At 41.9% G+C, this 72,089-nt stretch overlaps 1 protein-coding gene across 1 annotated transcript; it reads right to left on the minus strand.

Annotated features, from left to right (window-relative positions):
* Positions 1-6,070: 6,070 nt before the first annotated feature.
* LOC121289627 (deleted in malignant brain tumors 1 protein-like) lies at positions 6,071-41,877 on the minus strand. Its single transcript, XM_041209258.1, has 11 exons — positions 41,751-41,877; positions 26,246-26,278; positions 25,324-25,638; positions 18,083-18,406; positions 16,688-17,005; positions 16,553-16,609; positions 16,148-16,465; positions 15,964-16,005; positions 15,659-15,775; positions 14,373-14,480; positions 6,071-7,287 (listed from the first exon to the last, which is right to left on the minus strand). Exons 1-11 carry the CDS (start codon positions 41,875-41,877, stop codon positions 7,124-7,126), a joined length of 1,923 nt encoding a protein of 640 aa, XP_041065192.1. The 3' UTR covers positions 6,071-7,123.
* Positions 41,878-72,089: the final 30,212 nt, after the last annotated feature.

The raw sequence follows: 72,089 nt of genomic DNA on the forward strand, positions 1-72,089 counted from the left end.
CTAATAATATGAAGGAAGGTTTGGAGAGCAATATGAGAAATATTAAGAAGCAAAAATAAATACAACTCAATGAGGTTTTATCAATCATAAAAATCAATAGGATAATCACTGAAAAAGTCGGAACTTATGAAATGCCAGAAAAGAAAGTAATATTAATGTTGTGTACTGGCAAAAGAGATGATCAAAGCTCGCGAAAGGGAAGAGCAATGCAATGATTTCAATTAAGGTCGGGGAGCGTTACACAACATATTTTGTCCCCCTTTTGGGATGCTTGAGCCATGTGTTTAAGCGTGCAACCTCTTTAACAGATCAACATGGTTACACAAACACGACAACGTGAAGGGACTGACGTGTACTCACTCAACGTGGAACCTATCGGTTTGCACTGGGGTCGTGCAGATTATGATGTTCATCTTTGAGAAATATCTGTAAAGAAAATACGCTGGGAGAAGGTGTGTTTTGGCAACAGCAGCTTTGGAAGTCCATAAATCATCACACCCTGAATGTATGTATCCGAGGCTTTGAAGATACGCCAGGGAGGACATAAATTTGCGCCTGACGAAAGTTTCCAAGCCTCTATTGCTATTACATCCGTACCAGAGTACTGGGTCACTTGTATTTTTTTTTCAAAAGTCAGGACGAATCGACCGATTAACTACAAGCCAATCAGCAAAAATTCGCTCTGGAAAAATTGTTAGAAAAACACCCGAGAGAGAATTCTAATCATCAAATGTTTGATGCGCTTGTTTTTTTTTATACATACATGGTTGGAGCTTGGAAATCACCGTCGAAAGAGTGGCAGATTCGGAAACAGTTATTACATTTTCATAGCAACTATTTGGATCAGCATTTGAATTGTTGTAACCTCGTGGACTATCAACAAGACAGAAAAGTGGATTCGGCTGATGTTCCTGCTTTAGGCGATATTTTCAGCCGGTAGATCTTAACATGATGGTCCTGTCACAGAACTAGCAACTCAGAAGCTCAGGGAGTCAGTTGAATTTCATTTCAAATAATAAATCTCGAATATAAAGCTCGTTTTGTCACGGTGATCAGGATCACAATGTCGTAAAGACGTTTATGTTCAAGAACGACCTTCAGATAAATAAATCGGCCTTTTTGACATGTTCTGGCACACATGTGACTCCAGACCAACAGCAATGTGATTGACGTTTCAGTGTCCGCGCAAATGGTCAGTTCAAGGACAATCTTGGATGTGCACATAGTGAAGACTTTGACCACGACACCCATGATCGAATAAAGCAGAAAACAAATAAGGGTCACCTGTGAATTTCCACTATTCTCTCCATCTCCTCAAAAATGACTCCACAGGAGGGCTCTATAGATTTTCACTGTGAGAGAGCTGGGTCACCATCAGTGGAGATACAGTCAGCGATACGGAAACAGGAGCAACGCTCTGTTATTTTTCTTTCATTTATGGTGCGAGGTCGACTTGCTTAAGTGCGTTGATGCGTTATTTGTTTTGTAAGAACTTGCACCCGTGGAGAAATTTAAAGGGACGGTCCTGTATGCACTGTAAAAAAAAACCGTTTAAAGAAAACATTGGCCAGAATGCATGTATCCTGCGACAGTCAGTCATTCATGCCATATTTGAGCCAGCATGAAGAATAGCGTAATGATCTCTTGGTGAAAATAATTACTTGTTCCCCACATCATTTACAAAAGTTTCGTGCATTTCGTTAATGTCTGCCTTACAGGAACTTTGGCTGACATTGTGCACCCATTATTTCTCATCAATAGCTACAAGATTTCAAGGCGGAGAGTAGTTGAATTTAATGTGGGCCATGATTGCTGAATGGCCGATTTCCTCCCGAAATAACATTATTGAACTAGATGGGCTCGTAGGACAACAATGATGAATTTCATGGTCACTATTACTGAGACGAGCTTTATATTCCAAATGTGTTAACTGAATTCAAATTGCACCAGCTGCTGCGGTGGAATTTTAACAGATGGTCCCAATGCATCAGCCTGAGCTTCCGCATTTCAAGTTGAGTGAGTCCTAGAGATAAGGGAAGCCTTGAGAGCTGGGCTTCGGAATGCATGCATGGTCAACAACAGGGTGGCTTCCTTGCTGAGAGGCAAAGTCAAATGCTGGAGCGACAGTTGTGGGAGACTATAGTAATGAGATGTCATGGGATTATTTCTGCCCATATGAAAGCGTATTTGGGAAATGGGTTGTTGTCTAATCTGAAAGAAAGCCTCTCTGACATTGCAGCGTTCCTTCCGTTCTGCTTTGGATTGTCAACACATTTTTATTTTTGTGCTCGAGTCCTGGAGTGAAACTGAAACCCGAAAATTTATGGCTCGGAAACATGTGTACTGACAACTGGGCCAGCTATCAGCATCTTTCCTATGGCACCCTCTGCCTCCCTCCCCTCTCTGCAGATGTTCAGACCTACTCTCACCCACAACCCACTTCCACCCTCAACACCCCACATGGCATCTCCCTCTTTAGCTGTCATTGCTCTGCTCACAGTACAATTCTCACTGTGCACATTTGGGAAAAATTGTGTACACACCAGACCGCAATTGATCGAGATTTCGATTGTGTCTGTGTTTGGGAATTTGGGTCAGCTGGCAATTTATGGTAAGTTTTACTTTATTTAAGTTTAGATTAGTAGTTTCCTTGGATGAAACACCAAATCCACCTCGTCAAGTCCCCTGTAGGGTCATATCAGTTTCAATGAAGTCGCCTCTTACTCTTCTAAGCTCCAGCGGATACAAGACTAGACGGATCAGCCTTTCCTCATAAGACAACCCCCTCATCCCTGGTATTAATCTGATAAAACCTCTCTGAACTGCTTCCAACGCATGTTCATCCTTCCTTAAATAAAGTGAACAATACTGCTCGTAGCACTCCAAATGTGGTCTGAATCGTGCCCTGTACAGCTGAAAATCAACCTTCCTACGTTTGTTTTTAGATCTTCTCACAATAAATAATAACATACTATTCATTTTCCTTGTTAATTTGTGTACCTGAACACTAGGCCTTTCTGATCCATGCACTAACAGCCCCAGATCCTTCTGCATCTTGGAGCTCTGCCATGCCTCAAAATTTAGATGATATTCATATATTTTATTCTTCCTGCCAAAGTGGACAATTTCATACTTCCCATCATTATGCACCGCGTATCAGATTGTTGCCCACACAATTAACCTTTCTAAATATTTTTGTAGACTCCTTATGTCCTCTTTACAAATGGTTTTCCAACCTATCTTTGTGTCATCAGCAACTTTTGGCAACCATGCAATCCATCCCTTCATGCAAGTCATTTATATAAATTATAAACAGGTGAGCTCCCAGCACTGATCCCTGTGGTACACCACTCGTTACGTCTTCCCAATCTGAGGAAAGCACATTTATGCCTACCCACTGATTCCTGTTAACCAACCAATCTTCTGTCTATTCCAATACGTTACCCACTACAGCATGAGGACTTTTACTTTCCACAAAAACATTTGATGAACATTTTATCAAATACCATCTACTGTGAATCTCAGTGCTGTACATCCACCAGCTCCCCTCCATCCATTACACATGCTACTGCCACAAGTAAATCCAATAAATTAGTTGAACATAATTTCCCTTTTACGAATTCATGTTGACTCTGCCTGGTTACTCTGAACTTATCGAAGTGCCCTGCTATAGCTTCTTTACTGATAGCTTCTAGCAATTTCCCAATGACAAGATTTCCGCTTTCTGTCTCGCTTCCATTTTGAATAATGCAGTTGCATTTGCGAACTTCAAATCGAATGGAACTGTTGCCCAACATAGGGAGGTTTAGGAAATGAGAGCAACTGTATCAATTTATCTCACCAGCCACATTTTCCTTATTGAATCTAGGATGATGTCCACCAGGACCAGGGCACATGTGATCCTGCAACTCCAACAATTTACTCAGTTCAACTTTTCCGGTGATTGTAATTTTCCAGATTTGTCCCTCCCTTACATTTCCTGATTTATGGTTGCTCCTGGCATGTTAATTAAATATTCTCTCCTGACGAAAGACTGAAAACATCTGTCCAACTAATCAGAAAATCTGATATCTATTGCAAGAGTAATAGAAAATAAAAGTACGGAAGGTTTACTACAGCAATAGAGGGCTTTGGTTTGAACATGTCCTGAGTATTTTCTGCAGTGTACTCCTCGTTGTTTGAAATTTAACATGTAATATCTTTAGAAGCAGTTCAGCGAAGGTTCGCTGGAGTCATTTCTGAGATGAAAGCGCAATCATATGAAGAATGATTGAACAGGATAGGTCTTTAAACATTAGGCGCTGAATTTTCGATTCGTCGGGCGGGCGGAGCTGACCCAATCGAGGGCAGGCGCGGGCCGCACCCCTTTTTGCGCGGCGGGTCAACTAAGGGCCGTCCAGCGTGACTTCTGCAGTGAAACGCTATGCGCTCTGTGTGCGGGTGGGGGGAATCCCTAAAGTCACGAAAAAGAGCACTCATCTCCCTGAGGCTAACTGCAGCCTCAGGGAGATCGCCTCGATTTTTAAAAACATTAAACGTTGAGAAAAAAAATCCCTTACATGTCCCCTCATATTACATGAGTTACGACATGTTCGTAATTTCCATAACAACTTTATTGCAATTTCTGAAACCATGCATGAAACCTCATTACACCACTGGAAGAGATTTCATGTTTATTCCAGTTTCCGCCAGGGCTCCTGGCCGATCCGCCAACCTTAAGGTTGGACGGGCAGGTCCTTTAATTGCTAAATTGGCAACTTGAGGCCATTGATAGGTCAGCAGGCCCGCAGCATATTTTGCTGCGCCCGTGACTCCCAGAAAATGTAAATGGGGCGGGGTGACGTCGGGGGTTCCGCCCGACGTCGCATCGCGTCATTTTACGCGTCGACGAGCGGGCCCCGCTCAGAGGGACCAGATCAATTGTGTGCAAAATTTCTCGTGCGGTCAATTGCTGTCTGTAGCCTGTCTGCTCGCGCTGTAGGTGGCGTTTGTGGCTAAACCAATTTCGTTTGGTACTTATCAGGGATAGGATGGCTGAAATAGCCAGAGCACCACACCGCATGGAATTTCCGAGTCATGGAACACCAATTACAAGACTTCCCTGTGACACCTAAGTCACTGCACTGAATTGTATGAGCCAATGTGCCGTTCCCATATGCCCGTGTTTGTTTCTGAATTTACGTTGGAAATCCTGTCAACATTGTAGAGCGGAATATTTTCCTGAGACCAGCAAATTTCTCAGCATCCTTGATCGACTTTAGAGTCGGTACCACCCCGTAGCAGCAGGAAACACCTGCCTCCCCATAACCGGTGTTGTGTAATAGGATCATTACATTTTGCGAGGTTCGGTTCTGATTGATTTTTTCGGGTTCTCTCTGAATTTGTGGAGCCCCTTTTAAAAAATCTAGTGCTCCTTTAACTTAGAAAAATAAAAAAAATAACATTTTAAAAAAATGCTTTGTATGTGCTGTCGCCCTAACATTTGTAGCGCAGGTAACCCTCTGCTGTTGAATACTGGTATTTCAGTGGTTCAATTGAGACAATCAGAAGCAGGACGCTGCACCGTACAGTCGTTCTCCTGATTCAGTAACCATTGCTGGCCGACGGTCGAAAACAGAAATAAAGTACTTTTAAAATTAAAGGCCAAAACTGATCAGGTTCTTCTAGCCACCGGCCACTGCCCCAAATCCCCAGGGTAGTTAAATCTCAGCAAAACAACATTGCGGTTTACTTTGGAATACTATATAATTAATAGCTAGATGCAATGAAAAGATTGACATCGACAAAGACAGACATTCCAAATGAAATACATAAACAATGCTACTTATTGAAACACACCTACATTTCATATCACATTATGAGTGTGTAGAAGTCTCTGGACATTGAGTCTATTGTGATGGAGGGAACAGTTACAATAAAAAGCAATAGGACAAGCAGACCAATTATTTGACCCCCAAAAAGTTCGAACATTTTTTAATGGGGTCTGAAAAATTATGTCATTGCGACATGAAGTCATAATACTTTTATTGATAAACTCGTGGTCTTTTTGTGTATTACAAAGTTCGTTCATCCACTACAGGCAGCGTACGGCAACTTTAATATCGGCATAAAATGAACTGAACTAAACACTGTTTTCAAACGTTAATGAAGTAGACGCAGTTACTAACAAATTATGAATGTATAAAAACTAAATCTTACATTTAAGCGCATGCTAAAATGATTTATTATTTCTTTGAATTGAAACTTGTATTGAGGCAAGCACATTCAGCCTTTTCACACAGTTGGAAATTGAAATGGACATTTCCAAAAAGGTTTTCTCCAAATCTGTGACACTCCTCGTGAAATCATATACTGGAGTATACGCTGATTTTTACCTGAATAGAAAAACAAAACAAAAAAACTCTTTCATTGAGGTTAGAGTTAGCCGTTCCTCAGTTAGTAATATTCACATTCTGTGCCTCAAGGTTCAATTCATTAACCAAGGAATGGGTGAAAATATCGAGAATGATAGTCCAGTGAAGTAGTGAGGAAGTGCTACATTGCTGAATGCGCGGTCATTCAGAGGAAACGATGAATCGAGGGCCCATCCGCCTGTTCAGCTGGATGTATAAGATTCCATGGAAATCTCTCGGAGGAGAGTAAAGGAGTTCTTCGGGACTTATCCCCGGTTCTCTTCCCAATATCATGGGTCGGTCAACAACCTCACAAATAGATTAGCTGGTAATTATCACGTTGCTCTTTAAGGAATTTTGCTGTGCGCATATTGGCTTCCCCATGTCTTAAATTACGACAGTGACTACTTTGCAAAACCTAGATCACTAGCTGTAAATGCTTCCAGAACTCAGTTGGTCAGAGAAAAAAAACATAGAAATAAGAGGTTTTATTTTCTCTCCTCATGTTAAAACAATTCTTGCGGTCACACAGACAAATCAAATTGAACTTTTTTCTCGTTAATATTTATGTTTCCATCTCAAATACGCATTTATTTCATAAGTAAGTTAACGACTATTTTGACTGAAAACTTTCTGTATTACTAACTGCTGAATTCACTTCACAAACAGAAAAAAACACCAACTTTCACTACTGCACCACACACATTGGAGAAGATAATGAAACATTGCTCTTAGCAGTTTGATGTTGGTGTTCTAAAAATTGGAGGCACACAGTCACCCTCCAACAGCAGCTGATCCTCCGGTGCTGTGAGCTGCTCACGGAGAACATCCTCGCAGTTTCCAATAATGGGAGGAAGGGGTAAATCTGAATCAGCGTGTGTGAGAGAGCTCTGTTCTGCTGAGGAAAACAGATAATGGATTAATGCCTGGAAAAAATAAATATCAACTGGTGTTTATATAGACACCTTAACGTTAAAACGAACACATTCAAGCTTCACCGGGAGGGCAAAATCTGACAAGGAGTCACGTAATGTGATACCAGGGCAGCTGACTAAAAGCTTGTTGAAATCAACAAGTTTTAAACAAGGAAGACATGTAGAGACACAGATACGTTTAGGGAAATAATTCACGAGTTAGTACCCTGGTAGATAACGTCACAATCACGAATGATGAAGTGATTAAAATCACGGATGTTCAATCGCCCATGATGAGATGAACACTGCATGGCTGGAGAATATTGCATCGATAGAGAGGAGGGAGAGAATTAATTGAAAACAGGACTGAGGGTTTTGAAATCTGGCCTTTCCTTAACTGGGAGCAAAAGCAGTTTTAAGAAAAAAAGGATGATGAATGAGCAGGCCTTGGTGACAGTAAGGACATTGGCAGCAGAGCTTTGGGCGACCTCAAGTTCTTGGCGAATAGAATGTGTTTGGCCAGCCAGCAGTATGTTGGAATAATCAAAATTGCGAGCTTCAAAGGCATGGGAGAGGGTTTCAGTAGCAAATGAACCGAGGTAAGGTTGGAGTAGGGCAATGTTACAAAGGAGCGAAAAGCTAGTCATAGAGAGGGTTAGGTAATGTGGGCCAGACGCTTATTTAAAAGACTGCAAGAAATTGGTGTCAGCCTGCGAATTTTGTCGGGGGGAAGGATTGAATGTCTAACCATAAAATTAAGGTCCTGCTGTGCAACGAATGCATTTTCAGTATTTCTGATACTTAATTGTGGAATTATCTGCCCATCCAGCATTAGCTGTCAAACGAGCAGTAGCATATTATAATGATAGAGGAAGATTCGGGAGAAGTGTTTATGATGTAGATTTGGGCGTTGCCATGTACAAACTGTTGTTCTTTTCGGATAATGCAGCTGGAGGTTATCATGCCGAAGGGAAACTGGGAGAGATGGTAGCACAAAATTGGTGCTGATGAGTTGGAAGCGGATCATGTGTCCAATCACGTCAAAGGTTATAGATATAGAAACTCTAACGGAAAAGCATCGTTTATCTTTGTCACAACCAGGTAGTCACTTGCGATTTTGATAAGGAATATTTCGGTAATGTTGGAGCAATGACAGCCCGATTGCATGGATTGACATATGGAGTTCCAGGAAAGACATGACATGGGTTTGTGAGGCGACAAGGCATTTAATGACTTGGGAGAGGAAGCAAAATATTGACTACGGTGTAGAGGTTTGCTGTTTTTTTGGAGAACGGAACTCATATTGGGATATTAAAGGAGGGACACAGGCTGAATAGTGAGAAAACAGTTTACAAAATTAACTACGATTGGCAACAGGAAGCGAAGTTGGGTGGTCACTGTTTTCATGGGAAGAGGGTCAAGGGAGTACACAGTGCCTCTCATGGACAAGATTGGCCCAAAGTGCATGAGGAGAAATGGGATAGAAACTAGAGAATGATGTATGGGATAGAAACTAGAGAATGATGCAACTTGGGCGATAGAGATGATGAGAACTTTGAATTTTGACCCAAAGGATTATGGTATTGAGGAATATGCTGAACAGGTGCTCAGATGGTGCCGAATTCATTGACAAGGACGGCCACGAGTTCTTGAAATTGATGCACAACTCAGAGAAATACTTCATTCTTGAGGAATTGGAGAGAATGCCTTTATGCTAATCCTCCACCTTAAAGTACAACTATGGAGATCGAGGAAGGTTTTCAATTACATGTCGTGACAAATCGCCCTTTGACCTGTTCAATGACTTCACAGCAAACAACGCAAACGAAAATGCCGAATGAACGGTTCTGCATGGTGCAATCGTTATGATTTTGTTCGAATGCAAAGTACCTCACATCTGTTTGTTATTTCATTTATAAAACAATTGCTGAAAATTATGAATCATTGCCTGCGTCATTTAACGCAAGTATGCATTGTATCTTCTGTTGCTGGTTGTGGATAGCAGAGAGCAACATGTCCAGAAGCGAGATGGTGGCGACTGAAAATGTACCCACCCTGAATACTGGACGAATTCCCTTCAAGATATTTGTCCCAGGATGCGTGTTACGAAAACTATGACTGTGCAACATCCGATCCGATTGACGAAGTCAATGCAAGCAGAAACTGTCAATCACATAACACGGATCGATATTGGAGAGACAGTTTTGCAATATCAGAGCGGATAAAACAATACCTTCATGATTGCTACCGCAAAGCACTCGAGTTTGGTGTCCGACATTATTATGGGGAACAATCAGTGCCCGGATTATGGTGGTGGAATTGGAAGGATCTCCTCAACCTTATCAGTGCTAACAGGGAAGAGCAATTAATTTGAATCCTGCCCATGACGGACAGAAAAATACACAGCACAGCTCATTGCTGCAGGTAATATCTGAAATACTAGAGTAGTGAATAATGTATGACACATTCGGTTACTATAGAATCAGGAATCGGGGTTTTCTGATCAAGAATTTCTCCGCCTGCTCTTCTATTCTCCCGTCTCACTTCCAAAAACTTAAAATCCACCAACAACCACTGTAGAAAATGGAACACCTCGTAAAGTGCCAGTAAAAAGCGGGGGAGGAGAATGTGATATTTGAGATTTCTGTTTTATTTCATCGATAAATTTATTTTACCCTTTACACCTTTCCCCATGGATAGCCGATGCAAAAGCTTTTTTTGCTGATGCAATAAGTATTTTTGAATTTATATGCTCAAGAGCATTTTGCAGCTCAAAGACACATGACAGGTTGCAGCCTGTTGGAATAATTGGATAGGAACTATCAATCTTAGGTAGTTGCTACCAGATACGAATGTGCCCTTATACAGGAATCGACTCACCAACAATAATAAAATCCTGGACAAAGAGTGTGTTGCACCCTGAGAGCAGTCACTGTTTAAATTGTTTAATTGTTTTAAGGGAATAAAACGAGACGATAGTTACAGGAATCCCAGGTTCTGGGAAAACGATGAAATGCGATAAGGAAATGGGACACCTAACGCAATGAATGTCGTTGCATTCGATGTAGAACTTGAGCCGATGTTTGTGTGAATACTAAGTTGATATAGTAGGTGAAACATAGCATCTGTCCATTCCACCCGATCAGTCCATTCCGCCATTTATCCTCCACTGGAACACTTTCCAATTTCTGCCTCACCTACCCTTCATTTGCTTACTAATCCTTGCCTGACACAAATCGATATTATTGCCCCTGCTCCCCAACTTGGCAATGTGGTACACACGAATATACGAAGAGGAACAGGAGTTGGGGCAGCCGCAGGCCAATCGGCATTTCAAGCCAGCTCCGCCTTTGAATCAAATCATGGCTGACCTGACCGTATCCTCCCGCCAACCCCGATAACATTTAACTCCCTTGCCTTAAAATTTTCAAAGATACTACTTCAAATGCTTTTAACGAAGAGCGTTCCAAATACACAGAACCCTCAGAGAGAGAAACAAAATCCTCATCCCAGTATTAAATGAGCGACCCCTTATTTTTAACCCGTTACGCCTAATTCCAGGTTCGCCCACAAGAGGAAACATCCTCTCCACCTTCACTCTGCCCAGACACTGAGTCTTACCTGAAATATTTCTAACACATTTGCATCTTTCTCAAATAAGAAGACCAATACTTTACACAATGCTCCAAATGTGATCTCACTAGTGTCCTGTATAAATTATACATAACCTCCCAACTTTTGTATTCAATTCCTGACGCCATAAAGAATAACATGCTATTAGCATTCTTTATTGCATGCTAAACCTGCATGCTAGCCTTTGGTGATTCATGCACTGAACAGATAGATCCCTCTGAATGCCACAGCTCTGCAAGCTCTCTTTCGTTTTTATTCATCCTTACAAAATGGGCAATTTCGCACTTGCACACATTATGCTACATTTGCCGGTCTCTGCTCACTCACTTAACCTTTCTATGTCACTTCGTAGCCTCCTTGCATGGCCCCCTTAGAAATACTTATTTCTCACCACATTCTGAGAAAAGCGGCTTATGCTTAATTCTGTTTTTTTTTAATTAGTAGCAACTATCCTATAATATCGACCACTGGTTTTGCTCTTCCCGACAAGTTGAAACGATCTCTCTAATTCTACTCAAGAAAAAAATTCACAACTTTTAGAACCTCAGTTATGTAACCTCATCTACCAGAGGACTAGCCCACTCAGCCTTTCTTTTTAATTATAACACGTCAATTTGTGTAACATCTGTGTATATTTTTGCATCATCTCCTTATTTATATGCACTTTGGTTATATCCTGGAGGAATTTGGTGCCCTTGAAAAAATGAGGAATTCTGATTTGATTTTGATTTCAGTAATCTTAGTCTTAAAGTATATTATGCTCTGTTCCTTGTGGAAATTCACATTCCAAACTCAACCATTGTAAATAACTACCTTTATTTCCGTTTCATGTTCTGCTTTCCAGCCAACTGTTCACAAGGTTACTTGGCTTTTGATGTTCCAAGGCCGCTGAAAGTCTCAACATAACCCCACAAACAAATATGCTAATCACCAGATATCCGGTTTTTGCAATGTTGATGTATGGACTAATATCGGCCAGCGCACCGGGGATACTTCCCGCTGCTCTTCTTCAAAATAGTGTTGTTGAATAGCTGTGCCCTTATGATAAGGCATACAGTGCTTCACTTGGATGTTTCATCCAAAAGCTAGCACCTCTGGCAAAGGAGCACACCATCAGCACTGCTTCAAAGTCCGAGAGCTGATTTTTGTGTTCAAATCCTGCAGTGGGACGTAAGCTGGAAATTTCAAACTCAAAAGTGAAGAGTATTACCAACGAGGCTGCTATATGTGCGCTCATTACATTCACTGGTCTATTATATGGCACCTTATGAAGGAACGTTTTTGAAAATAACATCATCATTACCTGTATAAAGGTTTTGATGAAGTTTAATAAGCAAAACATTTCATTTTGAAAATTATCTTGACTATTCATTCTGATATCTTTGGTTTCCAGACATTTTCATATTTTTTGCTTTAGCAGCGGTTTTATTAAGTTACCTCCCATCAAATCAAAGCTGAATATCCTATCATTTCCGGGACAAATCCCATCCCCATCTTAAAATATAATATACATTTTTGTTGACTGCCAGTAGCCTGGCACCACACGTTTGACTAATGAGCTAGTAACTATGTGTGATCGTGCCTCTGTTACCTGTTTAGATTAAAATGCTTGAATGCAATTCGTGCAGGCAGACCTTTTACCTTCTCAATTTGGTTGGTTTAATATTTCTGCTCTTTTTAAATGATACTTGATTTTTTTCTACTCTAATCTTCCAACGTCATGTCCACTATTTTTCTTCTCCATGTTAAATACTGAAGTTATGGCAATCATTTGGTTTTTTAGTGACATTGTTTACTCGGGAGCGCATTTTAAAAATGAGATTTTTTTCTCCAATTAAAGCGGAGATGAGGATGCGTTTCCTCTCTTAAGGGGTATTTCCCCTTTGGAGTTCGCTTCCCCAGAGAGCAGCTGAGGCTGCTAAATTAAATATTCTGTAAGATGACGCCAACAGGTTTTTGAACTATATAGTAGTTAAGGGAAACGTGGCTTGCAGGAAAGAGGAAATTAAGTCACAGTCAAACCAGCCATGGTATTTTTGAATGGAAGATGAGTACAGATGGCCTACTCTTTGCCTTATTCCTTATGATTTTACTCAGTTCGTCATTAACTTCCCCTGTTCTCATTCTAATTTGTCTTCTTTATGCGGCTATAGAACATTAACATTTGTGTTTTGTGCTCCTTTATTACTGAATCTAATTAGCTTCCAGATTGATTGAACATCTCTCCTCATCTCTCGATTTTCTTCCTTGCCTGGCAACACCAACCCTCACTGGCACTCTCCACTGCTTTATCATATACTAGGTGCATGCTGCATATCGGTCTGTCAGTTTTCCCTTCAGCCTTTAATCACCCCTGGCAGCCGCATCATTGTATTGCAATTGGGCTAAAAGACGAGAGTCCCAGGGTAAAGCCCTGGGGGACACAAGGTCTAATCCACCACAACTGATGGTGGAACTTAAATTCGATAGATACCTGGAATTAAATGCGATCATGGATCCATTGTCAATTTTCGTGAAAATCCATCCGGTCTGATAGCATTTTTTAGGAAATTAAATCTGCTCCTCTTGCCTAAATGTAATTCCAGCTTCACTCTTAATTTTACGAAGCAGTGGTTCAGAAGCCGGCTCACTACCAGCTTCGAAAGTGCAATAATTGCTGGTATATCTAGCGACACCCACTTCCCAGGAATTAATAATACTAATTTAAAAATGGGTATCTGTCGTATTTATTTGGCAGAATTTTTTTCTCCTGCATTCTGTCGAACATGATAAACTTTGCAATTTGTTTTCCTTCGTTATTTGTTGGAATGCATATTTTCCTACACTTAGTAAAAATAACATGTTTTTGATATACATTATTGTTTTTTCAATACTACTGTCTATTTTATTTCCCAGTGTTTTATTTTGTGTTTCTTAAATGCACCTCTTTCCCAGTCCATTGCCATGACCTCTGTTCTTCTGAGTCATTTTCTTAAAATGTGTTATATTAATATCACTATTCCCATACATTCTCTCATTATTCCATTTGGTTTCTTCTCCAAAAATGGATCCAGGATCAAACCCTCACCTCTTGCAATGCTTGCATACAGGGGTAGAACCAATGCTGTAAACATGGCAGCTATGCACTGATGTATTTGTTATTCACTAGCTCAGATATCGGTAGGTTAGAAGAAGGAAGCAGTGATTCTGCTCATTATTTGCAATTGAACGGCAAACCTATTCAAGGAACAACAAAGTCAGGTTCGGAGTCCTTCCAAATCAATCTATCATCTCATGGACAGAGATACTCTCACCATGTCAATACTCTTTCACACTGGACAGTGAAAGGGCAGTTCTTCGGGCGAATTGAATACACTGAAAATAGGAAGTGGGCACTGAAGGAAAAGTCAAATTTGCTTAAAGTCAAATTACCTGACAAATCTTAAACACATACCTGCCAAACCTCGATGAATGGATTCCTTGCATGGTGGGATGTTCTCAAGCTCTTCATAAGTCACTTGGTCGATATGATCAGCTGGATCCGCGTGGAAAGTAACATTACCTGTTGGAGGGAATCGAGGCATTTAACATTTTTTTTTGAATTCCACAGACGGCTGGCTAAAAATATCAGCGAATAACCATTAATCACAAATCTGGCGAGAGTCAAAAGGCAAACCAATTTGCCTTCATTATGGAGCAGCATTATTGTGTATGTGCATCTCTGTCTCTGTGTTTGTTTGTGAATAGCGTGTGCATGTGTGTGTGTGTATGCATGGGGGTGAGTGTATGTGTGTCTGTCTGTGTATGAATATGTGTGCATGCGTGGGTTGTGTGTGTGTATATGTAGATATGTGTGCATGTGTGTGTATGTGTGTGTATATATATATGCATGTGTATGCATGCGAGGGTAGTGCGAGTGCATATGTGGATGTGTGTGTGTTGTGTGTGTTTGTTTCTATTTCTACAAAGATACATATTCACCTCCAACAGATGAAGATCATTTTCAAGGCTGTCAGAAGAAAAGAAAGAGAAAAAAAAACTATAGGTAGCAGTTTAAGATTTTGGCAAGGTGTCAAGTTTAATGACTTCCAGGTGATCATTTGGTTATATTAGGAAAGCAGTTGAATAAGTTAATAAGATGACTGACGGCTAGGGGACAACATTAGTTTGGAAGCGTGAAGGTGGACTTCAAGGTTCCTATTTCGTGCATTAGCGTAAGAAGTCAACTATTGTGTAAATAGATCAGGAGTGTGCTAGTTATTGGGCTATAAGATAAATAGTTGTGTAATGATGCAGGATTACTGGAGAAGGCAGAATGTCACCTCCATAATACGTTGTATAGGACCTGATCAAAGTGCTAGATATCAGGCATGCCAATCCAGAAAACGAAAGTGTGAAACGATACGAAGGACATAAAGAAATAGTAACGAACAAATAAGGAACAACCAATTAAATCACACGTTCTACTTTATTCTTGCAACTAGTGAATAATTCTGGAGTTTCATCTACAGATGGATGGACTGGGGTAGTGAATGTGGACGCTTTAATTATATATTTTCAACTGCATTTTACTAATTCGCTCAGCTGGTTGTCCAGGGCAAATGAACAAGATGTGCTAATATTGATTTCTAACGAGGGCAGTAACACTCCCTGGTAAATTGCAATGAACTGTACACTCGCCTGTATATGAACCAAAAGTTTGTCATCCAACATTAGTTTTGAAGTAACTTTAGGCCTCACCTTTCCTTGATGACAGTTTGTGTATGACCGCCATTAGTGACATCAGCTCACAGATTAACAGGACCCCGAGTGTTATGCGGACGACAACAGCGATGGATGTGGTTTTAGCTTCTTGCCCTTAATGAGATTACGGAAGTATTCAACACAAACACAGACAGCTTTGTGTTTTCAAATGATTCAATCAGTCTGAAATTACCCACATTATTCAGAAATTAACAAACCCAAGTGAAACTCATTACACCAATATCTATATTAAGACCGCGAACGTGGACACGAATACGAATAATATTATTAATAATGTGTACCTGGAAGTGTGGGCGGAGAAGATCTCGGCAAAAAATCGAGCCCTGCGGAATGAATTGCACGAAACAAAAGAACATTAAATGTTGCGAGTTTACTTTGGAAACAAAACGGCTGTCCCTAATCTAACAAATCAATGAGCCATGTTCCCATTCAAAGGGCCAAGCCACATTTTGGTGCTTTCCTTACCTGAGCAAATCACACTGGCATCTTCTTTGTGATTACAGTCAATTTGAGTTGGCGGTGAGGAAGCACAGTCTGATAGAAATGATTCGCTTCCGGTGCACTTAACCTCATTCAGCCAGATGACACCTTTACCCTCGTTAAAAGCGGCTCCTGCTGGGGCTAATACAGCGGAGCCACACCCGAGCTGTCCACAGACAACATTTGCATCGGCGATATTCCAGGAATCATCACACACTGTGCCCCAGGTGTTATTGCGCAATACTTCCACTCTCCCGGAGCAGTTGTTGTTACCTCCAACCAGGCGCAACCTTTGTTCCGAATCTGTCGCAGATAATGAATTATTGCACTTGATGTCGTACAAGCCAGAATTCAAATTACATATTTAGAATATTCTATATAAAGGAGGACCTGTTTCTCGAACGAAATTCTTGGAACGGTGGGACTGCTGCACCGTCACTTCGGGTTCTGTTGAGAAGAGAAACGGGCTGAATATTTCAGACATCAATGTTTAAAATGTCACCGGTACATTGAGGCGGTTGTTACCTGAACAAACAACACCTGCATCTTCTCCGTGGTCGCAGTATTTTATACGCTCTGAGTCTGACCGACACTGTGAAAGAGTCAAGCTAGCTGAATAGCACCCTATCTTACTGAGCAGGATAGGAACGGACCCTCGCCCGAACAAACCAGCGTCATACTGAATAGATTGGAGGCTGCCGCACTGTAAGTGCTTACAGATCACTATTGCATCATTTGAACGTAATTCTTCCGAGCACACTGTTCCCCAGGCCCCTTTGTAAAAGACTTCCAATCTCCCCTGGCAACGATGTTTTCCATTCACCAACCGCAGTTCTTTGTGTTCTGTCAAGAAAATAAAAAAATCTGGATTTATAACTTGTTTTATATTCATATTGCATAGGACAACACATGTTACACCGGTTCTGCTCACTGAATGCTGTAAATGTATCTGAAGCGTAATAGAAAACACTTATATTCTACCACATAATAAAGAACAATCAACGGTCTTTTCAAAAGTGAAAGACATGTTTACCAAAACGTATTGGATACGTTGAAAAAATTAGGAAATGTTTGACAAGGGGCAATGCAGTTTATGTAATATACATTAATTTTCAGAAGGTAACTCAGAGACTGAGTTTAGAGAAGGTAGACTTAGGAAATCACTCGGAAAATTTATAGAATTGAGTGCAAAACACAAGTTCGCGTTAAAGATAGTGATGCAGAATGGGGGAATTATTCTATCAGGATTGTGTAAGGGCAAATCCTGATGAAAACTTAGATAAAGTGTTTTGACGTGGGAAACGGATGTGTAATTGAATAAAATATGGCTCGCTAGTTAATACTAATGAAGCCTGCCGGAAAATAGAATAAAACCTTAACTGGAAGAATGGGCGTACAACAAGACAAATCATTTAAGACGGATAGGTTTAGGTGGTGAATTTTGGTAGCAAAGATAAAGAGGCAACAAGTTACTTAGAAAATAAACGTAACTTGCAGAGAAGCAACGGAATCTAGGGATACTACATAACTAATCAATGCTGAAGTGGCGCAGTTCAAATCTGTCAATCATGGATCTGACATGAAGAAATCCAATTGGAAATTCCGAATAATATTTTCATTTTACTTCATTCCCAGTGTGGACAGAAGTTGGAAAGTTCTTCAGCTCGATTGTTTGAGGTAATGGCACCAATGCGTTTCATGTGAAGTTAGGAAAGTACAGAAGGGAAAATAAATGGAAGGATACGCAAGTAGGTTCAGATGAAATAAAATGGATTAATGCACTAGTAGAGTATAAACTCGACACAGACAAGCTTAATTTCAAAGTCTGGCTGCGTGCTTTGCTTTTTTATGGAATTTATCTTCCATGTTAAGCCTCGACGAATGCATTGCAGAAGATCATCACATTGAGAGGAACCTTACCTGAACACATAACCTTCACATCTTCCTTGTGGGAACAGTCATGGTTACCCCATTGTATATTCCGATCTGGCCAACATTCCCAGAGATGCGATTCTTTTCCGGAACAGTTGATCTCATCCAGCCAAACTGGGCCTGCGCCAGGTCCAGAAGAATCAGGAAGTGGCACGTCTAATGCATTCCCACAATCCAGCTGTTTGCAAACCACATTAGCATCGGTTGAATCCCAGGAATCATCACAAAGTGAGCCCCAGGTGTCATTGTGAAAAATCTCCACTCGGCCAGCACATCGGCTTCCACCATCTGACAGTCTTAACTGCAACAGTCCTGACAGAGTATAATACAACAGTATTATAGTCTCAAAAGATAGTGAGCTGATCGTTCAGACTAAACCATTGTATCCTTATTAGATATTACTAAACTTCCAAATGTGCATGACAGAAACATGACATATACAAAAGAGTATTTTTCTCTGTACTTACCTGTTTCACGGAAAATACAGCCAGAGCTATTTTAAATATTGCAACTATATCAGGCACTGACAATATATGCCATCCGGCTAGCCTTTTTTGCTTCTTTGCAATGCTTCGAATATTATTTTGCAGACAATTGGAATTGCATATATTAATCGTTCCACTCCAGCTAACATTAACAGCTTTAGACCAATGTTACATGAATGTATTTGTACCTTGTCCGTTTATGAACCCGTAATCGGTTGTTTTTTTCGATTGTTCATTCTTTTTCTATTATTTAACTTTACCAGCAGCAGCTTGTATTGCGTCATTAGCAAAATGAAGCATCCCAAGGCGTGATGCAGGAGCGATACCAATTACCGAGAAGAATGAGGGTATTTTAGATCAGATGATGAATACCTTGGCCAAAAAATTAGAGCAAGAACGTTTTGAAGGAGGAAATAAAAGTTAAGAGGCAGGGAATTCAAGGGGTAGATTCTAAAGATTTACGCTCAGAAAGGCAAAGTGATGGAATGCAATAATGGAGCAATACAAATCGGGAACGCGCAAAAGGCCAAAAGTGGGAGAGTAGAGAGATCGCTGGGAGTTTTTCGTCGGGAGGAAATTGCATTGACTGGAGCAATTGAAGCGTTAGATGGACTTGGAAAAAAAGATGCATTTTGTTTTAAGCAAGTTATTTCTCAATTCTAAAACAATGTAGGCCTGTCAGCACTGGGGAGACAGTAAGTGAGGCTTGCTGGCAGGCAGGAAATGGGCCCTAGAGTTTTGCATGATGCCAATTGTGCAGTATCAATTTATGGAAGCCAGCTTGGTGCGCATTGCAATCGTCAATCTAGAGGTAATGGCCATATGTATGTACATTTCATCAGCAGATCCGATAAGCTAAGGCCGAATTCCCTTTGTGTTATGGAGGTGGACAGAGGCAGACTTAGTGTTGGTCTGGGTATATGGTAGGCATCTGATTTTGGTGAGACATTGGGAAGTTACAGACAGTTCTGTTCAGATTCAAGCATTTGGCAACGACTGAAATAGAGCCACTCACAAGGCAAAGGACCCCATGTAGAAAAAAAAACAAATGAAATCTTTCTCTCTTTTCAGCACATAGTTAAATCTCACAGATATTGGCTTATATTCCCTGAAATATAGATGGTAATGATCATTGATAATTTCTGATTTCAGAGCATTCTCCCACGAAATTGGTAAGGCTGATTAATTACTAATTTAAATGTGCGATTGATAGATTTTGCGAAACAAGTGTATTCTGGGCTAATGGAAACAAGAATCATGGATGGAGCTGAGACAAATTACCTCACTGAATGGCTGAAAAGGAGCTAGTGGTGAACTGTTTACTCATGTTACCATTTTCAAATGCTCTTTCTAATCCTGTCGCTTCCCCTCTATTCCCATCAGCACCTTCTTCAAGCTGATTACTCTGTGCCCCCTTATTGAGGTTAATTAAATAGCGTGTCCAATAAAGCTCTTCACCATCTCCCTGTCTGCACCCATTTCTGATCTGACGTTAATCTCAGCATTGATAAATTGAAATACAGTTGCAATACTGGCAGTTAACCCTGGATAAAATTCCAACAGACGTGGATTTTCTATAAATTAATCAGTTGGGCCTAAACGACTGAATTGCAGTTTTTTAAAGACAAGGATTAAGCTCCGGACAAAATTTCGAGCTTCTGTCCCCGGCAGGCACAACAGGTGAAATCGTCTGGAATGACCCGGAGCCATCGTTCATGTCAAATTAAACCCATTACGGCGATATTTCTGTTGACCCCTTCTTTATAAAATCAAACACTTGCAGGAGGACCTCAGACGACAATGATCAAAGTAACAAGGAATGGTGATAAAACATATGTCCAGCCATAATTTCTCTCATATCGCAACGTCCTGCTTTATCCCCTAAGCGGGACAGTGAATGCAGATAACAAAACAGCCCCAGTGAACCCAATCAGCAGTTAATGACCTCGGCAATTACTGGTTAGTAACGTCAAACAGAAGCCTTGAATTATCCAGAATAGCGTCGGTGACCACAGAACAATGCTCAATATAACCCGGTATAATCAAGTTATTTTAATCCAGGACAACACTGCACTGCAGGACACTAACAGCTGCCTTTCATAACAGAGTCCCAGACGCTTCCCTTTTGCAATGACGAAAATTTTTGCTCAGGGGTTGTTTATCAGAGGCTGAGAGCCCTGCGGCGAATAAGTCACTTCTTGACTCCCCAAAGCCTGTCGTGCACAAGTCAGTCTGTGATTGGATGCTCTCCTCTTGCCTGCATGAGTGCAGCTCTAACAACACTCAAGAATCTTGACAACATCGAGTGCAAAGCAACCCGCTTGATTGGTAGTCCACTCACAAACATTCACTGCATGCAGCAACGACATACAATGGCAGTAGAATGTACCATCTACAAGATTAACTGCAGGAAGTTACCACTGCACCTTAGAGAGTACCTTCAAAACATAACTACCGCTACCATCTCAAAGTGCAAGGGCAGCAGACACATGGGAAGACCACCCCCTGGAATTTGGCCTCCAAGCTACTCACCATTCTGGCTTAGAAATATACTGCCGTTCCTTCATTGCAGCTGAGTGAAATTCTTGGAACTCCCCCCTAACAGCACTGTGGGTGCATGTACACCACATGGAATGCAACGGTTCAAGGAGGTAAAGAAGGCAGCTCACCAGTACCTTCTCAAGGATAATTAGGGATGGGCAATTTACGCTGCCCCAGCCACTGATGCCCACATCCCTGAATACGCCTTGTACGATTATAATGACGAAAGGTTATTGACACGGAACATTACTGTCATCTATCCACAGACGGCTCTCAACCAGCTGAGCGCTTTAAAACTTTTATTTCAGAACTCCAACAGCCACTGTTGCACTTCATATTCATTTATTGTGTACTCTGGTTCCAAAAAACACCTTTGAAATTAGACAATTTTGAGCTCGGGTAGAAGAAATCGAATACATTTTAAGCGGGCTCCAACACAGGAAAGAGATTTAACGGAGTGGGTGTGGTCAATCGGGAAATACAAAACGCAGAAAATGTGTTCCTGAACCGTTGATGCCAGGAATACTCTTATTCACCTTTTTACGGAAATGTTTGGGCCATCGGAAATCGATCCAAAAATATGTATGAAGCCACATTGCAGGTACAGTGAGAATTCAGGAAATTTTCGATGTTATATAGGTGAACATTAAGTAAAATCGCAGAATAAACACTCGCAGAATGTGCAAATAATTGGCAAATTAATTCTAAAATAGGTAACCATGAAATGTTATATTTTGGCAGGAAGAATATGGAAGTCAAATACTCCTGAGGAAGTAAAAGCCCGAACGAACTAAAGTAGCAATTGGAGACTTCCATTGCCGAAAAAAGAAGCTGGCAGCTTTTAACATGTACCCACTAAAATTCTAAATGTGCCCTCATAAACATTAAAAAAACTATTAACCTAGAAAGTCGTTAGAATGTGGAACTTGCTACCACAGGAGAAGTTGAGTTGAATGACATAGATGCACTGAAAAGGAGGTACAATACTCTGGGTGCACCTACACCACATGTACTACAGCAGATCAAGAAGGCCAGCACCTTCTCAGTGGCAATTAGGGATGGACAATAAATACTGCCCTGAACCAGCCATGCTCATTTCCATCAAGAGTGGAAAGAATAATCCGATCAACAAATAAAGGTAGAGAAAAAAATCTAAAGGTACACGGATGGATTTAGATAACGAAATTTCGTGAGTGGCAAAGGCTTTTTAAGAGCAGGAGTACCGAGATGGACCAGTTGGTCTGCATGTAGCTGCAATGTTGAGTGTGTGCAATTCTGTGTAATGCCCGCAACAATTCTATTGAAGTGGCTATTGCTAACAAGGACAGTACTTGCAATCATTCCTTAGCTGACTGGAGAAGATTATTACGTGCTTCCTGTTAAGCAGTAGGAGTCCGTGCCGTAAAGGTACTCCTCCAATACTGTTCAATACAGAGCCACTGGAATTTGAAACAGTGACTGCGAGACTGTGCAGAGAAGCTTGAGTTGTATTTTTCCTTTCTTTCTGTACATAATATAAAATGCAGCCATAGCAGGCCAGTGAGAGGGAGAGTGGAGCTTCGTGGTGGATTGTTAGCTGCCCGTTCTGAACCATATATTGTCCTGGGTTTGTAGGCGTTCTTGCTTATTGCTGCAGCTGCACGTACCCAGGACACTTGAGTTGACTGTATCACACTGCTGTCTAGTGCCACGAAAGCTTTGGGGATTTAGGTGATGTTCCATTCCCAAAATATATTCAACCTTTGGCATGAATACGGAGCCACCGCCTTTAGATGAATATTGCCCTTGAATCTTTCCTCAATAGTGATAACCAAGATTTTGATGGAGCGGAATTGTTTTATTGTAATGCAACCGAATGTCAAGGGGAAGTATTTAGCCTTCTCTTGTAGACAGTAGTCTCCTCGTACTTGCGTGGAGCAGTTGGAGTCATAGAGTACACCGCATAGGAATAGGCCCTGCAGCCAAGGTGTCCGTTCCGGCCATCAAGCACCTACCTATTGTTGCCCTATTTTCCAGCCCTTGGCCTGTAGCCCCGTGTTGTCTCGCGTTTCAGTTCTTAATTGTCACTGATCTTCGGGGGCCTGGATATCGTTCAGGATTAGTTCTGTGTGGCCTTGGTCTGCTTCCATACCTGATGAATTATGAATGGAGCTGTAAACTGACCAATCATTAGCGAACAGCTAGACCTGTGAACGTGTAACGTGAGGAGGGGCATTGATGTGACAGATGTATTGAGTTGAGCATTCAACACGAACTTCGAGAATGCAGCCTCGTTTTATTTTCCATTGGCGTTCGCTTTACAAGGCTTCCTTGGTGTTACATTTGCTGCCCTGTATTGCAAAACCCACCAATCTAATATTTTGCCATTTAACCTATTCTGAAGTTCACCACGTGACGGCTGTGTGCTTAGATTTCACCCTGCTTTTCATTGAGCAGTTTGACTGTAGTAAGTTTATTCATCCTAACTGTTACTTTTAATTAACTAATTTGACATTCTTTACTTATTATCAGTTCAATATTAAGCAAATTTGAAATGAATGCAAATGCTCAGGTAACGGTGGGATCTCCATTCCATTCCCAATGCTGAGAAACCTCCATCCCTAATTGCATTTCCATAATCTGTCTAAAATATCGGACCAAATTTTGCAGTCACTGATTCCTTAGAGGCCGGATGTATGACTCATTTGCGTGTTGGAACGTTGTGAACGCCCAACCTGTTTACACATGTGCTAATTCACTGGGAGGTTTGAATTTTGGCGGGTCAAATCCGCTATTCCACGAGATCACCTGCAATTGTCTCCGACTCTGAACTCATGTGCTTCCCTGGAAAGTTAACCAGGAAGTGTTAGATGGAAACATTATCAAACTCTTGGGTAACTACACAACTGTGTCAATAATCACTTACCTTGGTCACTCGACTACCCCACTGAAGGTTTGCCAACTCCCCCTTGGGCATCCCATTACCCCCGGTAACCAAACTACACCCACGACTACCGTACTCCCCCGTCTAGACCCGATACGCTCCCCTCCCCCTGACAGCCCGGCAACAAACACCCTTCCACCCTATCGACCAACTGAATCATCCCGAGCACACTACTGCCAACAGAGCTGACCACCACTTCACCCAAGTGCCACATAACCCTCCAGCCACCTGACGCGCATTAGAAAAAGAAACAATTTGCAATGTCACCAACCTACCACCTCACCCATCTACCATCTTACCGACCTGCGGCCCCAAACACCTATCATCTCACCCAACTGATACTCAACCCCCTGCCATCTCAGCCACCTACTGCCCCACTCCTACCCCTCTGAATCAACCTCACCTTCCCTAGCCATTTTCCCACTTAGTGCCCGCAACCAGCTACCATGCCACCCAAGCCAGTCATGGAATCATTAGCAGTCCCCTTGGACCTTGAACATGACCATATAGCAGCTGGGCTCATAAAGCGGGCAAGCCCTGTTATCGCTCTGGATCTACACCCCTTGGATGAGTTTGTCCGAGGGACATCACGATCGGAATTTCTGGATATGCCAGCTCGGAAGCTCCTCAAAGGAATTCTGCGTAACGTCAAATGTCGAGTAGCTTCAAGGGGCGGCAATCGGTCTATGATTTCCGCTCCTCTGAAGATCGGGATCATCTCACAGCAAATGATCACTGGAGGCACACAGCCGGGCTGTCGGCGCATGCCCAGTGCGGGATGTTATTTTATTACACCCAATGACCCTGATGTCAATGTAAAATTAATTTCATCCAAAGAAAACTCGAATTATTCCCACTTTCTGGCTACGGACAATCCCATAATGCCTTGTCCGCTCTTTCCCAGAAACCATCGGATCTTGCGGGAGATGAGAGACAGCAAAGAGGGAGATGGCGGCGTAAAGCTAATGGCTCTGGACTAGTAACCAGATTTTCAGGCTAATCCCCAGGGACAGAGGCTCAACTACCATCAAGACAGCTGGTTGAATTTGAATTAAATTAATAAAATCTGATCTTGATCGCTACTAACACTAAAGGTGACCATGAAACCAGCAGTGATGGTTCACTATGTCCTCTATGGATGGAAATCTGCCAGCCTTACCTGGTCTGGCCTACACTTGATTCAGTTAGTGCAATTGTGGGTGGGCAACAAATACTGTCCCTGACAGCGACGACCGCATCACATCTATGGATGATATTAATAATAATAATAATTAAAATACCTGAACAGTTGACGCTGGCATCATAGGAGTGTGAATAGGAATATTGGCCCCATTGACTTGAACGACACTCCCGCAGAGCGGCCTCTGTCCCAGAGCACTGAACATTCCACGTCACAATATACCCGGAGCCTTCCCCAAAATGAGCCCCACCGGGTGCAGAGAGAGCGGTCCCGCAACTCAGCTCCCGACACACAACAGCAGCATCCTGAACGTCCCAGCTATTATCATCCACAGTCCCCCACTGCCCCTTGTAGCGAATCTCCACTCTCCCACTGCACGGACGGCTCCCATTCGCCAGTCTTATCTCCACCGTTTCTGTAAAACACCAGAAGAACAGCCAGAGTTAAAGTAGATTTAATGCATAACCCAGATATTACCGATTCCCCCATTCTGCCATTAAGAGGCGAATCAGTGGGGGCTTTGGGCTCTGCTCAGAGTTCTAAAAAGACCCGGGAGCCAATGGGAAGCTCCCAGCACGAGACAGGCGTGTTCAGGGACGGAATGCCAATAAACGCAGTGTAGTCCTTTCTCCAGCGATTAGGAGAAGGGTGAGGCTGCAATGGTCAGCAGCCTATCACACACACTGGCTTGTAACGGTGATATTCCGGAGCTAGTGCAGATGAACAGATTTTAACGCTCTCATCCAAGCGTTTCCCGCCCTGTTCTTGCCGCCGTCAGTTGCTCTTCACACTCTGCTCCGCGGGGACTAGGTTCATTGTCTCGCTGTATTATGCAGCAATCGCCTGTCTACAGGAATTAAAGATGTCTTGCCACTGATTTCTGGAATGTTATATTTCCCACTGGCAAAGAAACGGAGGACACAATGACAATTGAACCGAAGGAAAGTGTGATTGTCTCTGAGATTTCGTTTTCAGCTGGATAGATTAGTACAGGAAAGTATAAGATAATAGAGGTCTATTACCTGATGGGTGAGGCTGACTGCGCCCACGTCCGCCTGAAATGAAAGGTTGATAATTAGGGTTCAGTGGGACAAGAGATGAATGAAAATGTGAACAGGGCATATAATAAAGGCGACAAAGGGGATTTTCTTTTAGTTTTGCTTCAAATCTTTGCAAACACCTGATGCTAAAAGTTTCCACCAAAATCAACACCTCCGCCGTTAGCTGAGGGTAGAATCTGGAACATTTTTGGGGACAAATAATCGCGTCGATCGCGATTTATTTTGTCCTACATTCCTAAATGTGTCCTTGCTTGCACACAAACAGGGGAGAGAGCTCATCCTGCGTGTGACACAGCCAGAGTGCGTGTTGGCAATTTAGTACACAGTGGGAATTAAATTCAAAGCATAGGGAAATAGGTGCTCTTTGCATATTTTCCTTGCTATTCAGCTTCTTAAATCTTCGGAGCGATATCTTGCACTGATGTAGCAGTAGACTACAAGGGAAAGGAATGACTCGTAAGTAATGGTAAAGGTATTTACTACTTTAAGCGCTTATCGTTTAAGGTCTTTTTGTGGTTTATAGTTTGTATATTCTACAGAAACAAGGATCAGGACAGAAGGACCGGAGAGTAATTGATTTAAAAGGTTTAATTTTAAGGGATAAGTCATGGCAGGAGCGCTCAAATCCATGGTGGGGGCTTTGTGCTCCATGTGGGAAGCCGGGGACATTTCCATTGCCAAGGACCAGCATGTGTGCAGGGAGAGTGTCCAGCTGCAGCTCCTGGAAGTGCAGGTTTCAGAGCTGGACCGGTGGCTAGGGATGCTGTTGAGCATCCGTGAGTCTGATAGCATTGTGGATAACACGTTTAGAGAGTGGACACGCTGCAGATGAAGGGATTTGAGGAAGGGAGGGAATGGATGGCCACCAGGCAGTCCAAGAGAAATAGGCAGGTAGTTCAGGAGTCCCCTGGGGACCTGCTCACAAATTGGTATTCCAATTTGAAGGCTGATGAGGGCGCTGGTTCCTTCCAGGAGTGCTGACAGAGCCAAGCTTCTGGCACCACAAACAGCCTGTCTGTACGGAGGGAAGGAATGGAGGGAGAGCAATCGTAATAGGGGATTCTGTTGTCAGGGGAACAGAGTGGCCATCAATTTGACTCCACGATGGTCTGGTGCGGGATGTCACTAAATGGCTGCGGGGCATCCTGAAGGGGGAGGGTGATAAGGCAGAGATCATGATATGTGTTGGCACTAATGACATAGGTAGAAAGAGGGATGAGGCCTTGCATCATGAATTCAGGGATTTAGGCAGTAGACTAAAAAGCAGTGCCTCTCAGGTTGTAATCTTTGGAATGCTCCCAGTGCCACGTGCTAGCGAGCACAGAAATAGGAGAATAGCACAGATGCATACATTGCTCAAGATTTGGTGCAGGAGGGAGGGTTTTAGATTCCTTGATCACTGCGACCGTTTCTGGGGAAGGTGGGAGCTGTACAAGCGAGATGGTCTACATCTGAACCAGAGTGGAACTAACATTCTTGTGCGGAGAGGGGAAGGGGGGCGTTTGCTAACGCTGTTGGGAGGAGTTTAATCTAATTTGGCAGGGGGTGAGGACACAGCATGTTAACAGAATAGGGACACATCAGAATATAGAGAAACAATGATGTCAGAGGGAGTACAGTTGCATTAAGTTTCAAGGGAGTAAGGCAAGGCTGGATGAACTTTACTTTCATGCCAAGAGCATTACAGGCAAAACGGATGAATTTAGGGTAAGAATTGACACGTGGAATTGTCATATAGTAGCCTCCACTGTTCAGTTCCTCTCCCATTTGTTTGGTCCCCACTACTACTTCTCCAGCATCATTTTCCAGCGGCCCAATGTCCACTTTTGCCTCTCCCTTTCCCTTTATATATCTAAAAAAAAACTCTTGCAATCTTCTTTTATATTACTGGCTAGTTTACCCTCATATTTAATCTACTCCCTCCTTATTTCATTTTTCGTTGTCCTCTGTTGGTCTTTGTAAGCTTCCCAATTCCCATTGCTTTTCACCGCATTGTATGCTTTCTCTTTAGGTTTTATGCTGTCCCTGACTTCCCTTATCAGCCATGGTTGCCTCGTCCTCCCTTTAGTATGCTTCTTCTTCCTAGGGATGAATTTTTGCTGTGTCTCCCAAATTACTCCCTGAAACTCCTGCCATTGCTGTTCCACTATCCTCCCTGCTAGGCTCATCTCCCAGTCAATTCTGGCCAGCTCCTCCCTCATGCCTCTGTAGTTGCCTTTATTCAACAGTAATACCGTTACATCTGATTCCAGCTTTTTCCTCTCAAATTGCAGGGTAAATTCTATCATATTATGGTCACCTTGTCCATGCCCCTCATAACCTTCTAAACCTCGATGAGCACATATCTGCTCCAACGAAAACAATCCACATCTATCCATCCTTTCTTAATAAATTAAATGTTTAATCCCAGGAAACATCGTTGTGAGTCACTGCTGCACACCTTCCAGTGCAATCACATCCTCTCTATAATGTGGCGACCAGAACTGCACACAGTACTCCAGCTGTGACCTCAGCAAAGTTCTCTACAACTACAACATGACCTTCCTACCTCTGTAATCAATGCCTCGATTAATAAGGCAAGTGTTCCACATGGCTTTTTCTGCACCTCACTAACATGCCCCTCTGCCTTCAGAGACCCATGGACACACATGCCAAATTCCCTTTGTTCCTCAGAACCTCCTAGTGTCATGCCAGTCATTGAATAATTCCTAGGCAAATTACTCCTTCCAAAGTGTATCACCTCACTTTTAAGGTGTGAATTTCATCTGCCACTTATCCGCCCATTTGACCATCTTGTCTAAATCTTTCTGTTGCATTAGACACTCAACATCGCTATGAACCACCTGGACAACATTTGTGTCATCCGCAAACTTACTAATCCTACACCCCACATAGTCATTCAAGTCATTTAGCTAAATGAAAAATAATAGGGGATGGAGCACAGATTCCTGCGGTGCACCACTGGACGCTGTCTTCCAGACTGGGTGGTGAACCCAGGTTGCCTCACATCCTTTAAAACGTACCTGGATGATCACTCAGCACATCATAACATTCAAGGCAATGGGCCTAGTGCTGGTAAATAGGGTTAGGTTGGAAGGTCAGGTATTTCTCACCTTTCGGTGCAGACTTGAATGGCCGAAGGGCCTCTTCTACACTGTGTCATTCTGTGATTCTATGAATCTGTGATTCTAAAAATAACGCCAGAACAATCTCTGCTGCAAGTTAATATTTGTAACATAGCAAAGTATATCCAGTATTCTTTTCACACACACAGTATGTGCGCCTGTTCCCAATGTTCCTGAGGATAATCTATCCCAGAGTTCATCTTGACGCAATCTACAGTTGCTCCGACATACTATCCATGGCGCGAAGAGATCCAACGCTCTACAAACACCGCCTGAACCAGCCCACCGCCCCCTACACCCCAAGCCCACCTTTCCTGCCCTGCCTCCAACACTCGCACGATGGATTGGCCGGTCACCTTTCTTATATTAGTTTAAAGGTTTCGTTGAGGCTTTGGTCTGTTCCCAAGACAGTTCAGATACATTGCATTTGGCATAACTCCTGATCACTTCCATTCCAGTTATTTTTTTATAATTTAAACAATCCAATACAGATTACTGTCCTCATTTAGATTGCCAAAATCATTTCACGATACCCAGGTTTCCAATCTTAATCTCACTAGTCTCTAGCAACACTTTGCGTATATTCGAAAGTGCATCACATATTTTACTCAGGGAAACTTCAGCGTTACCAACTCTCTACTGATAATAACCATTGTCGCGCAGATACCCCTTTTCATTCTACCCATTGACTTTATTGATAACTTTTGAGCATTTACTCAAATACTTCTCCATCACGATGTTCCTGCAGCAATCACTGAAATTTCACCATCCCATTCACTTACTTGCGTCTTCTCCTCCATTGTTAAGCTGCCAGCCTGCAACTGAACTGGATTGTGACCTCAAAGGTGTTTGAAAGTTTGGTGAGTTGAGAGAAATTTAAATATCTTCCAAAAAATCTAAAATTGTTTGTTTTTGACATTTAACTGCAAGTACAGTCTAATTGCAAGTATTGTTTACCTGTCAGTACTGTTTAAATTCTGAGCCTAATCTAGGAGCCAAAGTAGGAAGCTAGAAGCTATCCATTGGCAGTAGGTGAACTAGTTAAGTCAGTAAAATAGCTTGAACTGGTCTCGGAGCCAACAGCATTCAAGAAGCATGGCAACATCCTAGTTAGTCTTTTTTTTTTGAAGATATAAATACAAAAATTCCCCAAGGCGACTAGCGCTGTGGTGCGACCTCAATAGAATGTGAGAGTTGTTGAGTATAGGGATTTCGGCAAGGAGGAAATGAAGTACACCCTTTGATTTTACAATCTTTTTCAACCAGTAGGAACTGGTTCTTGCTCGATTACATAGAAAGAAGATAGCTTCTTGATCAGTTTCTGATAAGTGGTCAAGGCCTAATATATTGCTAAGATTTAAGACTGTCCAGGTATTTGTCATAAGATTTGTAAAAACGGCAATGAAAGTTTTAGAAAAGAATCAAATAATTAATTAATTAAAGAATATTATTGTGGAAGAACATGTGATGTGTTATGAATAGTGCATATGTGAGCTCCTGGATACCAGTGTTATCAAGGGCAAGAACATCTGCAGCAAGTGTCTGTGGATTGAAGAGTTTTGGCTGAGAGTCATTCAGCTGGAGGCTGAGCCATAGGCCCTGCGACACATCAGCGCGGGCAATTTTCTTCTGAATGCTTTCTACAAGGTGGCAGACCTTAGGGTAGAGTGTCCTAATTTGCAAGATGATCAGGGACAGGAGGAGTGGACTGGAGTTGAGGCAGGTAATGGGACACAGAGGACAAGGGTGCAGGACTGTTAGCCTTTGCTATTGCCAAAGTTTAAAGGTACTTTATGCTTGTTTGAATGGGAGTACGGGCGTCACTTGAATGACCTGTCTGACCATTGCACTGCGTTAAAGGAAGCCATTTATGTTGCGTGAGCGGAAATGATTTAAGTGATACTATATGTCAGTAAAGTAAGGAAGATTGACACTACTCTGTAGGAAGCATCTGGAGCACTGGCAGCTACGTTGACTGCCCGGTGGCAGTGTATGGGGAATTTCCTCAGGGCTGGGAGAAGCTTGCTGGGAAGGGTGAATAGGAGGATCCAATGCTCGTGACCCATGTAGGCAGCAACGAAATAGGCAGGAGAGGAAGGAGGCTCTGCACAGTCAACATGAGGAGTTAGGCATCGAATTAAGAATAAGAACCTCAAAGGTAATATTTTCTGGATTATTAACTGAGCCACATGCACACTAGCATTGGGCGAGTAAGATTGCTGAATTGAGTGTGGGGGTCGAAGTTGGGGGTATGAGAAGTGGGTTCAACTTTGTGAGGCACAGGCACCATTTTCGGGGAAAGTGGGACCCGTTCCTTTGGGATGGTCAGCACACGTGCTGGGGCTGGTGCCCTAGCGAGAACCATATCTATGGAAGCCGAGGGGTTTCAAATTTTATGGTGGGTGGGGTGGGGGTTGGCGAGTCGGGGAGTGATCCAATTGTGGGTGATGTGGCAAATTGAACAGTTCAGACAAAGCAATGGAGAAAGGTATTAATATGGGACATGTTAAACAGACCATGACTGGAAAGGACAAGGCTACAGGACTAAGAGGAAACAGACGAGGCGACCTGCAACAAAAAAAGCACATCAGCAAATTTGCCGTATCGAGATGCGTGTAGCAATCAAAACAAAACAAATTAACTAACGTAACAAGTAAAAAAAAAAATTTGGATTGGTAGCCTTTACAGAGACATGACGATGTGAAGACATAGATTTGGCCTTGAATATTGAAGGGTACGTGACATTTAAGAAGGGGTTGAAGTTATGAAAAAAGGCGGCGGCGTTAGCATAATAGAGAAGGATGGCTTATGTTCAGGAAACCTGAGTGTAGAAGCAGTTTGAATTGGAATGAATAATGATAAACACAATGAATCATTTGTGGGAGTGATGTACATGTTCCTTAATTATAACTACACAGTAGGACAGTGTATAAAAGAAGAAATAACTGGAGCTTGTTAGAAAGATACAGTGATAATCAGAGGCCAATTTAATCTACATGTGAACTGGAACAAGTCAGGTTGACAAAGGTAGCTTATCTAGGTATTTAATAGAATGTTTTCGATATAGATCATTGGGCTAGCACGTTCTGGAGTCATCCAGGGCACAGCCTGTGCAATAACCTGAATTGTGCAATGAGAAATGATTTATTGATAAACTCATAGTGAATACAACCCTGGGTAGCAGCGATCATAATGTGATTGAATTCAGTTACAGGGAGAGCCGAGTGCTTCCAAAGCTAGGTTTTTTCATCTTAAATACGGGCAATTATGGGGGATGCCAGCAGAAGTAGTGAAGTGAACTGCTGAGCGCGGTTAAGGGATAGGTCACTAGGGCTTCAATGGCAGACATTGAAATGTATATTTCAGAATATACAGAACAGATACACTTAAAAGAAAGAACAAAAAATTAAGGGGAGGACCCACATTCAAAGAACAAAGAATAAAGAAAAGAACAGCAGAGGAATAGGCCCTTCAGCCCTCCAAGAATGCACCAATCACTTTGCCTGTCAAACCAAAACATTTTGCACTTCCGTGGTCCATATCCCTCTAGTCCCATCGTATTCATGTATTTGTCAAGTTGCCTCTTAAACATCACTATCGTGCCTGCTTCCACCACCTCCTCTGGCAGCAAATTCCAGACACTCACTGCCCTCTGCTTAAAAACTTGCCCCGCACATCTCCTCTAGAGTTTTCTCCTCTCATCTTAACTCTATGTGCCCTAGTGCCCTAGTAATTGACTCTTCCTCATTGGGAAAAAGCTTCTGACTATTTATTCTGTCCATGCCACTCATAATTTTGTAAACTTCTATCAAGTCACTCTAGTGAGAACAATCTGAGTTTCTCCAACCTCTCCTCATAGCTAATAAGCTCCAGGTCAGGCAGCATCCTGGTAAACCTCCTCTGCACCCGCCCCAATGCCTCCATATCCTTCTGGTAATGTGGTGACGAGAATTACACGCAATATTCCAAGTGTGGCCTAACCAAAGTTCTGTACAGCGGCAGAATGACTTCCCGACTTTTATACTCAGTACACCTACCAATAAAGGCAAACATGCCATATGCCTTCCTGACTACCTTATCCACCTGTGTTGGCACTTTCAGTGACCTGTGGACCTGTACACCTAGATCCCTCTGCCTGTCGATGCACTTAAGGGTTCTGCCATTTACTGTATAATTCCTACCTGTATTAGACCTTCCAAAATGTGTAACCTCGCATTTGTCCGGATTAAACTACATCTGCCATTTCTCCGCCCAAGTCTCCAACCGATCTATATCCCGTTGTATCCTCTGACAAACCTTTTCACTCTCTGCAACTCCTCCAACCTTAGTGTCATCTGCAAATTTACTAATTAGCACAGTTACACTTTCCTCCAAATCGTTTAAGTATACTACAAACAGCAAAGGTCCCAGCACTGATCCCTGTGGAACACCACTAATTACAGTTCTCCATTAAGGAAAAAACACCCTTCCACTGCTACCTTCTGTCTTCTATCACATCCGTGGTTAACTAAAAATGTTAAAGGAAGTATCAAACATAAAGAGAGGCATAAAGTTGTGCAAATACGGAAGGTAGGTCAGGAGATTGGAAATAATATAAAGAAAAGTATAGAATGACAGAATGCTTAAGTGTGAGGGAAACTTAGTAATATAAGGTCGTAAGTTCGTGTTAGCTATTAAAATAAGATCAGAGTTAGCAAATTGAGTGTTGGTCCTATAGAAAGTGCGCCTGGGGAATTGATAATGAAATGTATGGCGAAGGCGGATGAATTAAATAGTTACTTTGCATTGGTAACTACGGAAGACACAGGTAAAACTACAGAAATAACTGAAAATCGCTAGCAGAAAGGAGAAATGGCATCTCAAAAATTGTTAGCATTGCACACTGAAAAGTCCCCGTCTCCGGGTGAACTTCACCCTATGATGTTGAAAGAAGTGGCGAATCAAGGTGTGAAAGCAGTGGTTGTACATTTCAAAAAAAAAATGCCTAGATTGTGGGAAAGTTCCATTAGATTGGAAAACAAATGCAAATCCATTTCGTTTATTCAAACGGGGAGGGGGACTGAAAGCAGAAAATTATAGGGCAGTTAACCTAACATCTGTCAAAAGACTATTGTTGAAAGCTCTTATTAAATGTGTTGTAGCAGCGCTCATAGCAAAATTCAAAGAAATCAGGCAGAGGGAACATGGTTCTCTTCAATGGAAATCAAGTTTAGTCAATTTATTGGAGTTTCTTGAAGAGCCACATGTGCTGTAGGTAAAGGGTGATTGCTGGATATACTGCAATTAGTTTTCCAGACGGCACTTGAGTAAGTGCCACATTAAAGGTTATTGAGCAAAATAAATCTCATGGCATGGGGGTAAAGTATTGACATGAATAGAATAGTGGCTAGCTAACAGGGTGCAAATAAGTGGCAGAAATTTATCTTTTTCTGGTTAACAAAATGTGACCTGTGCTGTGCCACAGTGATCGGTGCTGGGGTCCCAGCATTTTCCAATTCACATAAATGATTTGGATGAAGGGAGCAAAGCCGTAGCTGATATATTTACTGACAACACAAGAGAGGTAGGAAAGTAAATTGTGAAGAGGGCATAAGGAAGCGACAAAGGAAAATAGGTTGGTTAAACGAGTGGGCAAAGATCTTGCAAATGAGCATAATGCAGGCAAATGTGAAACTAGCTGTTTTCTCACGAAGAATAATAACTTATTGTGTTCATAGTGAGAGGTTACAGAACTCTGGGATTCAGAGGGACCTACGTGTCCTTGCGTATGCATCACAAAAGTCTAACACCCAGGTGCAGCAAGTATTTATGAAAGGTAATAAAACGTTATAATTTATCGTGCGGACGTGTATTACAAAAGTCGGGAGGTTATCTTTCAGTTGTACATGACAATAGTGAGACCACATCTGGAGCACAGTGCATAGTATTTTTCCATTTATGTAAGGAACCATGTAAATGCGTTAGAATCAAAGAAGTTTTATTAGACTAAAGGAAATTACGGTTTGCCTTTATGAGGGTACGTTGGACAGCTTAGGCTTTTATCCACTGGCGTTTAGAAGAGCAAGAGGCGACTTGATTGAAACCTTTAACATCCTGAGGGTCCTGACAATGTGTATGAGAAGAGCATGCTTGCTCTTGTGGGGAAGTTAGAACAACGAGTAACTGCTTAAAAATAAGTGAAAGCTCGTTTTAGACAGGGATGAGTAATTGTTTTCTCCTCAGCGGATCATGAGTCCATGGAGCGTTCCTCCTAAAATTGCGGCTGAGGCATAGTTTTTCAATACATTTTTAAGGCACAGCGGGATAAATTATTCATTAACAAGTGGATAAAAAGTTATCAGCTAGGGAGGAAGGTAGGGCTTAGGTTACAGTGAGATCAGCAATGATGTTACTGAAAGGAAGAACGGGCTCAAAGTGCAGAGACCCCTGCTCCTAATTTGTCTGCTCATATGTTCGTTTGATTAGCGTGAATCCCTGTTACTTTTGCATGCCTTCTTTCCGTTGCTTTACTCTTCTATCATTAAACAACTGACAATAATATGCAAATATTAATCTAAATAATATTACAATCGCTGAATACCCCAACATCAACACTTTGATATCACATTTGTTGGAAAGTGAACTGCACGGGTCACACGACGAGGAAAAATCATGTCCCTCAACTCATAGACACAATTTACGAGTGTGGTGGCATTATATATATTTGCCTGGATAAGGGATGTTGCAGCAAGCCTCAAGAAGCTCAAAACTAACCACGCCAAAGAATCCCATTTTTTGATGGGCAGCTGAAGAGTCACGCTAATCATCACTGCGCTGTCTATAAGATGCACTGTGCCAAAACTAATTCGACAGGGCCCTCCAAACCCAGGACTTCTACCAAGCAGATGGACATGTGCAACAAGCGCATGGGAATAACACTAACTAAAATTTCCCCTCCAAGCCAGGCACTACGATGACTTTGAAAAATATCGCCATTCCATTACTGTCGTTGCGTCTCCATCCAGAACAATTCTATCTTTGTAGCTGTACAGCTAGTGCTGCAGTGGTTCAACAAGGCGATTCAACAAAATCTATTCAAGTGCTACTGGCGAAGGGCAACACGTGCTGGCATTGCCAACTACACCAATATCCCAGGGGCATGTAAGGTCAAACCAAGAAACGCAAAGGCCCTGAGCTAATATGTAGGAATTGCACGTGTTCTTAGCCGAGAATTTAACTCCTTGAATAAGAGCCACAGATAATGCAATCCATTGACATTAAACACAGGCGTGAATTGAAGGTCACAAAATCCAGATAATGTAAAAGATCAATGGAAATTATATCTGCATGACGGATTATTTGATTCATCAATAGTTATAATAATGTTTCCTATTAAACGATGAGATTTGATGTGCACAGCGAACACAATTAAAGGCTAGCGTTACAAGGGAAATTAATTTAAAACATAATTCGTTGGCTAAAGCCAATAATAAACATCGGGCCGATTTGCCTAACATTATTTAATCCAACATAAACGTCCATAGTGCAACCGCAATTTCCAACAACAGATGCGCAAACATAATTATTTGTGCCTGAATAAAAGTAATTATACTTAGAATATAGCCAAACACTAACCTTGTGTTAGCAAGAATGGGGCGAATTTTTCTGGGATTTATCGGCCGAAGTTAAATATGTAAAATAACTCTTTTATAAAGAGAGCACGGAGCAGGTGAAACGAGATTGAGACTCAAGTCTTGGTCGTTCGGATATCGCATAAAATACACCATAAACCTACGTAAAATAAGGTGACTGTTCGGATAGATACTGACAATCACCTGTTATCGCATATATCATGTGCCCATAAATGTATACATTGGAAAGCTTGATATCACTTTAAATAGTAGCTGTTCACACAAAAAAAATTAAATTGTTTAAAAAAAACACCCATGCAGTAAATTCGAGGGGAGTGTAGCATCTTTTGTTCGCCACGTTTTTCGAGAATGCTATTGGTATTACTTACAGTCATAATTATATTAATTGAAAACAACCCGTTGATTGGAAACGCATCCACAAGCATTTACTCGCTCCACCGCTAACCTACAAGATGCGCTGCAGAAACTCACCAAGGCTCCTTAGACGGTGCCTTCCAAACCCACAACTGCTGCCATCTAGAAGGATCGGGGCAGCAGGCAGATGGGAACCCCATCACCTTGAAGTTCCCCTCCAAGTCACTCACCATCCTTGTTTGGAAATATAATGCCATTCCTTCATTCTCGCTGTGTCAAAATCCAGGCAGTGCCTTTCTAACAGCATTATTCGTGTAACTATTACATATTGTCTGCAGCTGTTCAAGAAGGCATGTCACCACTATCTTCTGAAGGGCAACAATGGATGAGCATAAAAGCTGACCCAGCCAGCGAAGCCCACGTCCCCTGAATATTTTTATTTTATTAAACAACTTTGGTTTCAACTCAGATTATTATTGCGCTTTGCAAAATTAACAGTCCACGTCCAACACTCCATATCTGATTTTTTTTTGTAATATTTCAATTAATTTAATACAGAACTGTCACGCTGCAGTTCTTCTGAAATATGTTCGTATCAATAATTTGTGCGCGTGTTCAGTCGGCAATAATTACAGCTCTGATTGGTGTCCTACACTCCGAGAGTGAAATGACACCCGAGACTGCGATATTTTCCATTCTAAAAGTGATGGCACTCGTCTTCTCGCAGGCTCAGTATTTTTTTTTAGAATTTCGAATGCAGTCTGCTCTGTCAGTACAAGAACCAGATTGTAAACAAAAGCCTTGGTATCTGTGTTTGTTTCTGTGAAAAATCTAAGTTTTACATACAGTTCGGTCACCTCCATAAAGTATTTGCTAATCAGGTGCAGTTAGGCTAAACTCGTTAGAGTTATTAATAGCATTTGAAAATTAATTCCTTTATGAAATCGAAAAAAAAGACATTCTATAACAGTTATTGGATTAAATTTATACAAAATGTAATAAGCCATTTAACGTTTTGCTTTCTGTTATCCCACGAACAACTAATTTGAATGAAATATATCCATTCTCTGTCAACTGATTTTGATCGGTGCTCTAATTGTCAAAATGATTCGGGGTATTATGCACTTCATCTAATGTCTCCATTCTATGAAGTACAGAAAATGTTCTTTAATTTGTAAAATCAGGATTTTATAATCTTATTTCCTTTTGGTAAAAGAAGATCAAAGTTGATTTACTTCAATGTGTATCAGTGCATGAACGCTTTCCTTGTCACTAACGCAGGATGTATTATTGAACCTTCGACTGAAAACCCAGCAAAAAGCTCTCCGAGCCGGCCGAAAGGATGTTGGAGAAAAAATTCGATATCTGAGTAAACACTGCATGCCCATATAAAAAAAAAAGCTATGGGGAATCTGTAAAGAGGAGGGAAAATATGTTTATACCTGAGTCTTTATATAAAAAAGTACCTGATCTAGAAACCTTAACTTCACGTAAAGAGGTCACAATTTTGAAGACAGTCAGACGCTAAACAAAAGTCGCAACTATCTAAATATGTGAACATTTTGCGAACATCAATATTCGGAGACAAGTTAATAATTATACCTACGATAAATGATGATTGAAGCAATGTTGAACCTATCACTAATTAATATTTCATTATACAATATTCAAAAAGCGTGTACAACGCGCTGGTGCTCAATAATGTGTTTTAAATGATTTTGTCACTTTGTCACAAAGACGCCTGACAGCACTTCTACTCAGGAATATTGGCGATAGAAACATCAGTGCTGCTTCAGTCATCAGATTCTCCAGTTCTATCTAGGATTCGGCACTCAGTGATTATTTTATGCACCGGACTCCGATGCAATCTGATCTAACAGCCGCCTCCGTCTGCTTTACATAGCCCCGTTTAAGTAACCAGATTAGAATTTGAAGTCCACTCTGTTGTTTCTGTCCAAGAGGCACAGGGATCAACCTGAAAGCAAACTGCTGAGAGCGTGAACAATTTCCAGTCGACATCCCTTAAATCTCAAATGGAAATGGGACTGTGTTAATCCTCTGTGAATTAATCTAGACATGTTTTCTGTCAACGAGATCAATTGATATAATTTAGCAATTCGGGTTTGATGGATTGAAAATCATAGAAGCAACGCCAATTAGCTACTATCCGAAAAATCCGCAAAATTAAAAATCATTTAAATATTGAATTCAAGCAATCCCAATGAAGAGTAACGTGAAGGAAGATATTAATTTTCTTTTAAAAAATGATTTTACTCAGCACGGGATTTTTGAAAAATGTTCATGGAGTAATGTATGATTCGTGCTTTTAAGATTTCTTTCGTGTTCGAGACACACTCTTTAAAACAACTACAACATCGTTTAATACCGACACGTTTCCTAAAGGAAGGAAACAGGTGCATAGAATATCTGCTCTTTACCGTATACGGCATTTGCTAACAGTGCAGTCATGTTTCCCTGTCACTAAATCAGCATTTGTTACTGACAATATAGATAAAGTGTAACCGACGGTCTGATCAGAGTTATCGGCACAAAAACGCGGCAAAAAATACGGGACAGATGGAAGGAGATAAAGGAACAAGTTTCGTTATCTCATTAAACACTACATAGGACCGTGAAAAAAAAACTGATATGTAGAATGAGCTTCGGCAAACTTAATTTTGTCATGACGCGGTAAACATAAATGCATCATTCAAAAAAAAGCACAGCGTGGTCATATTTTGGAACATTGTCGAAGCAACTTAAGCAACAAATTTCAGAAAATACACTCACCAAAGGTTTTTTTCGCGAATGCATTTCAGGATAATAAAATTACTTAACACCAATGTTAGTTGTTCTTCCAGTTCCTATGTTAATACGCAATTTTTACAGACCTTGCTCAACACTTTAGCGCTGAGCAAATGTTTTACTTAATTTCTCTATGTTACAGGGAGTCACACTGAGCGTCTACTGAGAAATACCAATGGCAGAAATGTCTGGGGTTCAGGCGTTAATAGCTGCTGTTGAGTGCAGTTGCACACAACCGAGTTCAATTTAGATAACAAAAACAGAATTACCTGGAAAAACTCAGCAGGTCTGGCAGCATCGGCGGAGAAGAAAAGAGTTGACGTTTCGAGTCCTCATGACCCTTCGAATTTAGATAGTCTGCATATGGTTACAGCTCTAGTTTTAGCAGAATAAGAGCAGCAGCGGAGAATACTTTCGGACATAAATCGCAATTTTACAAATAATCTCAATATAGAAAGTAAAATACATTTTAGTCAGATGTAGTATATTCTATATAACTTCGAAGCTGATGGATTTTAACATCAAAATATACACGGAACTATACGTTCGCATTCAATGAAACTTCAGCAAATTAGAGAGCCTGTTTTTCAATATTCAGTTCATAGACAAAAATGAATAAATGTCTGATCCAAAGTCACCATGCCCCTTCTCACCTGCTTGAACCCAGACTCCGATAGCCTGTGTTCGGAAAGCACTTTGCTTCTAATAGTTATCTTTTTAACGTCCTATTTGAATTTCAACTCTAGTGTACTCAACCTGTGTCAGACCATCAGCTGGAAGGCGAGTTTAACCAATCCCTGAAGTAAACTTGTGGAATCAGAGCAATTTGAGGCACAGCAGACGGTCATTCTGTGCCTGCAAGGGCCATTAAAAAGCAATTTAGCCAAATCACATTTTTTAGCTTCTGGGCTAATTAGGCTGCAGCATCAAGTGTGGTTTAAATGTTATGAGGGTTTCTGCAAACACCAGCCTTTCAGCTCATGAGTTCCCATGTTCTCAGCGTATATGTTTAAAATATTAATATACCAACGCGTAGGCAGATGAAGGGAGGCGGTGGTATAGTTGGATTGTCACCGGACTAATAATCCGGATATCCAGGGTAATGCTCTGGGGACCGGGGCTCAAATCCCAACACAGCAGATAGATGAGTTTGGATTCAATAAACAATCTGTAATTAAAATTTGATGATGGCCATGAAACGATTTCCGTTTGTCATAAAACCCATCTGGTTCATTAATGTCCTTTAGGGAAGGACATCTGCTGTCCTTGGCCTGGCCTCCATGTGACTCCAGACCCACAGCAATGTGGTTAACTCTAAAATCCCCTCTGAACAAGGACAATTACGGATTGGCAATAAATGCTGGCATAGCCAGAGACACCCTCGTTCCATGAACGAATTAAAAAATAACATTTCAAGAAATCAAAGTTTACTTTCAATAGCACGTCAATATTATCAGTTGAGAGGATTACTATTTCTATTACTGTGGCATAGTTTCAAAGTAGACAATGTCCTTGCTAATAAAACCATCATTTCAATTAACAATCACTCACAGTTCAGAAGCTGCAAGATAATTAGTGTCAGAATGGACCGCAGCATCGTCCCGATGATTGGTGAGTGCAACGGGAATTGAACATTAACCAACTGTTGGGCACATATACCGGGCAATCCTTCCAACATCTTCCGAGACTCCAACTGATGAAAATCTATTAGTTAATTATTTGATAACAGTTTATACAGAGGCGAGTACCTCCTCCCGAATTACCTATAAATGCCGCCCTGTGCGAACCGTGAACGGCTGTCTCGAAAAATGCACCAATGAGTAAGAAACTGCCCATTAATAGATGCAATGATCCCAGGTCTGATCCACCTCCTTATCCTATGTGGCCAATGAAGTGTACGAGTCTGAAAAGGAAATGAGTCACCAACCCTGCATCAGAACATAAAATCATTGGATCTTACAATGCAAAAGGAGAGGGTTGGTCTGCACCAGCAGCCACGCTCTACACCGCCTGCTTTCCCAGCACAACTATGCAAATTTGTCAGCTGAAGATAAGGGCCCAACTGCCGTTTCAAAAAACAAACATCTTCTTTCTGATATTGTGTTCCATATCTGAACAACTCGACATGCTGGTAAATTTATCTTCAAGAGCAATTTTGTCAATTAGGTTAAATCTATTCAGTTTGGTTCTTGACATTGGTCAGTCCAACCCCAGTGGTGTGGAAACTATTCAAAACAATTTTGAGGGACAGCATGAAACTACATTTGGAGAGGCATGGTTTAATCATTGACAGTCAGTATGGTTTTGTTAAGGAGAGTTCATGTATGACCAACTTGATTAAAATTTTTGAAGAGGTGACCAGGTGTGTAGATGAGGGCAATGCATTTGATGTAGCCTGCTTAGACTTCAGCAAGGCTTATGATAAGGTCTCGCATGGGAGACTGATAACGAAGCCCATGGTATCGAATGCAATTTTGCAAATTGGATCCAGAATTGGCTGAGTGACAGGAAGCAGAGGGTGATGGTCGAGGGATGTTTTTGTGACTGGTTGCCTGCGTCCAGTGGGATTCCACAGGAAGCGGTGTTGGGTCCCTTGCTGTTTGTGAGTTCCCATAAGGTAGCAGGGCAGGTAGATAAGATGGTTGAAAAGGCATATGGGATACTTGCCTATATTAGCCGAGGCTTAAAATATAAAAACAAGGGTGAGTTCATGCTGGAATTGTATAGGACGCTGGTTAAGCCACAGGCAGAGTATTGTGTGCAGTTCTGGACTCTGCATTATAGGAATGATGTGATTGCTCCAGGGAGAATGCAGTGCAGATTTAGTAGGGTGTTACCTGGTATGAAGATATTTATTTATGAGGAGAGATTGAATAGACTGGTGTTATTTTACCTGGAGCGGAGCAAGTTGAGGGGGGGGACATCATTGAGTTATATACTACTATGGGGGAGATAAGGTAGCCGGAAGGAACGTTTTCCCTTTTTTGAGGGATCAATAAACAGGGGGCATAGATTTAAGGTAAGGGGCATAAGGTTTAGCGGGGATGTGACGGAAAATCTTTTCACCCAGTGGGTGGTGGGAATCTGGAACTCACTGCCTGAAAGAGTGGCAGAGGTAGAAACCCTCCTAAAATTTAAAAAGCTTTGCAATTCCATGGCATACAATGCTATGGACCTAGTGCTGGAAAGTGGGATTAGAATAGTTAGGTACTTGTTTGACCGGCGCAGACTCGATGGGCCGAAGGGCATTTTTCTGTGCTGTAGACCTCTATGACTCTATGATTCTATCTCATCGAAAATGCTCCTCCCTACTTGTTGCTGCAATATCTCTCAGAAGTTTGACTGTCTCCATTTTCCGTTAAAAAATTCTGCTCTATAGAGATCAATCGCAATTTATTCATTGCCTCCACACACGGACGTCCCTTATTCCTGGTGTCAACCGGGAAAATATCATGTCTACCATCTCCAAGGCTTTGAAGTTTTGTCTGCAATTGTAAAAAAAAATAACTTACCCTGCCAGAGCTGAAGCAGAAGAGCATTTCGGTATCTGTTTATTTTTTCATTTTAACATCTCCGAACATTGATCCACCTAGACTGTGCCTCGTGAAATTGGAGGCGCTGGTTAAATTGTCGTTCATTGTCACGCAACTCTGTTTCTCAATGTCGCCCCGATATGTTCCTGCCTCCATTTTGCAACATCTGCTACAGAACAGCAGGCTTAACAGTCACGGGCAAACAGCATTTCCACCGTTTTGGAAAAGTCGGTACGATAACCGCCAAATACAGTTTTAAATCCAATGAGATACTGAGAGCAACTCAATACACTGAATGTGAACTTGTAGAATAAAGTGAGAACTCTGGCTTCTCGAACAGTTTCAGAATCTATAGCAGTTGGAGGCCCCGCTTCAACCAATTACAGTGGAAATTGGCCAATAAAATTTCCAGTAAAGCAGTGTGAATAAGGGCGAAAATGAGCAAGCACAAGTCGAATGTCGCTTACAAAGTCACTCCTTGCTAATTGCCTTCACGTTAATATGTGTGTGCATGTGTGCCTCTATGTGTTTGTTTGCCTGTATATGTGTGTGTATTTTTTGTCTGAGCACGTGCCCCTCTATCTTGATTTTTTGTATTTCTAGCTCAGTCTCTGCAAATAAATCTCGCTCTTTCTAACTTTTTTTTTCATCTCTTTGCTCCATGTTCAGGGCTACATCATGCACTGCTCACAAAAAAGTGCTGGGAATGCCGGAAATCTGAAATAAAACCAATATTTGCTAAACAATACTCAGCTGATGAGGCAGCATCTGTGGAGGGAATCAGAGTTAACGTTTCATACCAAAATGGCCGATTATAAGTTCAGATCCGAAATTCAAAGTGAACTTATGACAACCCATATCGTGTTTTAAAGCTTGAGAGTTGAATGATTGTAAAGGTAGTTTTGAATATTTAATAACGCGGTGGGGAATATTGAGGCACTTGCAGTCATTGCAACTAATTCCTCCATTTTTGAACGTCTGTCCTTATTAAGCTAATCATTTAATCAATAATTAATCATTTAACTGGATGATTCTGGTGTTCGCTTAATAAGAGTTTAAACATTGTCATAAAGTTATGAAATAAATAATCAATAATCAATAAGTTAGCTTCCATATGTTCTCAGCTCCTTAGGATCTTATCTGCTTTTCTTACAACAAAACCTTCATGATTACTCCAGCGTTGGCTACATATGAAACCCGGAAAAGACAGACGGACTGTCCTATCCCAAGAAGGGATCTACACATGCCTCTGTATCAGTGAGCTGATGATTGTTTCATTGTCACTCTTATCTAGAGCGAGCCGTGGGAAAGTGATGAACGTTTTTCTTAAAAGGGGTAAAAACATCAGTGTTGGGAAAGCAAGCGAACCAAGAGATGGGTAAATTCCTGCCAACTGAGCTGACATAACCCGTGTGATGTGGACCTCACAAGTGGCAGACGACTGACCTGTCCGAAGTAAGAGATGTGCAGGGGTAAAGGCCAGCATGTGTTAATGCTTTCCTAACAATAATGAGGCATCATTTTCTATTCCGAAAAGCATGTGTGGAAGAAAAGCACACAAAGGCTCCATCGAGGCCTGAATGTGAATCAATTTTAAAGGCGAGCCGGCTCATGTTTGCCATTGGTTCTCAGGGCTCTTTTACTCTGCAGTCTCCAAAGCCTGACTCCTATCTTGCTTCAAATGAAATGGAAAACGATTAGCGATTAGATTGTGCCATACCTTACTGTCTTGTTTTTCAGTGAGGCACAAGCAATTCTGAAGTTACCCAGTGGATAATATGGACCTATTTCCATGGATATTTTGTTGATCTTTAGCTCACGCCATTTCCATGGCCAAATATGTGGTGGTCAGGTGAAGCTGGATTGTTTGCCTCCATAAGGAAACGTTGCTGTGGCGTCGGCTTACTTCTTATACTTCTTGAACAATATTTGGATAAGTATCTAGTCTAGGAACATAGTCTCATCTGTCGTTTTAATTATTCTCCTGCGTCTAATGAGGCTGCTTGATTGACTGGGTCTGTCCATCTGAGATTCAACGATATTTCTTTTTATATCATATCCATTGCCACTACCACTATATCCACTACCACAAGTCGCGAAAACACTCCGGCTTGAGTTGGTTTGCAAAATATAATTGAAATTCTGCCTAGAATTACATGCGAGATATTTTGATTCTCAAGGGCTAAAGTAAACATAAGTCGGTGTGATTTTCCCTCGGAATTATGTGCAGACGTTGAAGATCAGCTACTGTTTAGATCCGAGGCCTAGTCAAGTTATTATCTGGATTGGATCTGTTCATGTCTATATCGAACTGGAATTTATGATTAAATATATGATTAATACAGCTACTTAAATGTAATTAAAATCAATGGTTTCTGTACAGAACAGGTGATCCTCCCATCAGATTAATTTCCACACAGTGAGGATGAAACCTCACTGTAATGTACAAAATTGGAGATACCAGGTTCAGGGTTTGTCCTGAAATAAGGCATACATCTCACCTGAAATATCATGGATAGGAGACCAACACATTTGCGAGACTCTGGTAACAGAGAGGTATAATAGATGAAATGTGATGGTCAACACTATGGTGTTAAGTAGAGCCATTCCTTCAGACAAATGTTTTGCCTGAGTAGGCTATAGATTTATTGGGGGTCTTGAGAAGAGATAGCATTTTCAGTTGAATTAAAGCAGGCATTGCATGGCGGAGGGGCTTTATATTCTGCAGCTGGAGAAAGGAGATGGAGCAGGTCAGCAGACAAAATAAACAAAAAATATTCATCGTTCACTATTTTAATGGGTTCATTTATAGTCCTCATTAAAAAAAAACACATTCAACGTCTGCATCTGTTTTCTTTTTTTCTATTACAGTTGAGCACAGTCAGATTTGATAGCTTATACTTAGTGCGTTAACCTATCTACATCCAGATTATCATCACTGTTTCCACTCTGTGTGTGTATGTATAACAGATTTCACTGGAAGTCAAATAATACTGAACCTGACGCACTTTGATATGTTCCACTGTGGCCTTTATATCAGTCGGAATTGACGGAAAAAATCAGCTGAAATATTTAATTACAACTTTTCTTTCTCCTATCGATGACCAATATGAACCAATTTTTTTTAAAAAAGAGATCTCAGCTTAATATATTTCCAAGTATTAATGGCATTGCATTTTTGTACTGAAATCTCTTTGTCTATTACATATTTCAGTGGATACTTTTTGTTCTCAAGTTACTTTAATTAGTGAAATAAGCAGAGCAATGTGGAGAATATGACGGAGATGTGATGCAGAGATAATCAAAATATATGAGTAGTATTTGCAAAGAAGACAGACAGTCTACGCTAAAAGCTCGAGCAAGCTGTAGGGAATGAAATAGCCTTCAGTCTCAATGTCAACTGAATCTCACACTGTTTAGCTTTGTTGCTTAAAACAGCTCGTGTCAGTGTTTAAATACTTAGACAGTAATTAAATGCCATGCCTAGTGTTTAATAATTTCTGCGAGATAATGGGTCGCAGTTTAGTACAACGAGTCTGTTCATGTTCTTTACTCTATTTAGTTCTGTCCGCATTGGTTCCATGTTGTTCAATCGCTAATTTCAAAAATATGCATTCCTTGCACATGGGGAGCAATTTGCGCTATTTAATAAATGGTTTTCAATCGAGTTTATATCCACACATATTTCAGGGTTTCGAAATCTTGTCTCTAATGATTCAACCCCAGTGTTATCTCCAAGGTGATGTCATCTGCGTCTTGTTGAAAACCTTGTTGAGAATATAAGCTTCAAGTCATTTTGGCAGAATGACGCTGGGTTTCAACATGTAGCCAAATATTGGATATTTAACGTGCTTTATTTAACAAATAGAAAACGTGGGAAGGAACAATTTATTGTCGAGTGAAAATGTTCATGAGGTATGGTGAAAGGCCTAGCCAAAAAGGATACACCCAACACCGAGTTCCAAACAGAATGAATATGCATTGAGGTGAAGTATTCTGACGGACTATTGAGTTCATTAATGGTGTCTTCCGGCCGAGCAAATAGGAAGTGGAGACAAAGATCGGTAAGCAATCATGTAAAATGCATACAAAGCACAAGCATTTGAGACTTAAACTACTGCAAATGGAGTGACATAGGGAGGACAATAATGTCAAGGCCTCTTGTGTTATGTCTGTTTTCTTTTCTGTCGGCCTGGCCTGCTAAGTACTTCAGAATTTCTGTGTTACGTTTCAGATTTCAAGCATCCGCAGCATTGCAGCTTTGCATAGAGGTAAAAAGCATGGAAGGGTAAAGAGATGAGTATGTAATTTAATTAGAAAAAAAAAACTCATATTCGATACATGAATTTGGGTTGATAACTAAGGTGAACATGATCAACGACAAAAATGGTTCAGGGCAATGAAAGAGATAAAGACGAAATGTAATATAAAACTATAAATGAATGCGTAAAAAGAACGACCACGAGTGGGAATTATTGGCAATTGAAATTTAATGCAGGGCAGAATGGGGTGATTCATGATGCTGGACGAGTTGGATACATTTTATTCTTAATATGGTAAAGAATTAAATAGATCAGAGGACCAAAGCCATGTAACAATTTCGATATGACAATAAGAAATATATCAACACAATTTTTTCAAATAATGAATATTCCTGATAACGTATTGGATTCGCTCTTGGAAGAACAGGATGCCAGTACAGGGAAGTGCTGTTGAATTTATGATGGTTATACCACACGTGGTGTAATAAGTCCGCCTGGACTCCCTAATGCCGAAATAAGTGCAGTTTAGAAATGCAACTATATGCGAGTGCGTTTCAAAAATTCATATGAAAGATTGGACAGGTTTGACATCTTTTTCTTTGGATAAATTAAAACGAATCGGAAACATGATAGAGATATTTAACGTCAAGGAGGAGTCTGGTTAGGCGGATGTACTGACATTGTCTTTCGCTTGTGAATGAGTGGTGAAAAATTTATTAGTGGACTTATATTTATGTTCAATGCTGATTCCCAGGATGCCGACGGTAGGAATTTAACGATAATAATGCAATTTAATTTTTGGTGAGTGTAGTTGCTCTATCTTACTCCAGATAGTAATTTTCTGCACTTCTGTGGAGCGAATGCCACTGTCACTTATAAGCTAGAAATTCGATATTGTACAAGTGTTATTGCACTCGAGTACATATTGCACCCGAGGAATCTCAAATAAAACTGAACACTACCAATATCAGGGGACATCGGAACGAAGGGAATTGACTCAAAAAACGACTGAATATGTTTGGGCCTAAGAAACTGTTATGAGGAAATGCTGAAACAATGTCCCGGGGCTGAGTTGATTGATCCCCTTTTGCTCAGTATGACTGCAGCCGGCGGAAATTTTCAGCAACATCATTGATTTCAAATTTACGAGGGCTCTTTGTTGTCACACTTGGTTAAGTGCTTCATATCGAGGTAGCCACTCTCCTCGTGATTACTTTTAAGAATATGTAAAGCAACACTGAGTCCACCATTATTTCGTGGGATTATTTTGCGGCCTTTTCCCAGTTTGCAAAGACGGAGTGTGTAGGAAACCTGCCTCAGGAATGTTTTAAATTAAATTGCGTAAATTTCGAGCAAAAATGTCAAATCTTTGAGGAAATTAGTTAATGGTAATCAAGGGGAGAGTGACTGACCTTCAAATGAAACAGTTCAGCGAGACTCCTGGGAGGCGCGGAGTCCACAGACATCTTCCTCGTAAACAAGAAGTAAAAATGATTTATGGAAGTTGACCGGTTGATATAAAGGATTAATTTGCGGAAACACATTGCATGTAAAGCAGTTCGCAGCCTGCAGCACCTCAGAACACTCGACGCTTGTTTTGCTGTTCTGCTGAACTGACAGGAAGCACCTGGCGTTGTGGTGACGCCTGTGCTCGCATTTTACACGCTGTTCCCATGGTGATATCGACAAACTGTTATTGGGCATTTGAACACCTGCAGTTCAACGTATGAGGGGGAAACATAGCTGGGCAATATCGTCAAATCGCTGGAACCCACGGAGGCATGGCGCCTGTAAGTAATCTTATCACTTATTGCAAATGATGAGACAAGGAGCAGTATCCGTAATCTGTATAAAGTTTGCCAAGTGTTCATGATAAATAACATCTGTGTTAATACGTTAAACTCACTGTTGCATTCGCCCACCCTTGAATCAAAGCTATAGTTTCAAGGGGCTAGAATCCTGCTGCAAAAATACTCCTGTCTCATTGCCGGGAAAACTCCCAAGAACTGACATGTGGAAGCAGTTCACATATAGCATTGCATGTGAGGGTAGAAAATTACCTGTGGTAATGGGTATATTGCTTTGATTTGGTTGCTGGATATTTTCAATGAGTTCTGCCTGTTTTCAGTAATGGATTTGTATAGGCATCTTGTCAAAACATAATCTCTTATTGATTTCCGAAGTGCTCGGTCAGGTTCTAAGCACTAGATTACGTTTTCATCTTTACAATCGTTTATTAGTGAGGGATCATTTGATGACCATTGTTCACTTGCTTAACTGTGATGAATCTTCAAATGGTTGGCGGGTGCTCAGAAACTTACAGCTTTGGAAATTGATCAAATGTATTTGTGTCGAATTAGGGATTTTTTTTGTATCATGCATCGGTCATTTGAACAATCTATTGTGTGTCCAGTCATTTTGACGATGTGAATAAGTGACTGTAAATTGCTTTTTGATGTTATTTGCATTTCCTGGTTAATTTGCTAATTTCTATATGCCCCTCATCATTCTCCCTACCAAAATGCATCACTTAACAGATATCCATGCTAAATTTTATTTGTGCCTTGACTGAATGTTGCATCAGTGTGGATGTGTAGTGTTTAAGTTTTGCATTATTCATCTCTCTCCTGACGACAATTCCGAGCTGGATAAAGTGACCCTAATATCCGTGCACAGTGAGCACGAGAGTGCGCTTCTCTCCTGTCGGAGAAGGACTATTCTTTATCACTCACTTCTTTCCGCCCCCTGGTCAATTTGGGATCAGGTGAATTTCTGATATTTAAGACTGCCAAGTCTTTAACAACTTCCTTTTTATCAATGTTATTTTTTTGCCTAATGTTGCCAATTCCTCTTATTTTGCTGATAATTAGCAACATCCTATTCACAAGAGAAGACTGTTGCAAAACAATTATACATTGCAACACTCATGTCGTCTGCCTCAAGGACCCTGTTCCTTCGTTAGTCTCAGTCGCTCCCAGCCTTACTTTGAAGTTTTTACAATTCCTTTGCCCGTGAACAAACGGTTTAATGTTGGTATCTAATCGTCCCCATCCTTCATTTGAAGGTTGCACAATAAATTTTTCTGCGTTCACATCATGTCTGTATGCTGTCTGAATTGGTTGTTGTTGATTAAAGTTGCTACTAGAGGATAATATTTCGAGCAGCTCATTGGCAGTAGTCAGCCTTCGAAAGATGAGTATGTTTCTGTAATGGAATTAAGCTGGTTAACTGGCTTTGTTCCAACTAAGGTATTTTTTTAGTTTGTTTAGTTTTGACACTGAAGTTTGAGAGCTAATTGAGTACCAATGATTATTGGTTCCTTTGTTTGGATTTGTTTGTGGTCAATAAGGCAGTTTACGGACCATAAGTTGATTAATTATTGTTTGTAAAATTAATATAATAATTTCAATTCCTTGACAGTGGATCATTTTTCAGGTGCGCTTTTTTGGTAAATGATTGTAATCTAAATTATGTTGACAATGGGTCCGCTTGTAGATGCTTGGTCATCTTGACATTGGTCATCTGCCAAAGGCACTGAACAATTATACTGCCTCACTATCAATTTATGGGTATTCTTTCAGATCATTGGCATTAGTTCATTTGATTTGTAGAGTAGGAGTACTGGTGATACATCAGTTTATTAGCAATGCTTGAATTTATATGTAGTGGCTCAGCTTAATTTCTGTAGGCCAATTGTAGTTTTACGCACCTTTGTTGTTGTGAGGAGGATATTGCCAGATTTTAGACCCCGAGAAGATGACGTTATTCTCTTAGTTTGGAGAGAGGTAACTTAAGGGGAGATGGCCGCTTTATGTGGAGTCAGGGAGTTTAGGTGCCATTGGTAAGTTTAACGGTAGTTGGGTAATTTATGGACCCCATGCTAGTTTGGAGGATGTCGACCACATTAATGTCATTATCTTAGGTCATACATATTGTAACAACTTTATAACAAGGGGGCAATTTTGGGCTGCTGATCCAGGTTATGGAATGGCCAGTCTCCAGGTTACTGATTAGATTGCAAATGTTGAGACAATTTAAGATATTGAACAAGTTTTTAGATTGTGTATCAATTTGGTGCTGTTGTGCTCCCGCGACATTTAAATAATTCCAACACTATGTCCAAAACTTCATCGTTATTGCTATTTAAGCTAAGAATTTCTGCTGAACCAAAAAAAGATGGCTGCTACAAGTCACATCATCACAGGGTTGGATCTTTTCCCTGTCTCTTCCATCAGGAGATACAAGCACAAAATAATTCCTCATTCTGCCTGTGGAATTTCATAGATGATTGTACAGACCATGTGCAATCACCAAAAGCAGTGGGACCGCACAACAAATTGACCCACTACTAGAAATGTCACAACAGGGAGAGATGAAAACTCATTATATGGGGATAATTGCTAGTAGCTACTTTGTTTCCCACCTAAGGAGCATAATTATGGCCGGAAGCAAACTGATTGTTAAAGCACAATAAACCAGTAATCCAAGTCTCTCGCCTTTTTGGGCAGTATTTGCATTCCATACCTGGCCTCACAGGCAGTGTGCTGCTAAACAACTAATCGCTGAATAATCCAAGAATATGAACTGTCGTCAACACAAGGGCCAGCTCCCTGGCATATGTCCCTGTTGAACATTTTCCTTCCAATGCCTTCAGAGCAGGTCCAGTAACCGTGAACATACATCACATTGCGATATATTTACACCAGTAAAGTGAACACTACAACTATGGTCTTCAGCCAGATGGGCTCGAATCTCTATGAGAAATAATTCCTCTTTGGACTTTGAATCTGGACTCATGAAATCACGTAAACTATTTGCCATTTTCGTACTTCTTGTGCTGCTACTAACTACAGTTTTAAAACACGTGTTTCCTTCACAAGAACACTCCCCCCCCCCCCCCGCACCACCACCCACATAAACAACCCCCCCTCCCACACATACACACGCACACACACACACGCGCGCACACACACGAGCGCACACACACATTTACAGTGTGCGTGTTTTGGAGTGGTAAGAGTGGTAACCTGCAAAGATACTCCCCACTCCACATGCCACGCCGGATTCTCAATGTGAAACAAACTAAATTCCTGAGTTAATAATAATGTGACCTGTTACAGCTTAATGCCATGTTGAAACTAACACTGTGAGTGTTTGTAAAGCAGATAGATAGACAGATAGGTAGTTAGATAGATAGTTGGGATTATATATATCTATCTATATATATATATACACAAAGAGTGAGAGAAAGAGAGGGAAAAGATAATCAGTGAAGAAAAATAATTCCGTCTTCGACAATTGGAAGTGGAATTATCAGCTCAAATGGAGAGAGGGGCCAGGCAGCTGGGGGCTTGAGGGTAACATGCTTCTCTACCTGCTAACAGCCCTTAATCCCCTGTTGTGCAACTGATTCCTTAGTATCATAAATACACTAAATGCATTCACAAATTTGAAGAGACTGACATAGAATCCTAAACATGGCAGGACATGGAAAGTTGTGAACAGATTTGTGGGCTACTCTTTTTAATTCACTGGCAGCTATCGCGCAGAGAGCAAGATGCCTACTCCATGTGGACTTTGGCGTGTCCACGAATTATTAACAGAACAAGGCTGCCATTCCCTGTGCCTCTGCATTAGTCACAAAGTAATATCGGCAGAAGTTCTGGAACACTGCTAAGAAGCCCTTACAGACCTACATCGAATTTAACCAGCTGTAGCAAATCTTGTTCATCCAGTGAGTGTGCTCCTTAAAAATAAAGCATAATGTGAGAGATTGCATGAACTGTTATTGCTGGAGGAATTTAAATGCTGCTTACTTTCCTGCTTATGGATGTACTTGATAGAGCAGAGAATCCTCAAAAACAGAGATGGAGACATCACAACAGACAGCCAGGAACTCAGACAGTCCTTTTGCAAACCACCCTCATGATCGTTGGAAAGCTAAGAAGGGCGACTTGGATAGAAACGGCGCTCCACCCAGAAAGGAGCATTCAAATGATGGTCCGATGCCAATGTGGTCCCACTGAGTAAATAAAAACAAGACTCCCCAGGCTCGAATTATGGTAGGTGTAAGGGCTCCATCTCAGTAGAATCCATAGGGATGCCCCAATGGGAAATGCAACACAGTAACGTTGGAGTGTCTCTTCAGGAACTAGCCCCACTGAGGGAGTGGCCCTCTGTGTGTCCGAGACGAAAAATCCCCCAAAGAGATTTCGAGTTCAGTCCTTTCAGGAATATTGTGCCTGTGCCTGTCCCTGGATGTGAGCACATCCGTTGTACTGCTCCGGGATACAAGGGCCACTCATGTCCTTAATGTTCAAGGCACGCATAAGCCTTCCCTACGAGTCCTCCCTGAAGGCCATGACACTGATCAGTTCAATTGGAGGATCATAAAGGCTTGCCCCTTTCCAGCGGATCACCTTCAGTGTGACCATGTTTCAGTTCCAGTAACGTTAGAAATTGGCCATGAGCTACCAGTAGCAGGGATGAATATTCTCCTCGGGAACTATGTATCTGGGAGCAAATTGTTGATTACCTAAATTTACGTGGCCAGAAACAACCAGCAGGGATATGCAGGAACGCAGGGAGCTGGGCAAAGTTCAGAGACCCGAAAGGTGAAATAAAACATTTAATAATTGAGATGGCTGAAAGCTGCTTGAATTTTATTAGCAGGACGTTAGGCCAGTAGAGTTATGTGAGCTGCAGGGAGGCCCAGTAGGATGTAAAATTAACTGAAATAATGACCCGGAAATTGAGTGGGAAGATATATTTTCCCCAGAATTAAACAGAGGCCCAACAAGTATCAGAACAGGAACAGAAACTAACTAACAGAAGAACGCTAACGCGTTCGCTCTCTATATTCGCCGACCTAAATGCGGAACGAGGTGGCCTGACAGGCTTGTTAATAGCATTTAAACCGATCTATACAGACAAACCAGGCTAAAAAACGACATCTCGACCTGATGTGGATGTAGGGAAGACTGCTCCCACAAGGAAACATCCCGATCTCCTGGGTCCTGAAAAAGCTGTCCCAGGTTCGAGAGAGGATGAGCCACAAGTTGCAATGCCAAATGATAGTTCCTTACAGCAGAAAGTGGAACACGCCAGTTTTGCTTGCACAAAAGTAGGACAATAAACCGTTGCCCCTACAGGAGATCGAAAGCAAATTAATATCCCATGAAACTCCTGGCAGTCAGACTAATAACAGTGTTTTGGTTTGAGAAAGTTAATTTGAAAGTTACGAAGATGGACAGGGAAGATATAAACTTGACAAGGGCAGATCAGTCCGATAAGCAAAATAATTTGCATTTACAATCTGAAAAAAAAACAGATTAACCTACATGTTTCTGAGATCAGTCTAACTGTTATTTACAAACTGGATGCTAACCATTATGCTAAACATGGAGACCATTTAGAAAATAAATAACTGAAATTTGAAGAGGAACTGCGTTCTGAAGTAATTTTCTTTTGTTAGTTCTGACACCAAAAGAAAAAAAAAGAAACAATGGAACTTTAACCCCAAAAAATCTTTCTTTAAGAAAGGCAGAATTTGAACCTAACGAGCTCACCTACCATTGCCTACTTTGCAAGAAATGGCAATGTTAACGTTGATGTTTATACCGAGTTTAAACATCTGGAAAGCAGCAGGGAACCGCCATTGTTCCTACGAGTTGTGTGTTTGACATTCCTGTGTGACAGTATGACTGCATACTTCTTTGCTGCTAGGTTTCCTTTTTTCAAACCAAAGGAAGAAAAATAAACGGAAGGGAATTATTTTTCTCCCCCCAAAAGTATAAAATAACAATTGTGTTGGCAGTGCATGAAACAGAACCCAACATGGGTCCGTTCAAAACTTTATTCTTATTGTTATCATTATTTTACTTCAAATAGATTTTCTACTGAACCAAAAAGGATGACTTCTTCAAGTGACATGAGCAAAAGGTTGCCACTTTGTTCTGGGAATTACTATCAGGAGATAGAACAAGAAATAATTATTCTGTCAAGCGTGTGATACTGGATTAACACCTTGTAGTCAAGGAAAGCAGAGGAACTGAAGACATGAACTAATTGAATGAGATACTAATACTGGAAGAGAACTAATAATCAACTTGTCTAGGGAGCAACAATGGACTTTGGCCAGAAGCACAGAAACTGAACTTTAACCTGCAATGTGGGGAGACGGTGTTCTGGTAGCATTGTCACTGGATTAGCAATCCAGAGAACCAGGGTAACGCTCTGCGGAAACGGGTTCAACAGATGATGGAGTCACAATTCAATAAAAATATCTGGAATTAAATGTCTAATTATGACTGTCAAACAATCTGGTTCAATACTATCCTTTAAAGAAGGCAATGTGCCAATTGCATCTGGTCTGGCCTACATGTGACTCTAGAACGGCATTAATGTGGTTGACTCTAAAATGCCCTCTGAAATGGAATAGCAACTGGTACAACGTTTACAAAGAAAAATAATGAAATTGAACAGACGAGCAGGCATCGACACGGGGATTGGAATTGACAATGGCAAACCCAGTCATAAAGAAACTGCAAAGCCCTCCTTTCTAACATTTGGGGGCTTGTGCCACAGTTGGGAGACGTGCTTTACAGATTAGTCAAACTACAGCCTGACATAACCTTACTCACGTAGTCACACCTCACAGATCATGTCCCAGGCATGACCATCACAATCCCTGTGTGTACCCAGTCCCACTGAGTGGGTAGAAACTGCAGAGTTGTCAAACAGTGGTATACAATCCTTAACATCGACTCTGGCCCTCATGAGGTTTCACTGCATTTGGTCAAATGTGGCAAAGCAACCTACTTTTGGTTACCCACACCACCCCCCTCTGCTAGAAAGTAACGCTCCTCCATATTGAACGTCACTTGCAGGAAAAACAGAGGTAGAAAGTCGCAGATTGTACACCGGGTGGGGGAATTCAAAGTCCATCACTAAGGCCAGCTCTTATCATTACCACAGACCGAGCTGGCCTAGTCCAAAACGAGTGCTACTCTGGATATTTTGCAGGTGATGAGGTAACCAAAAAGATGAACAATAAAAACTTGACCTCATTCTTACCAACAGCATCGGCCCGAGTGACCACTGCACAGTCCCTGTGCTGACGAAGCCCAGTCATCACATTGAGGACACATCGTTTGGTCTGGCACTACGACCGTGCTAAATCCGATAGATTTTGAACAGATCTACCATCACAAGGCTGGGTAACCTTGAGGTGTTCTGGGCCATCAGCATCAGCAGCAGGATTGTACTGAATCAGAAACAATAATCCCATGGCTCCACATTCTAACATTATCACCAAACCAGTTGAACAGCCGTGGTTGAATGAAGCGTGAAGGAAGGCATGTCAGCAGCAGGCATACCAAGATAGGTGAAGCAACACTAGGGGACTACTTGCATGCTAAACAACATAAAAATTACGTGATAGTCAGATCTAAGCGATTCCATAGCCCATGGGCTAGATCTAAGCTCTGCAGTCTTGCTACATCCAGTCAGGAATGGTGGTGGACGCTTAAACAACACAATGGAGGAGTAGGCTCCACAAATATCCCCAACCTCAGTTATGGAGGAGCCTAGCATAACAATGCAGAAGGAAAGTTTGAAACATTCAGAGCAACCTCTGTCAGAAGTGCCAAGTCTAGGATCCATCGTCGCCTCCTCCAGCATCAGAGTTGCCATTCATCAGCCAATTCAATTCATTCTATCACATACCAAGAATCGGCTAAAGGCACATGGTACTGAAAAGGCTGTAGGCCCTGGCAATATACGAGCAATGGCAATGAAGAATTATGCTCCAGAAATGGCTGCACCCTAACCAACCAGTTCCAGCACCATTACAACACAAGTATCTTCCATGCAATGTGGAAATTTGCCCAGGCTTGTCCTACGCTCAAAAAAAGGGCAAAGCCAACCTAGCACTTTACTGATGGTGGTATCTATATTGATAGAGCGGTAAAGTGATGGGAAGGGACATCAACTGTGTTATCAAGTGGCACTTGCTTAGCAATAAGCTGTTTACTAATGCTCAGATCGTGTTCTGCCAGGGTCACATCACTTCTGACCTCATTGCAGACTTTGTTCAAGCATGGTCAAAAGACCAGTACTCCAGAGGTGAGGTGAGTGTGGCGGTCCTTGAAGTCGATGCAACTTTTGACTGAGTGGGGCATCAAGGACCCCTGCAAAAACTGGAGTCAATGGGAATCAATGGGAAAACGCTTGGGAGGTTCAAGTCATAGCTTGCACAAAACGAGATGGTTGCGGTTGTCGGAAGACGATCTTCTCAGTTTCAGGGCATCACTTCAGGAGTTCCTTAGGTTAGTGCCCAAGGCGCAACCATCTTTTATTGTCTCATCAGTGGCCTTCCTTCCATCATATGCTAAGAACTGGGGATGTTTGCTGTCGATTGCACAATGTTCAGTTCCATTCATGACTCCTCATATTGCTATTCACATGCCATTCCATTTACAATTGCAGAAAGAAATAGGCAATATCCAGTTTTGGGTGGACAAATGGCAAGTAACATTCACTCCACTCAAGTACCAGGCAATAATCACCTCCAACAATGTAACCAACGCCCCTGACATACAATGATATTTCCATTGCTGGAAGGCCAACAATGAACATCTTTAGTGTCACCATTGCCCTGAAACTGAGCTGGTTAAGCCTCTAATAACGTAGCTACAAGAGCACGTCAAAGGCTAGGAATCCTGCAGCGTGCAACTCACCTCCGGACTCCCAAAGGCCTGTCCACCGTCAACAAGGCGCAAGTCAGGAGTGTCATGGAATACACTCCGCTTGCATGGCTGAGTGCAGCTCCAACACTCAAGAAGCTTGACACCATACATGACAAAGCAGACCATATGATTGGCAGCACTTCCAGGAATATCCATTACCGGCAAACAGTGGCAACATTGTTCATCATCTACAATATGCACATCAGAATCTCACAAAGGCTCATTAGGCAGCATCTTCCAAACTCACGGCCCCGACAATTTGGAAGGGCCATAGATGGAAATACCACCACCTGGAAGTTACCTTCCAAGTAACTCAGCAGCCTAACTGGAAATATGTCATGGTCCCTTCGCTGTCACTGGACCAAAATCTTGGAACTCCCTTCTTTAACAGCACTGTGGGTGAACATACAGAACAGATCATGTAGCGGTTCAATAAGGCAGCTCACTACCACGTTCTCAATGGCCATTAATGAGAGTAATATAAGCTGGCCTAGCCAGCGGCACCAACATCCCATCTAAATGAATAAATAATTGGCCATTAATGTGATTCGTTTGATGATCTAAGTCTCAGGCTTCTCCTTGCAAATTTTAAGCTTTATCTTCAGCCTCAAAAACTGTCTGTTGTTCATCATTCAAGAACGAATTTCCCAAATTCGGTCTTCAGCCAGCTGAACTCTAACACCTCAGCGAAAAATTCCTCTGAATCTGGCCCTGAAATTCACTTGAACTAAGATTCATCTCTTTGGTTCTTATGCACATACTATCCATAGATGCACATCATTTCTTGCTTTCCCCCATTTAGTGCGTGTGTGTGTGTCTGTGTTTGTGTTGAATGGGAAGTTGCGAGCTTTCTTTCCCTAGGTGTTCAAATATGTGTCAACTAACCTTCTGAGATAATCATAACGCTGGTTTGCTGAGTGTCATTAGTAGATTCGGTGTGAAACCGAGTGCTTGGGAAATCATGCTTTCACTTAGTTCAGCAGCAATAAAAAAGACCTACTTCAGAATGTGTTATTGCTGCTGGCAGGGGAAAATGGAATGATCGCAATGTGTCTCTATCAGTGACAGGGGGATCAGCATACTGCCCACCTATGTTTTGATGCCTGATACGGGAGGAGGGTACAAAGACTCTTCTGTCCCGTTATCACTGACCACATGGAGTGCACTCACCCCACTGAGTCTTCCTCTCTGACCCAAAACAGTGTAGACCGACCTCTCTTTATCTGAATTACTGACCCCTGGGAGAGCAGACTGATCCCACCATGTCTTTGTCACTGACCCCCCCCCCCCCCCCCCCCCCCTGCCAAAGACAAGAGTGACGCCAATTTGACAGTAGCAGTGGCCCCGGAGAAAGTAGAATAATGGTGGTCAGACGAAATTAGAATAAAGTGCCTGTCCCTCTGCTCTATGTAACAGTATCAACAATTCAAATGGAGATCTGACGCAAGCAAATGTGTTTGTGCCAGTGATATGGAGAAGGGCGCACCACCCCAACTGTGATTTCATGACTGACTCCAGGGACAGCAGGCGCACCCAGTCTTGTTTTATATGAGGCCCAACAGACCACACCTAAACCCTACTCTATCTCTATCACAAAACCATGGGTGAGTACGAGGACACTACAATCTCTGTGCCACAGACCATGGGGTGAGCATTATTGCATTGTAGCATGGGATTGGGGCGTCACTGTCAAGGTCAATATTTGCTTCAGATTCCTAATTTGCCTGGATAAAGGGGGGGGTCTGGTGTTTTATTGCTGTGCTGCAGTCCATGAGGTGCAGAAACAACCATAGTGAAGTTCGGAAGCAAGTAATTGGATTCTGCCCCAGACAGCGAAGGAAAAGCTACATTGTTCCAAATCAAGTTGCTGTGCGACTTGGTGAGGCAAGTTGCAGGTGGTTGAGGCCCCATGCATCAGCTGCCCCTGTCTTTAAAAATGGTAAAATTAACATGATGGTGGATGCTGTCGGCAGAGCTTTAAGTACTTCCTGTCGCTTGTATTGGATAGTCCACTGTGCGTCGGTGCTTGAGGGAGTTAATATTTAATTTGGAGTGCCAATCAGTTGACTTATTTGCCTTGGCGGGTGTCGAGCATCTTTGGCGTTGTTGGAGCCACACTTTTCCAGGCAAGTGGGGAGGGTTCCATTATAGTTGTGACATGTGGATTGTGGGTGATGGACAGGCTTGGGGGTCTTGTGCCATGTTACAAGCCTCTGACCTTTTTTCTAGCCAATATTTTGATATGGCTAGCCCAGCCAGAATGCTGGGCAATAGTAATTGACAGGATTTTTCTGGTGAATGACAAGTAGAGACAATGCATTCACTTTGGTCTTTTCATTTGTTCAGGTGCTTCTTGATATCCCTTGGATTGAATCCAATTGGCTGAAGACAGGCATCTGCAGGCATCAGGAGGAAGCCAAGTTCAATCATCCGATGGACACTTCCAGCTGAAAATGATTGTAAATGTTTCATTCCGGTTTTTTCCACTGACGTGCTGGGCTCCTCGATCATCATATCTGGAAATTCCTCCTCTGGTCAGTTGTTTAACTGACCACCATCCTTCACGACAGGATAGGGCAGGGATCAGTGATGAGATCAGATAAGGAGGAAACAGATTGAGACCATTGTGAAAGTTCATTGGAGCTAGTGGGAGAGCATTTCGACTATAATCTTTCATTGTCTCAATCAGTTGGAGAGGAGGCCGAGTCAACTTTGTCCCTATTTCAGAGAGTAGAGAAAAATTAATGGACCCCATTGTTTTAACACCAACAACAGAGTGAGGTGACTGACCCAACCATGCCTGCAATGCAGACCATGGGGTGTACAGACTGTTCTAACTGTGTCCGTATCTTTGACCTAGTGGGGTGACATGCTGACTGCACTGTGTCTCTGTCACAAAGGCCTTGGAGAAAAGATCCTATCCACTGTGCCTCTATGGCGGATTCAGGGAAAATAAACCAGCAGTACTGTGTCTAGTATCACTGCTGGTGGAGGAGAGTGGAATGATTGCAATGATTCACTGTCAGAGACAGCGTGGTCAGCATCCTGAACCCACTGTATTTTGATAACTGACATGGGAGGGAAAATACAAAGACTCCTCTGTCCCAGTATCACTGATGACAAAGAGTGTAGACTGACCCCACTGTGTCCTCCTCCCTGACCCAAAACAATGTAGACCGACCTCACTTCATCTGAATTACTGACACCTGGGAGACCAGCCTGATCCCACTATGTCTTTGTCACTGACCCCCGGAAGTCAAGAGTGATGCCAATTTGATAGTAGCAGTGGCCCTGAAGAAAGCAGATTGACCACAGTATATCCGTATCACTGATACTGAGCAGGGCAAACCTACCCCACTGTGTTTATCTCTGATCCTGAGGAGAGCAAACTGAATCCACTTTGCCTGTGTCTTTGACTTCAGCGAGAGCAGGCTGACTCCACTGTTCCTTTATAATTGATCACAGGGAGAGTCCACAGACTCCACTGCTTCTGTATCATTGATGCTGGAAGTGCAGGCAGAAACCACTGATTTTGTATCACTGGTGTCAATCGGAGAGCAGACTGATCCTACATTGCTCACCTTACTGATCACCAAAAGTGCAGGCCAAGTGCACTGTGCCACCTTCACTGACCGGGTGGTGGGAGGGTCGTTAGAGAGCAGACTGGCCACAACATGGCTGTATCACCTGTATCACTGACACAGGAGTTAGGAAAGCGACTCAACTATTCCTGTAGTACTGACCATGGGATGAAGACCAACATCACTTTGTCGCATCACCAGCTATATAAAGTAGGCTGACCCCTGAGAGCGTGAATCTGAATTTCTAGGGAGACCAGGCTGATCTCATTGAGTCTGCTTCCCTGATCACGAGACAGCCGACCATTCCCAATTGATCGCTGTGGCAGTGCAGTCTGGCCCCACTGAATCTGTACCACTGACCCCGAATGAACAGAGAGACTCCACTGTGCCTTTATCACTAACCCCAGAGAGAGCAGTGGCCCCATTTTCTGTATCACTAACTGTGTGGCAGAGCACAAGTCCCAAAAATGCTGTTGTCACTGAGACACAGAGAACAAGCCATTCCCTCTGTGTCTGAACTCATGCCCCGGTGTAGAGATGACTATCCCTCTATGTTTCACTCAGGAAACCTTGGAAGATAGAGGAATGGCCCCACCTGAGTGCAAGCCATGCTGACCAGGATCTCTCATCAACTCTGGTTTTGTTTTGCCAGTACAGTGCATTTCATGAAAAAGAGACACTTTCCTCGTTCTCATCTCATCATTTGTGTTTCATTGCCTATGTAAATACAAAAGCAAAATAATAAGTCAAGGTTCCTACCATGGTTTCCTCAGATATTAAATTATCTATACATCAATGGTCAAATTTTAATTGATACCTTGCTCTTTTTATTCATCTGCCTGTAAAATAATTTATTTGCCTCTGTTAGGTCATAATTGATTTGCTTACTACCCCATGGTTGGCCTAATTACTTATTACCTTTCTCCTAACCTTATTCTATTCTTTCTTATCAGCATTTAATTGTTTCTATGTACTTAACGTCAGTGCATTCTACACTTCTCCTAAATCTTTCTTCATCCACAGGCACTCAATGATGTTTAATTATTGTTTCCCTTTTCAAGCATATACATTTTCTTCACTTTGATTAACACAATTTGACATGTTTGGGACTGAGTGGTGGGTTGGTGGGGGGGTGAGGGGGGCTGCGGGGGGGTGGGGGGGGCAGAGGCGGTCTGGGGGGTGGGTGGAGGCAGAGTGTGAGGTGGGCAAACTAGCAGCTCAATGTTCCAGTGTATAGAATCTTCAGTCGAGACAGGGAGAGGACTGTAAAATAGGATTTGGTGTGGCAATATTTTTCAAGGATTCAATTACTGAACCAAGTCGGGATGACTCATTAGAACCTTGCTCAATTGAAGCAATATGCGTAGAATCTAAAAAAACAAAAAAGGCAATCAAATGGCTCGCAGTGTAATATAGATGCTGAAACAGTCAGGGAGTGATAGAGAGACAGATGTGTAGGCAATTCTCAGAGAATTGTAAAAGTAATAGGGTAAGTATTGTAGGGAATTTCAAATCCCCCAATCTTCAGTGGGATAGATAAAGTGTAAATAGCTTAAAGGGAGCGGAATTATTCAAATGTGTCCAGGAGAGCCAGCACACAGGAATTCCTAACAGATAGAAGGAGCAGTGGTAGACCAAGATTATGTGAACGAAGCTGGGCAAGTGGTAGAAGTGTCAATGGTTCAGATTATTGGTGTTAATGACCTTAACTCAGTGAGATTTATGGTAGTTAATGAAAATGACAAACATTGGTAGGAAATAAAGGCTCTGAATTGGAGGTAGGACGATCTTAATTTGATAAGACAGGCTCTGGCAAAAGTGGACTGGGAGCAGCTACATGTAGGTAAATCTATGCCGGAACAGTGGAAGTCATTCAAAAATGAAATAATGAGAGTGCAGTGCCAGCATGTCTCTCTAAAGGTGAATGGTGGGATCACCACATCCAGAGGAACCTGGATGTCGAGGAATGTGCAGGATTCGATAAGGAATAAAAGGGAAGCTTATGGTAGCTACCAAGGGCTCAAAACAAAGGAAGCCATAGAGGAGTACAGAAAGTCCAGGGGGTTATTTAAAATAGAAATTGAAGAAGGTTCATTAGACTGGCGGGTAAAACCAAGGAAAATCCAAAAGCATTTTATAAGTACATTTGGAGCAAGAGGGTAACCAAAGAAAGAGGAGGGCCTGTTAGGGGCCAAAGCGACAATATTTGTGAGGAACCAGAAGATGTAGATGAGGCTTTGAATGAGTATGATGCATCTGTATTATCCAGAGAAGGAAGCTGTAGGTATTGAAATCAGGAAGGGGGACTCTGATATATTTGAACAAATTATCATTGAGAAGAAAGCTATATTAGCGGTTTAGCGAGCCAAGGAATGTAGATAACCCCACGCATAGATCCAATGTATCCCAGGCTACTGTGGGAGGCAAGGGAGGTGATTAGAGGGGCCCGGGCAACAGACTGCTGATAGCAAAATGAAATGTCATTGCTTTAAAGAGCTAGAGAAAGCACGGCTTTGAAGTTGGAAAGCTAACAAGGCAGGGTAGTTTTCAACGGCTGTTTTATTTGGTTTTTTTTTCCTGAGCGGTTCGATGTACCCTAACTTCCTTCTATCATAAGTGCAGATGTGAGGATGTTCGCTGATGTTTGAGCAACTTTCTGCAGTCTCCGCAACTCTGCAGATATTGAAGTAGTGCATTGAAAAATGGAGAAATACCAAGGCAATAACCAGGCCTAGGCTGAAGTGTAGCAAGTGACATTTACACCACACAAGTCCCAGGCAATGGCCATCTCCAAAAAGCAATAATCCAACCATCGTCTTTTGGCATTCAAAGGCATTACTATCACCGAATTGCCCACAATCAATATCTCGGGGGTGTGGAGGTGCAAGCTGGGGGTGGGTGTTGGTGGGGGGGAGGGGGGGTGGGGGATGTGGTTGAGCGTGGGGGTGGGGGGCGGTTTACTCATGCTCAGAATCTGAACTGGACAAACCATGGGAATACTCTGTCTACAAGAGCAGGTCAGAGGCTTGGAATTCTGCAGCGAGTAACTCACCTCCTGATTCCCCACAAGCCTGACTACCATCTGGCACAAGTCTGGTGTTTTTTGGAATGCTCTCCACCTCCTGGATGAATGCAGCCTCAACGGCACTCAAGAAGCTTTACACCATTCAGGAGGAAGCAAACAGATTGATTGGTACCCCATCCACAGACATTCACTAAATCTGAAATGGAGTCACAGCATGAATGCCACCTAGAAAGGACTCTTTACGTCTCTATAGACAGTAATTTCCAAACCCATGACCTCTACGTTCTGGGAGGGCAAGGGGTTGAATGTCCCCAACTGAATGTTCCTGGTAAAGTCACTCACCAGACTGAATAAAAATATTTTGGCATTCTGTCAATGTCATTGGAGAAAACCCAGGAATTTCCCCCCAAACAGCACTCTGCGTGTACCTACACCTCAGAGACTGCAGCAGTTTAAGAACTAAACTCACCATCACGATCTCAAGGGTGAATAGGAAAGTGCAAGTGCTGACCTATGCAGTGTTATCCTGATCCCATTTGTTAGTGAAAGGACAATGCCCTTTATGAAAGGATACCTGCCAGCCTTACCTGGCTTTTCCTACAACAAGCCACACAGTTGAATCAAACTGGTAAAATCTCATCAAGAAGCAAAAGCGGGCGGACCACCCGGCATCTGCCGAGGCAGCGGAAATGGCAACATCTAACTCAACCCTGTCAACCGTACAAAATCTTCCTCACTAACAACTGAGTCTTGTGCCAATATTGGGAGAAGTGCCTCAAATATTAGTCAAGCAACTGCCTTGCATATTGACTCCCATGCTATCATATCTTATATATATTTTCCAAGGCTTCACCTAAATGATTGGTATGTTCTGCCCCAGTGACAGGACCGACTAAGCAGAGCAGGTGGCACAGAGCTATTCAGTCAGGAGGAAATTGACTTCAGAGACCTCAACATCGACTGCAGACCCCATGAATTCTAATGGCATCTGGTCAAACTTGGGCAAGGAAACCTGCTGCCGATTATGACATATTTCTTCCCCTCCTCTGATGAACCAATGCTCCTCCATGTTGAACACCATTTGGAAGAAACACTGAGGGTGGAAAATGCGTGACAGGGTACTCTTGCTGTGGAGCATTTATGTCCATCATGAGGAATGGCTTGGCAGCAACAGTAAAGGCCGAGCTGGCGGAGGCCTAAAAGATATAACTGTTAGAATGGGTCTGTGGCATGTGGTGAAGGAACAAAAACAACAAAAAAAAAGTGCCCTCCTTCTCACCAACCTGCCTGCTGCACTTTAATCTGTCCAAGACGATCACCTTTGGAGTGACCACTGCAGAGTAATTCTGGAGAAGAAGTTCAGTCTTCACATTGAGGATACCCTCCATCATGCTATATGGAACTGTCACAGAGCTAAATGGGATGGATTTCGAACAGACAAAGAACTCACAAGTGAACAACCATGAGTGCAGTGTGCCATCAGCTGCAACATCACAGTGTCAACCACAATCTATATTCCCCAATCTACCAATACCACAAAGCCAGTGGATCAGCCCTGGTTCAATGAAGACTGCCAGGAGCAGCAACAGGCATCCATCAACATGAGGTGTGAGCCTGGTAATTCTACATATCAGGGCTACTTGTGTATCAAGCAACATACGCAGAAGATGTTGGATAGAACTTAGCCGTTAACTATTCCTTGGGACAACGTATTTAGCAGGGACAAGAAAGGAAGAAAAGTGGGCTGCAGAGAAGGGGGAAGGGCGTGAGCGTCTGGTACTAGGTTTGATTAAAGATTATATTACCCTATGGGAGAGAGAGGGTGTTCCACAGGTGTCAAAGGCAGAATCTCTCTGGCTAGAATTATGGAATAAAGAGTTGTAATAACATAGATAATAATAATATATAGACTAGCAATTACTGGAATGTGTATAGAGCAACAAATTTGCTAATAATTTGCAGAGTGGTGCAAGGAGTATTGAGCATTTATAATGGAGGACTTCAAGTATCCAAACACAGACGTGGGTAGGTGTTGGGCAAGTGTTAAGAAGGGCAAGAGTACCTGGAGCATGTTGAAGATAATTTTCTGGAGCAGGAGGTTTCCAGTTCAATGATAGGGCCTGTATTGTTGGAATTGTTCTGGGGGATGGGTTGTCCCAATTGGAGCGAGTAGCAGTGGGAGAGCAGTTAGGAGACAGTGACCATTATATCACAAGGTTTACGTTTTCCATTGAGAAGGAAAAGGAGCAATGCAGAACAGGGATATTTTTAACTGGGGCGAATATGAAAAGGAAGAGGTGTGCACATGACAGATATCAGGTTGGAAACACAATGGAGAATCAGCCTGAAAATAGAGGGACCAGAGGCGAAGTGAAAAAAAATAATCAGGAAGCATAAAAACATACGTGCAGCTAACATGAATAGGCATCACAATGCCTTCCATAAGTATGCACATTATAAAATGAAGTTAGCAGAAATGGTATGGCCAATTAGGGATAAAAGAGGAAGTTTGTGTGTGGAGGAAGGAGAAGTGGCGGATTTGCTAAACGAGTACTTCACACTAATCTTTGGAAGAGGAACGGATGCTACCCAGGCCAAGCTGAGAGAGGAGGTTACTGGTACCCTTGAAGAATTTAAAACTGAGAAGGAGGAGGTATTAAATAGATATTGTTAGTTAAACTTGATAAGATACCAGACCCAGATGAGATGCATCCAACGATACTGAGGGTGATGAGAGTGGAAACTTGAGAGACACTGGTGATAATGTTCCAGTCTCCCTGTGATACAGCAGTGTTGTGGGAGGATTTGGGAACTGCGAATTTCAGACCCTTGTTTAAAAAGGAGTGCGAGGATAATACCAGCAATTAAGGGCCAGTCAGTTTAATTTTAGTGGTAGGGAAAAGTCTGGAATGTTTAGCTCAGGACATAGTCAATAGCTGCTTAGACTGCAGTAGGGTAATTTGGAAAAGGCAGGATGGATTCATTAAGTGAAAATCATGTTTGACTGACTTGCTGGCATTTTTATGAGGAGGTAACAGCGAATGTTGAAACAGGCGTTGTTGTTAATGTAGTGTATATGGATTTTCACAAAGGCATTTGAGAAAATGCTACACCAGGGACATATGAACAAAATTCTAACTCGTTTAGCAACTCTGCGACTTCTCCCTCCTCCACACACAAGTTTCCTCTTTTATCCCTAATTGGTCATACCATTTCTGTTAACTTCATTTTATAATGTGCATACTTATAGAAGGCATTGTGATCCCCCTGCATGTTAGCTGCTCGTCTCTTTTTATGCTTCCTGTTTTTTTTTTCCACTACCCCTCTGGTCCCTCTATATTCAGGCTGATTCTCCATTGTGTTTTCAACCAGACATCTGTCATGTGCGCTTCCTTTTCATACTCGCCAATATCACTCTTGCAAAATGCTAGCTCATGGTATAAGAGGGATTATAGGCACTTGGATAAGAAATTGGCTGCACAACAGGAAACAGAGAGTGACAAATGGTCGTTGTTTTTTCAGGGTTGCAGCACAGCTTGCAGTGGTGCTGCCAAAGGATGAGTGTTTGCACCCTTAGCCTTCTTGATATAGATTAACGACCTACGCTGTAGCATAGAGGGCATGATTTCTAAATATGCAGATGTTTTGAAGATTGGAAAGGCTGTCAACTGTGATGAGGATTGCCTTGAGAATCAAATGGATATGAACTTATTGGTGGATTAGGCAGACAGGTCGCAGATGAAGGTCAATGCATAGAAGGGTGAGGTGATTATTTTTTGGCAGGGAGCATTTGGAAAGATGGTATAAAAGAAAGAAAGAGTCTAAAAGAGGTCCGGAAAAAAGGGACCTTGGTGTATATGCAGATAATTAATTGAAAATGGCAAGGCATGTTGAGTGGGCATTTAATAAAGAATGTGGTATCCTTGGCTTTATTAATCGGGGCAGTGAGTACACGATTACAGAATTTATGTTGAACATTTATCAGAAACTAGTTAAGTCTTACCTGGGGTACTGCATACACTTCTGGGCGCCATACTTAAAGGAGGCTCTGAAGGAATTTGACAGATTACAGAGCAGATTCCCAAGAAATAGTCCAGCGATAAACAGCTGTAGCTATGAGGATAGACTCGAGAAGTTGGGACTGTTTTCCTTGGAGAAAAGAAGGCTGTGAGGCACCTTAAGAGATGTATTCCATACCCTGCGGGCTATGGTCAGGGTAAATAGTGAGAAACCGTTCCCATTCAAGAGCACATCAAAACCCAAGGAGCACATTTGCAAAATAATGGGTAAAAGGAGTAGAAGATGATGTGAAGATTCCTTTTTCAGCCAGGAGATGTGAGGAGTCTGGAGCAGTCCCTGAAACGGTTGTGAAGACACTTTTGATTGAGGTATTGAACAGGAAATTGGATTGCTATCTGAGAAGAAAGAAGATGCAAGGTTACGGAGATAGGGCAGGGGAGTGGGGTTAGGTAGAATGCCCTATCAGCGAGCCAGTGCAGAGTAGATGGGTCGAATGGCTTCCTTATACACTATTATGATTTTATGATTCTGTATTTCTGTGTAATTGGGATTATAAACAGTTTGGAATAAAATGATTCAATTCTTCACTGTCAGCTGCATTAACGTGAAACTGATGGGATTAACAATTCAAGGGGTTTGAATTCTGCCACATTAATTTGTGGCTCTAAATTATATAATTACAAATATCATCAGTGGCTCGAGATATAATTGGACACTTGCTGCTCTGTGTCTCTGGCCACTTACCACGCACATTGAGATTAACAGGCGCTTGGAATAGAGATTGCTGATCTTGCTCTGTGTTGTGTCAGTATCAAATTGCCTTGGTAAAACCATGGCAAGCTGTATCATGGGTTGTTACCTGCTGAGGGAGATGCGAAGTGGCACATATTGGATGAGTAGAGACAACAAACACCAGTCAAACACAGGTGCAGATCTTTGCACTGTGAATGTGCTTACAAAATAAATGAATGTAAAAGGATAAAATGAGAAGACAAAAACAGACATAACGCCTTCGCTTTACAAGTAGAGCCAGAGAGCAATAAAGGCCAAGAGGGAAGGCAGAGCTGTTTAAATGTATTCTATTCAGAATGTTAAATGGCGGATTCCAGAAAGAGCTTCGAAATGACGAATGGTTCGTAACATCAATATCCAGGGGAGACAAATTTAAAGAACTGGCACTAGAGAAAATGGCGAGTTGGGGGAAATTTTCTCTGCAAAGCGAGTTCCCAATTCATGATCTGGAAACAACGACATGCACAATGGTGGAAGCAGATTAATCTCAAACAGGAAGGTTAGCACGGGTTTAAGGTTGTGTCTTAGGGTTGGGGCTAATTGCAGAAATGCAGCTGCGAGCGGAATTAAGCATATACAGATTGAAATATGTAAAACCCAGTATTTTTCAGTTTTAGAGCCACTTTGCCTCATTGATCATGAGGGAGTTTTGTGGAAGTGAGTTTCTTAGGACTTTGGACACTGTAAGAAATGATTGAGTTGGTCGTCAGTTTATGGAGGCGCATGAACAAAAGGTTGGATTGGAAAAAAATGGATTTTAAAATTTTCAATTATCCTGAAGATGGTCTGAGGCACAAACAGTGACGGCGATATTTTGGTGAAATCCCGTAGCCAGGATTAGAGATAATATGGGCCGAAAGAAAGTTAAAGATCAAATGATCGTCTGTGTTGCAAGATAATCGGGTTCAAAATCAGATATTGATCAGGGGAGGGGAAAGTTTCAGCGGATCTGGATTGGAGTACAATATTTCTTTACACCTTAATATTTAAATTCATGAGTAATAATTTAGTAATACATGCTTTGTAGGTATAATAGCTGGTTATCGATACTCACTAGAGACACATACATCAGGAAAGAAGAGAATAATAATAACAGGAGAAGTAATAATGTTAGAAAAAAAGATTTGATAACAGGACAGAGAGAGTCACCAAGGACATCAGCAATTGCAGGAGCTGGGTAGTAAAAATATTGGGCAGTTTGAAGTGTGTGTACGATTCATAACTGTAATGATAACCAATCATATATTTGGGAAAGAATCTGATGCCCGATGATCCATAATTCTGTGCCATTGTTTTAACAATGTAATCAGCTTTTCTAAGAACCTGATCAATTTTTGCAATGTTCCATTCTAGTTTCTCGCAGATTCCGAAATACCTTCACCCACTCTCGACTTCCACTGAGCCATGCTCGTGCGCGACGTGATACTGATGCCAACACTATGAGAAAACTTATTGAAGGAGATTTCATTTTAACACAAGAGGGAAACCCCTCTAGTTGCGCAATAAATATCAATGGAGAGTGGCATTAATGACAATCACTGTGCAGCGAAAACATGAAGCCAGATAAGCTTAAGTGAAACGTGGAGATAGTTCACAGGCATTAAGTTAAGACACCAAAAGCGTCTTTCCAAGGTTCATAGGGAGCAAGTGGAAATGACATGCCGAAGCAGAGGTTTTGGTGGCCTAGTGCACCAAGTCACATCAATTGTGAACTGCATCATACATAGTTCGGGTCTGTTTGCGAAACCCTGAAGAATTGTATCATGATGTATTATGATTCCAAATGAGCTAAGAGTGCTCCGGAGAGCTAAGGCACTATAAAGGTGCTTTGCATTGGGCGCAGTGGGGTGGCTGTTTGGAGGGGGGGGGTGGTGGGGGGGGGGGGGGGGGGGGGGGGTTGGGGGGGGGGTTTGGCGGGGAGACTGCTGG

The sequence above is a fragment of the Carcharodon carcharias genome, chromosome 17, assembly GCF_017639515.1.
Source record: "Carcharodon carcharias isolate sCarCar2 chromosome 17, sCarCar2.pri, whole genome shotgun sequence".
In the NCBI taxonomy this organism is placed as follows: domain Eukaryota; kingdom Metazoa; phylum Chordata; class Chondrichthyes; order Lamniformes; family Lamnidae; genus Carcharodon; species Carcharodon carcharias.

Bases quoted from the DNA above. Each gene is read 5' to 3' on its own strand.
- LOC121289627 (XM_041209258.1), bottom strand. From the start codon at position 41,877: ATGTTGGAAGGATTGCCCGGTATATGTGCCCAACAGTTGGTTAATGTT. The intron at 16,610-16,687 runs GTAACAACCGCC...TCTTCTCAACAG, and splicing joins TGCAGGTGTTGTTTGTTCAG to AACCCGAAGTGACGGTGCAG. The intron at 16,466-16,552 runs GTCCTCCTTTAT...TATCTGCGACAG, and splicing joins GAATTTCGTTCGAGAAACAG to ATTCGGAACAAAGGTTGCGC.